Raw genomic sequence first — 72089 nt, 5'->3', positions numbered from 1 at the left:
ATAGTCAGCATTTGGCAGTCTGAAGGACAAACTGTGGAGTCTTACATTAGAGCATCTTTAGCAAAAACTATGTAAAATGAAAATTAAATATGCAGCTAGAGACATTTGCAAATAATGCTTCAAAGCAAATCAGCCAAAAAGTAAAAGTTAAACTGTCTCTCTTAGTAGTGGAGGAGACTTAGAATATCTTGCAACGCACTGACTGGAGCAGGAAAGTGCAGGAAGAGAGCAACATGTACTCAAATTCCAACATGATGAACTGGTTGTTGCTTATTGATGTAGTTTCACTGTTACAGCACAAGAGAAATTTGAATGAACGAAAGACCTGTCAACTCTAGCCTCATCGGGTGACTTGTCGGTAAATATCAATTATGGCTGGCGCAGTATCAGTTTTTTACCAAACCATTGTCTTGGCCAAAAGAATTCACAATGATGATTTTATCGCGATATCTTAGAAAATTAAAACAATAGTGATGGTAATGCTGTCAGTTAAATTAATCACACTCAAAATACGAGTGGAAAGAGGTAAAGATGGAGACAACAAATGAAAAAAATCATTTAAGAGGCTCTGGATTATTTACATTATATTATTATGTGTGTATCATTGAGAGGATATTGATATTTCATTTTTTAAATATCATATTTAGTGGCGATAGCACTGTATCACAACACTCCTAATATCAATATTACAAGTTGTCATTACTTAATGAGACCAGCTTGTAGTAAATAGCATGTAGCAGTATTTATTCATAATAAAGTATCTCACATGTCCTAATATGAATATCCTCTTAAGTATCATCATTGTGGATACAGAGTAATTACTTAGCTCAACACTTGTGGAACAGATGATCGCATCTCCAACTTATCACCTGATCGCCTTGAGAGTGAGACTACGTAACGTCTGAGAAATAACATTTTCTTTCTCTTGCGAATGAAGTGAAACTCATTTGCCAAAAATGCAATCTGGCTAAATTCATTACATTCAGAGGTTTTGCTTCAACACCCTGACTTGGTCTGGTGGGAGCAGCAGTTTAATGGTGGCTGATGATGGCAAATTTAAGACACAGTCGATCGTGCTTTATAACTGGCATTACTGACTTTCTCCATATGTGCTTCTGTCAAAGTATATTTTAGCGTGTAGTGTGGATTTATATCAGGATTGCCTCTAAATATGTATATCTGTTTAAATTAAAAAAAAATAAATCTTTCAAGGTTTGCTTTTGTCCCTTTTGAAATCATTGTGTTCAAATTTGATGAATTTATACTCAACTTGAAAAAAATTAAAAATAACTTGCTATTCGACTTGAACTTTAACACCAGTGACTCATGACTTGACCTGGACTCAAGCCTTTCCACTTTAAAGTGCTTGATACTTTCCCCCCACGCCTAAAGATGAAAAAGATGCCTTTGTTAGAACCAGTTTGAAAGCATCCAATCAAATTGCAGGAGAGCCGTGAAGAACTTACATTAGGTTACTGAGTGTCAACTGAAAATTTTATACAAAACATCACATTGTTCACATACAAAAACTATGCGTGGTCATGGAAAAACAAATTGCAGTATGCAAACACATGGGTCGAAAAATTAAAGACGCACTTCCAGCAAACTTGTTTTAACAAATAAAAATACATTTTAGAAGCATTCATGATTTTTTAAAAATTTCATATGTATAATCACTCTTGTGAAGGCTGCATAATAACTTGTTAAGTACTCAAAATCCAAACTTTAGGACTTGGGACTTAACTTTTAATTCAAGACTTGCTTGGGACTTGAGTGCAAAGACTCAAGATTTTCTTGTGACTTGAAAAACAATGACTTGTACCCACATCTGATCAATAGATTAGTGTTTAATTAACGGCGCAGCTGTAATAACAGCAAAAAGCTATGTCTCGAAAAAGGAAGTAATAATTGGTAAAAAGCTGTTTAGTCAGATTCCTCAGAGCACAGCAGGTTTCCTCTGATGCAGGATGTGTTTCCACACAGAAGGTCAGATGGTGCATTTTACACCTCCCTCCTTTATGAGAACGAAATCTCAGAGCTGCAAGATAGTGAGCTCACAAGACACACTCATTGTTTGGCCTGCAGCTCAGTTGGTGAGGCTGCATTTCCTTTAAGCCTCGGCTAATAAACTATCTTTGTGGCTCTCGAAGCCAAACACAATGAGAGTCTTTGATGTCAATGCTCCTCCAGCAACGCTGCTCAAAGCAGTCATAAAACACATAATAAATCAGCCTCCACAAAAACGCTGCCCTCTCCTCAAAACACAGCCCTGCAAAGCTCCTTTATCAAAAAAGAACAAATAGATGATTCTTTTTATTTGAACGAAGCTCTATTTTGAAAGTTGCTAATTTTGTTGATCGGCTTAATATTTATCAGCAGCTGTGACCAAGGCTTTCTCTTCCTCCCAGAAGATTTATTCAATAGTTAGAGGATTGAGAGAAAGTGCAAATCTCTCCATGGCATTACGCACCAATGCAACTGGTACCGTATGACAATAACATAACATATTTTTGAAGGCATTTAATTAATAAAAAAAAAAGAATTTAGTTAATTTCATTTCTTTTAAACTGGCATGATTAGTTGCTGTGTGTATTGGGTGTATTGTATGAATAGTGTTGGTGTTTAACCCACTGAACTAAATATCTAACTAAATGCCTGCAGCAGTTAGAGTTAACACCTATAGTAATTTATAGTGCTTCCTCATTTCTTTCTTTCTGATCCCATCCAAGCACCAAGCTTCCTGATTTACAAGTCAGCTGCTGACCACCTGGTTGACCCCCCCCGGCCACAGATGGTCAGTTGTCCACTGCATTGGCCTGAGCTCCCTCTCCTCTCTCAAACAAAAAAAAGGCCAAAATGAATCTGACCTAAAGGCCAGAAGAGCTGCGATATGTCCCAAACACCATCCGGCAGCTGCTGAGAAGACACACACACTGCACAGAGGTTGGGAGGTCATGGAAGTGGGATGTGGCGCTGTTCTGTTTCACGGCTCGGCTCGACATCTGACGAGGCTTAAGCTAATTAATCACTTATCGTAAGGTTCATCGTCAATAGATGCTGCTGCTGGTTTTTACCACCTCAAAAGTATTTTACTTTTGTGCTTGAACATCTTAAAAAATACCCCTAAAACATGCACATTTTGTCTTACACTTATTTGTAGAAATATTTGGGTGCAAACTCAAATCTGTCTGTGTACTCATATTTGTTTTTTTGTTTGCACACATAAGAAGAAGACTTAAGCTGCCTAAAAATTAGAGCTGCGTGTCGATACTCGATACCTGTAAGGTATTGACTAAAATAACCCAATACCAAGTAGTATTCAAACGTCTTTAGTCATATTATACCTTCATTCAATCATTTCTGTGCCGGGGTTGTGATCCAAGACCATCCCGCCTTGCAGCCAGATCAGCAAACTTTCTGTTGCTGCAACAACAGTATCTGCTTGGTTAGCACAAGCTAACACAGCAGCAGTGGCTTTCATCCAACACTGAGCCATTAAACGGTCCCCACAAACTCACACTGACACCAAAACGACTCTACTCTGTCATTTAACCTGTTTATAACCATTAGATAACAATAGCCGTGTGATGCTAACAGTTAGCCCTGTCTGTTGACCCTTATTCACAAGTATAAGCAGCTTCTGAGGCATATCGTGATTAAGATTATATTCAGGACAGGATATGGTGTTTCCATGAGCACAATGGGTTATTCCCATTAACAAAAGTACTTTTTCTTCAACAAGATGCTCTAAAATCTCATCAGATCAACCAAACATAATCTGATGTAAAAATGAAGCTAATCCTGTGCTGCTGTTGAGCGTCTGTGTTCAAAAGTAGACCATGAAAACACTGTATGATGTAGTGCATAACTACACTGCCACTATGGCAGCAAGTGATCTGAAACAAAACTCACCAAGGCCTCCGATGGTGTATGTATAATCCGAGGCACGCAGCTGAACCGGGGCCCTCTCTGACTGGCTCTCCTCGTGATAGAAGAGTCTGAAGCCCTGAACGCTGGCTGAGTTCCTGGGTACCAGCTGCCAGCGCGCTGAGATAGTGGTGCAGTTTAAAGGCTCCAAATGCAGCTCGGGAGCCAGAGGGACTATAGAGAAAACAATCAGATAAACATCTATATTAAGATAATGATATTATGAAATAAATTACAAACGTACACTTCGACAAGAAAGTGTACACAAACAGTCTTTTTAGGTTCGTGATGACAAAAACACTCTTGCTGTGTGTGTTACGACTTTTCAGAAAAGACCAACGTGTTCTTGGAAAACTGGAAGCTGTTTCCAGTGTTTATGTGAGGGACAGAGGAGGTTCCTGTTCTTTGAAAAGTGAAACTACCATCTGATGCCTTACCAGCTGTTTCACACTCAATGCAGACCAGAGGAAACCACACGAGCAGCCAGGGGAGCCATTTCACACATTTTTATTTTAGGAATGAGGGGAATGATGTTTAGCAATGGAAGGCTCCTGTCTGAGTTTAAACTGGAGACAGAGGGCAATAGAGATGGGCAGGAAAAACAAACCTTCCCCTCCCCCGCCTCAAAGCTTCAGATGTGGCTCTAAACAGCCATATACTCTTTCCCACCCAGAGGCCCGAGTCGCTCCCTTTATGACCCATGACTGAAACCCTTCCAATGTTACTGACAGTGCGGGGCAAAGGTCACAGAGTAACAAACGCAATGCCTTAACAAGATTATAAGATCCTCTCTTGAGTCTGTCTCATGGCCTAAGCAGAAAATAATTCCCTGATCATTTCGGGTCCTCTATGTCCTAATTTTGTGCTTGCATGTCTGAAAGTCTGAAAATCACTAAATCTTTTCACCGCAACATTGTACCTTGAGCGCCAGATGCTTTCGGAGTGCGGTGCGACGTCCAGGCAGACTGCTCCCCCCACCCAACACTGGTGGCAGCAGCAATGCGCAGGAGGTAGATGGTGTCAGGCTGCAGGTTTTCCAGGAGATGCTGGGTCTTTTCTCCAGGTAGCTCGATCTGTGAGACTGTATTCTCAGCACTGGTGCGATAGGACAAACGGTAGGTGGAGACTCGGCCACGACTCAGCTTTTCTGGAAGAGGCTGCCAAGATACCTGGATGTCCATGGGACTGCGGCTGGTGAGGCTGAGCTCAGGAGCCCGGAGGGGAACTGTGGACCGACAAGACAGGGAGGTTAAGACCAAAAGGGCTTCTGTGAGCCAAAAGACAGAAGAGTCACCGCTGATGCTTAGATTAACTGTTCCTATTGAAGGTTTGTCTTTACTAAAAAGGAATAGAGGAACACATATGCAAAATTAAAACTGACAAATATTCGCCTCCCATTCACTTCCACTCAATGAGAGTGAAGGGGCAAATAAAAATTAAAATAAAAACCACTACTAAATACTGATATTAATATATAATAATAATAAAAACAATGCAAATTTGCATATTTTTGGTGGACAATCACTGGTGAAGTCAGAGCGTCAAACAGTATCAAAGACATCTGTGTGGTTGACCCCACTTGTTGCCGTGTCTAACCACCCGACAATGTTCGATACTGGCCATGAAAAACAACAACTGCCTTATATGAGAGAGGCTGCCTGGCTGGCAGTGAGTCAGGAGACGCACATGGAATGTAAGAAAATAGAAAATGTAATGTATGTGTATTTTGGCAGACTTATTAGCAAGATACAACTGTCACATCTGGCACTGCCCTCAATTAGCACAAATACAGCATCTCCTGCATTCGCTCATGTGTAACCGTACCCTTAGGATGGGGTTTGGTAGCCATCTATCTTTTTCCCAAACATACACAATCACTCTTGAATGTATTTTGCTAACCATATTTATTCAGCTGCTTCAATTGCTAATTGAAAGCTTGAGCTCTGAATGAGAAGAGCTTTAAGTAAACATCTCAGGTTTGGGAGGTAAGAAGATATTTACCTGAGACAATATAATTTTGTTGACCATTAATATTGTAGCGATTCAATGAATATGTCTGATTGTATCAGGTCATTGTTGGCAATGTTGCAAATAACTGTAGCTGTTTTAAGGAAATATGTGATTTTTTATCTACCAACTTTCCAAAAATGTTGCAAATCACAATATAAAGAGGCTTAAGATTACATACGCAATAATATGGTATCTCATCCATATTGCTGACCCTAACACAAACTAACCCTAAAACTGGAAGACATAGCAAATCACAGCGGCTACAGTTTGTAGTAAAACCACTCTGACGTAAAGTCAGGATATGATAAAGCTACACGTCCCGTTTTAAGTAATGCTTTCATATGAAAATCTGACACAAACCTTTTAATGTGTTTAATCGAATCAAAAGACATATAGACTACTTATTTCTAATATAGAACTGGCTTAAATTGTCTTTACCAGAGCATCTATTAAAGGTGACCTCGAGCTCGCCCGGCAGGTTACGTGTGATATTTAATAACTGCGGCCATGTAGAACAGACAAAGGGCAACCTTGACCCACAGGCCATGAGCAAATAAGGTTAGCCTGGAACCCAAAAACACTCGAGGGGCCTGAACACAGATACATGAGCTTGTGGGCACACGCACACACACACACACACACACACACACACACACACACATACACTGTACAAATAATTGTCTCTTACATCAACAGCAAAGCTCACTGCTAACAAATGCTAATATATTCTGCAAACCATCATCATCATCCCACTGGAATAACAGTCTGTTATAATAGCAGCTTGTCCTTTTATCTATCTCACTCCTAAATACATCTCGATTCTAATTTTGTCTTCACTGTGGCAAGGATTTCATTGTCTGTGACCTTTACTAAGTGTGTGACTCACCATCCTCAAGCGTGTGCTGGAACACGTTGTCCGACATACGACTGGCTCCCATGGGCATGTAGGCCACCACATAGAAGGTGTAGTTGCGAGCCGGCTCCAGGTCATCAATAATGTAGCGAGTTGTATCGTTCCCAATGACAACTTGATATTCCTCATTGTTTAATCCTGGACAAATGACGACATTGTAACAGGAGTTTTATATCAAAATAAACTCAAGTGATGAGGAGTTCTTATTCTTCTAAGAGCAATCTGTCCTGTGTTTTGTATTTTTCACATTTGTTTAGATAAATTGCAGCATATTAAAGAATTAAAAATTTACACACCATGCAGGAGATCAAAATCACACCCAATCTCTTATTCAGTTCATAAAAACGAGTAAAAATATAATAAAAGTTTATGTTGTTGCTATGGCACAGTACCTTTTAACACCTTTTTGTGTGTATGGTTTCATAATTAAACACGTGTGTGGTTTAATCACCCGTGGGGAAACATTTCATGTTCATCCAAGTCAAAAAAACAAATAAGGTCTGTGGTTAACACAAACTTAAGAGACTTTCATGTTTTGTTCTACAACATAAAATACATCAGTAAATACCACACTTGTGAATTTTTAAGATTTTACGTCTTAAAGTGGCAGTTGCAAGTGGCTAAAAGAGACTTCAGAGGTTGACGCCAAACAACAAGTCCAAGTTGTTCACAAACACTTCTGGAACTAATGCAAAAAGTAGAACAACACAGTTCATGTACAATACATACAACCATGAGGCCGTAATTCTGGTATAAACCATGTAATCAGGAAGACTGTGATAAGATGACCAGTGCACTGACAGGATTGAACAAAGAAATCCCAAATTAAGATAAGAGTTGGGCTGATGGACGGATCAAACAAACACGGGACCGTGCGAAACCAACTGATGTTATTTCGATCGATCTCATCACCATGTTTCTTGTAACTCATAACTATACCTAAACCTAACCTACATGACTTTGCATTAAGCACGTAACTTAACGATAAGTATGTAACATGACAATGGCATACTCTTTAGATATTATTAACCACTGTGTGAGGACACGTTGTGAAGTCGACTGTAGTGTAGTTCGTTTATAGCTAACTATAAACTTTTTAACTTTTTACCTCTGATTGCATTTAGTTTTCAAAAACCCTAAAAGTGGTGTTTATTTGTTCATATCATCTTGCGCAACTAAACGTTTAAGTTTCATAACTTCTGTTTGCCACAGAGCTTATTTTTTGCAGAAATCCAAAATCCCCCCTAAAATCAAAATAAAAAGAAATTCCACAGACTGTTTGTCAACGTCACCCCTGCAGCACTCTCTTGTGTAAAAGTTATTTTGTTAGAGCAGATTAGCAAAGACACAAGAGATTTATTTTGTGTCCTAGTGGAATAAAAAATTCTGACTTCTGACTTGGTAAACAAGGTACTTGAGCAGTAAAAAAAAAAGCTTTCTCTGTGGTCTGATGGCCTCAGTAAGCCTCACTGAAAAATGTGTAACAAAGTCTGCCTTCCTGTCCAATTCACACTCTCCCACCCGCCCTCACAGAACACACACTTTCCGACACTTAATCACGGGGGTTAATTAGTTCCTCCTTTCATTAGAGGATCCATTTAGTGCCGAGCTTCCCTCTCTGTAACCTCAGGTGCAGAGCGTACTGTCTGATACTGAGTCAATGTCAATGAACAGCTATTCTCTGAGACTGGGAGCAAGAAGATTGTGTCACTAAATCTAAATCAAGAGCAGAAAATCCCTGACAGATGCCAGTTACTCAAGAACAAAACAGAGAATTTGTTCTTTTAATGTTGACCTCCTTATCCCCAACAAAGTCCGGCAGGTGTTCCTTTCTCTCTGGTTGAATTCTGTACATTTCACCTCCACAATGGAAGTCAGTGGCATTATGATTAAGTGCAGTACTTGAATGAACAAGCTGATTTTTTTTCTCAAATGTTGCATTGTTTGATGTGACTCTTGCTGTCAACAGCAAGAGTTCCCAGGAAAGCTGAAAGGCTCTAAGGCTTTTCTGCTGCCACACTACAACCCTTGTGCTTTATGTGAATAGTTTTGTGTGCATCCTGCGTTTTATCAGCCCAGGAAAGGACCCTGCATCTTTAAATTCCTCAGGGTTTCTGTCTATAGAAAACTATGCCTGTTTTTCAAAAAAAAAAGCCGTTGTTCTTTAGTTCGAAGAAGCATTTCTTTTTCTTCCCTTGACCTCTGCCCACCAACATAGCATTAACAACACTAATTAAGCTGCAACAATACACTTTCAAGACAGAAAGTGGCAGAATTTAAGTTCCTCAAGTGCTATTCTCTAAAGCTTCAACGCCTCATTTTCACACAGTTTTTTTTCCTGTAAGACCTATAATAATAACTACATATTGGACACCAAGATGCCACCTATTCATTCCAGTGGAGTTTTTGCCTGGTGCATATGCCAATAAAAGTTTTTAGCCTCCGGGTTTTTCCTCTGCAGTATGTGCCATTTTACCCCAACTGGCCTAAGTTTCACACTCGGCTCATGGACTGCACATTGTGACGGCGTCACCTCATTTTAAATTCCTTCTCTCATCGCGAGTTTCAGATTTTCATCTCGAATTTTCAGTACAGGTTCGATTTTTCTGCATTTTTCACATCTGTCAAAAGCTTTTGGAGAGCTGTTTGACCAAGAAACAGTGAAGAAAATGTGGTAGCAGGACACATAAGTGACAAGACAGAGGAGCGGAGCACACAGTATCCTGGCTCCCTCAGATGATCCCTTTTAACAGGTCAGACAGTAATATTCAGGTGGATGATGACAAGGAGGTGGATGAGGACCACACACAGACAGAGAAAGCGAAAGAGTGAAAACAGAAAAGAGGACAGTTAGTCTTCATGAGAGTGGTGAAAACCAGGGAGGTACCCCCAGTGGACAGGAGCAAGGGAGCAAATGTGTCTCATATTGTGAATTTTCGCAACAAATAAAACAGTAAAGCGCATCGAACTCAGTGCGCAAGGTTTCTGAGGCTAAGGTTTTTGATTTTTTTTCAGGTAATGGATTAAAAAACGGACGTGTGTGCAAAGGCCTTACAGCAGGCCATTACTTTGCTATCGTAGGATTCGCAAATTTGCTGGAATGTGGTCAACTTGGGTGTCATCAAACGTCATTAAAACCCCAGATTTCCAAGGTAAAGGAACGAGCATGATGGACAACATGAAAAAAAACAACGACAGCTCTGATACTGGTGCATGGTGTTTTTAACCTTTTTGTTTCAAACTGTCCATCATGCAGCCAACAGTGTGACTGAAGTGCAATCCTAAATCAGTGGAGTTCTCTTTTAAAGGACACAAACATCAAAGATCTAAATACATTAAAAATAAACCTATATCCCTGCGTGACAAAATGACATTGAAAATCTGATCCCTGTTTGTCTCTTGTTTGTTTACACACCACTCACCTTCAGCCTTCATGTAGTGCACCGAGTAAGCAATAACTTTATCAGAGTTGTACTGAGGCCTCTCCCAGGCCAGGAGGATGGCCGAGCTCGACACGGTGTCAGCTCGGATATTCCTGGGAGCGCTCGGCCGATCCTCAGACATCACCACGATGAGCCTCGCCATGGAGAGGACCGAGCCCTGCTCATTCTCCGCCTGGCACTGATAGATGGCGTCGTCCTCAGGGATGATCTGGTTGATGACCAGTTTGCTGTGTGACACAGACACACAAAGATGAAGCACAAGTACACAGATGGCTTTATCCTGAGGCTCTTCTACGAAGGTCTAATAATTCGATAATTACCTGAAACGAGGACGTTTGAACTAGGAGCGGGAGCAAATTATAGAGAAACCAACTAAAACCCCATTTGCAACGCTGTAAATTATTCAGTGTCCTTTCTACTGTAGGGAGCATAGTGAATTATTAATATCACTCGTTTGAAATTGGCAAACAAAGACTGTTAAACGAGTGTTTAAGGGTAGTAAAAGGAGTTAGGGTTGCTGTTTTCATGTTCTCCGTGGCTACAAATACATGTGACCGGTCAGAATGCCGATTTATGGATCCCAGGAATTATCCCCTCAGTGGAAGGAGGAATTTACCTGTTGTACATCTTGATTCGACCATTGGAGTGAACTTTCTCTCCGTTCTTGAGCCAGGTGATTTGAGGCGTTGGAACTCCTTCGGCTTGACACACAAAGCGGGCTGTGCCGGCACGTGGACGGGTCAGGCTCTCCGGCCACTCCACCAAGGAAGGTGGAGCTTTATGAGAAGAACACCAGTGAGAAAGATTGAATCATAAAATATCAATACAAAATCCAAACAAATGCAGCCAAACAGCAGTATTTCTTTACCTAACACAGTGATATTGGCTGAAGTGACTGTGTAGTTTCGCGTGCCGGGGGTGGTGGCTCTGCACATATAGACTCCTCCATGCTGGGGCTTGATGTCTGTGATAAGGAGGTTGCCGTTTCCCAACACTTTGGTGTTGTAAACATCGATGGACTTGCTGTCCGCTCGGCTCCAGGAGATGATGGGTCGTGGATTGCCTGTGGCCATGCACTCCAGGATGGCGCTCTGGTGCAGCGACACTGAAATGTTCTGCGGCCCGGCAATGATGCGTGGCCTCTGGGGGAGCTGCGGCCTGGGAGCTGAAGGGAAAAGACAGCTTTAGACATCATAGACTGGAGTGAAAGTGATATCTCTGTCGTGTCCCTTGAGTGACTGAACAATCCTTTTGACTATTGACCAATCTACAACTGCTGGTGACACAAAAAGCTATGACTAAGTTCTGTTTTATTAGAGTTAAATAAAATACTCCTACAAAAAATTTCAATGAAGCACTGTTAGATAAGGTTAAACAACGTGCTGCTATGTAGTTAAATAACATATTGTTATAATAAAGTTAAATAAAGTTCTGTTACAATCAAGTTAAATAATGTTTTAATAAAGTTACAAAAAGTACTGCTATAATAATGTTAAATAAAGTATTGTTATTTCAAAGTAAATAATGTACTGTAAAAATTAAGTATTGTGATGATAAAGTTACATAAAGCACTGTAATAATAAAGCTAAATAAAGTACTGTTATAATTAAGCTTAATACAGTATTGTTACAAAGAAATGAATCAAAGCTAAGGTGGAACTACCTCAGCCCTTTCATCACATATTCTTTTTACATCGATTTCAGCAAACATCGACAGCAAACACAGTTCTGGCTTTGTGATGGATATTTCAATAATAAACTGTCTATTGATGAGGTTTACACAATATATTTGCAAAAACAGTACTGGTTGACAAACCTGGTGTGACAGTGAGGGTGGCCTCTGTGCTTCGGCGGCGGCTTGCAATGTTGGTGGCGATACAGCGGTAATTTCCAGCATCTGACCGCTGCACACCGTGAATCTGAAGAACACCACTGGGCAGAACTGTGATTCTGGACGAGATATGAAACAGCATTTATCACTTACAATACAAATCAATTACACATAAAATATTTAGAATAACTAAGATAAAAATGATCACAGATTATATTTCATGTCAACATCTAATGTCCAGTAATTATATTAAAAATGATCATGAATTTCAGGTGACAACAGCGCATACCTCTCAGTGGCAAGGGGTAATGTGACCCGATTGAACTCCCAAGTGATGATGGGAGGAGGGTGTGCAGTGATTTTGCAGGAAAACCTGGCGACTGAGCCTTCAGTCACCACTATGGACGTTGGCTGGATTGTAAAAGCGGAGATACCTGCAGCAACACAGAACAAAAGGCAGATTAATATTTTTTAACCTTTATCTTACACTGTGTCACAATGAGATGGTTTATATCTTAAGAGTTGTTACCAGTATCGCAAATGCCTCTGATACTGGCTAAAATGCAGTTATTGTTGAGTCACAGGAAAATTCCACCAGTAAGAAGACGATTGTGCCCAGAAAGCAACACTATAGTTTGGAGGGGTGACACTATGTTAGCACCAGCAATTTTAAGGGTTTAAAGACGCATCACACAAAAGAGTGAGACAAGTTCACCAAAGCAAAGGGCGTAAAAACGGAAACTGCAGAAACAAACATTGGCGGCTTCATTACAACAAGACAAGAAAAAAGACAGCCCAGGAATGACAAAGATAACCGATAAAATCGTGAGTTAATTATTCTGGATGACAAACACCTCGGTCATCAAAAACGGGATATCAATGTTTAAATGGATTGGATCGGTACTCTCTATTGGTCAATACAAAAGTTCGCTTATCAAAATCAGAACGGAAAAAAGAAAAAAAGTAACAGAAACATCTCATATACTATCTCCCACAACGAGTATGTAACACAGCCACATTTATAAACAACTCTTTGATCACATATTGAGGTCGTACTTTTGCCAATAGGCAATAAGGAGACAAGTGGCTCAAATGTACAGCTTCTGCTGACGAACAGAAACTCCCTTTGACTCATTCAGTGGAATTTTTCCCTGTAACCAAGAAAGCATTCATGTTTTTATCTCTTACATGTGGCCTTCTTAAGAAAAAGCCAAAGGGAACTCCTTTCCCCTGAGGTGTTTCTTTGTCGTAAAAGCTGGTGTTGTATTTCACTTCAAGCTAAACTTGGTTTGACATAAAACTAAAGCACATTAGACATCTAAGCCAGGACATGCAATCAGTCAAAAGCTTGACACAACTGCCCACAACGTCACACATTAAAGAGAAACTCCCCAGTCAGGATGGAAAGATGATACAAGAGGAGGTTAAATCATTATTAATGTGGGTTTTAGCACTTTTATCTGTACTTTTAACCAACATTCTGAATAACTTCTCTTCCTTTCCAAACATATTGATGTATTTCGTCATCTCAGTCAGATCCAGGGGATGTCAGAAAACAGAGATACCTCTTTAAAGCTTCAGACCTGCTGAGTGCTGCAGGACGGTGATGACTGGAGTGGAACAGCTACATCCTGCGTGGATTGGGTTTCCCTGAACCTGAGCTGTTGTCAGCCACCAGCTGAGCAGAAAGCAAATGAGGCCCGACAAGAATTACAATGAGGCCTTTTACGGTGAACCAAACAGCTAACATATAATGATTTAAGTTGTTTTAGCCCTTTTTGTTAATGAATGCTCTCTTTTACAGTAGTTCCTCCAGGGCCGTAAAACTCCTAAAAGCCATTAAGGTCACCCACTGCTGTACCGTCCCCCTCCGAGCTTAAAAACAAGCAGAAGCCTGAGGTCAATCATCTGTTAAAAGAAATCAATTGCACTGCTGTTTGTGATAAAAAGCATGTATATATATGTCTAATAATCCATGGTGAAGACTGGAGAGGGACAAATCAATAAACTGTAAGAGATTTTTCCAGTGGACCAGAAAAATAAACCTGTATAATTACAATCTCAGCACGTCTCTTTCAAGATGTAAAAGTGCGGCCTGCTTTCAGGATGAAACTATCACCTCTCAAGTAACAGATAAACAAACACACTGTGGTGCTCTTTGACCTCTGTGCACATATCCAAAGCTTCCTCTGCTGCAGTGAACCATCAGCACTCAGCAAAGAAGAAACAGAGAGGAACACCAAGCAGGGCATCAAAAAGATTATAAAACATCCCAGAAAGATCCCAACTGGTTTTATTTATTATGCCAAAATCTTACGAAGATGCTGCATGAAACCCACAGATACACATACAAACTAGTGCTGCACAGCATGAAAATACACGATAATGTTGTTGTATATCACAATTACAATATTACTTACTATATATGAACAGATATTAAAATTGAATCAGTTATTGACCCAGTCTTGCTCGGTAGCTTTGTTTATGGCACATCATCTCTCCTGTATCAAAAACACTGACAAATGGCTGAGGTGCTATTTTTTTAGGCATCTTCAAACTTTACTCTTAACCACGTAGAGTCGTACGGAGTCTATTATAACTCACTGACTTGGGTGCAGATTTTGCAGATGCAGATTTAGAGCTCTGTCTAACTGTCCCAAGATTTGACAGCATGACACATATCAGACAAACAAGCACCGACCTTAAATACGTTGTTTCTGCTCATACAATTCAGAGCGTTTCTCTCAGTCTTTTGTAATGTGTTTTTTGCGCAAGTTGACTTTGCAGTGACAATTATGGTGGTGGACAGTAACAAGGTACATTTAGTTAAGTACTGCGCTTAAGTACAGTTTTTAAGTATCTGTATTTTACCTGATTTTTTTTCTTTTGTAAACTTATTACCTTAACTCCACTACATTTGAAAAAGAAATATCATTTTGTCAGTTTGTGTTTCTGTGGGCATTTCCACAGGTTTTGCAGCGTATTCAACAACAAGCTTTTCTTCCTGCAGGTTCAACAAGCAAGTCAGTGCATTTAGTGGGTTGTTGTAGAGTCAAGTCAGGTTCTGCAAATGTGACAAATACTGTGAATATTTGAGTTATTTTTAAAGTAGCCCAGTACTTCAACTAATTAAACTAAGTAATAAGTTGACTCAGATATAGGACTCATATACATATATAAAACCCGTTTGTCCACCCAAACGTTGAAATCCCAAACGCACAATTTATTACACAGCCCTATTCCATTTATATGGATAATCCTAATATTGATACTTGTAAAGACAATTAAATATTTCTTAATATTTCTTGTGGCAAACCCACAATTAATAGGGAATATGCATGAATTTCTGTCTCAAACATTGCAAACAATAATTCTTCATACTGAATTAGATCCTTATCAGTATATTGTTCTACAGAGACATCCAACATCAAGCAGAGGTAACCCGTACTTTCGAGAAAAGTCTACGAGGAATCCCTCCACTGCCATAAACACGTTGTAGTGTCCATGAGGGCCATGATGGATGGCTGTGTGTAAGCAGTGCTGCCAGGTGTTGTGGTGCTAAACAGCAGGAGAGCTCTGACTGCCAAAAAAAACATTCAGTGAATTATGACTTTTACACAACTGACAGCGCCTTCCCTTTAAATCAAGCTGACGTTTGGAGAAAAAGAGCACCTCATTTTGGCTGAGAGATGGGTGATAGTTTCAGTTGCTGAGATAAAACTTTGAAGAATAACTTGTATTTCTGATCACTTGATTATTTTTAAATGAATATAATGATAAGTTAGTTGTAGAGATGTACTGTATTTTATGATGACGGCTGGGTCTATTTTTCTGTTGTCATAGTGCCGTCATGGAGCCTGATACAAGGGACTTGACGGACATATGAATCTGCGTGATTCTGTTTATTAAGTTAATGGATGTTGTTTACAATTCTTTTGCTTTCCAGACTCAGAGGGAACGTCTCGGGTATCATTCAAAATGCCGGCACAATCAGATCCTTTCGCTTCGGACACATTTAATCAAATTAGTCCTGAGCTGCTACCCCTCTTCGCTCCTCTGTGGTTGTTTGATGTGAGGACAGAAGCACTGAGAGGCATTTAACCCCCCTCCTTCACAAGCACACCCTCTCCCACCCCCCAGTGTTAACGCAGGCTCTTACAAAAATGCCATTAATGTGCTGAAGTGATATGACTGCAGGGCATGAGAGATGAGCTGCACTGATCTTCTGCCGCACTACTTTGCCTTTCCATTCAGTCAAATGTTGCTGGATTGGCAAACAGCGGGATGATCATTGATTATTGATAAAGTACTAAGACAAGGAGGAAAATCTATAAGTGCTCGGGTTTGTGGAGCTTTGGCCAGAGCACTCACAGAGGAGGCTGACCTTCTGCTTTGAGTGATGATGTTTGCCGAGGGGCGTCTAATGTGCGGATGAAATTATCAAAACAAACACGTCAGGCTGTTTGTGATTAACCATCTGCATTTTGTCATCTAGTCTCTGTGTTACTGAAGTGTTACTAAAGACTTAAGTTTTTTTACTTTCGCTGTGAGTATGTGTGCATCCTCTCCTTCATTCCACCAAAGCCTATATTTATATAAAACATCAACTATAACAACTACTACAACTGCTACAAATACTACTATTACTGCCACAAATATTACTACTACTACCACTACTTCCTGTACTACTGCTGCTACTACTCCAAATATTACTAGTAGACTAGTAGCACTAATAGTATTATAGTATTACTACTACAGATACGACTACTACTGCTACAACAACTAATACTAGTACTTCAACTACTACTGCTACTACAACTACAACTACTGCAACTGCAACTACTACTGCTACGACAACTACCACAACAACTACTACTACAATTGCTACTACTACTACTGCTTTATGCTGCCACGACTACAACTACAGCCCATTTAGCTACTAATACTAATAGAACTAGTAGTACTTCTGTACATTTTCTGATCGCCTACTACCTCTGCATATTTTCAGCTACAGAAACCATTCAGTGTAAAAATGTTAAGCTCTTCAAGGATGTTTATGATTCTATACATTTTTTCTACTTTTAACAATTCAAAGTTTGAAGCATTTCTTCTTTCAAACTTTTCAGTTAATTTTAACAATCACCTTTGAAACTATTACAGTTTACCCTTCAGCTTATATAGTAATGCATTTCTGCTGTTAGCATCTTAAGGTTATGCAGTTCAGCCTCCATTTCTGACAGATTTTCGGATGTTTTAAGCAATTATTATTATTATATTTCTGCATTTTTAGCCATGGTTTTGAAATCCACACATATTTTCCGCAGTGAATACATTTTATAGTTTGTTATAAAATTTTAGATAACTAGACGATAGAACACATTCCTCAGCCTTTTCCCCCAAAATCATAAGAAAAACTGACTTCCTGCCAATCCCACCTCTCACCTCTGACCTCCACAAATCCTCACTGGCACCCAACTCAGATCTCTACATGACCACCCCAAACCAGCACCACTCCTACTGCTGCCCTGCAACCTGCCCATAAATCCCTCTATTCATTCTCCAGCTGCAACATTTTAAAGATCTGTTATGTAATAATATCCTCCTCTGCTGTATCAGTGACATCTGCCAGTTGCTGCTACTACAACAAATAATACATGCAGTCCAGCTGTTGCACATGGAAGTTAAAACTAATTGCATGCTTGATGTAAATTGACAGCAGTTCTAAATCCACAGCTAATAGACAAATATGTGTTGGTCTGCATGTCTTCCATGTGTTTTACAGTCATTCTCCCAACAGTCCAAACCTGAAGATGCATTTCCTTCACTTCAGCTTGTAACAGATGGGCCTGCCGATGCCCGCAGCTCAACAAACTGAAGGTCAGTGGACAGGTCAGACCCAGACAAAGGTTCCCACACAAATACCAGGAATTAGTTCAGCCCTCTCCCCTTCTGGTTACTGTGATCAGTTTCTCAGCAAGAGCAGAGCACAGCATAGTCAACCTGCATGTGAGGAGTGTTGTACTGCTCTTTACATAAATTTAGCATGTTCTTAACGACTAAATTACCAACCCTTAAACGGAAGTTTAAACTTTAAACTTCGACAACTCTATCAGTAAGAAAAACTTGGACAACATTCAAAACTGAGCGCAAAGTATTGCATATATCATAAGGGTAACTGGAAATCGTTCATCAAATTCTTCAATACCAAAATCACGTTTTAAATGCGGCTGAAATGTGCGTCGCTTCATGCATTACAAGCATTGCACATTATCCCAAAAAGAATGACAACTCAGTCTCACTAAACTCTTCTTTAGGTCAATAAATCTTTAGAAAACATGCCTGACTATTAAAACAGCACTTGTACAGCATATAAAAACAATAATTTTAATACGTTTAACAGATTTGTATCTCTGGTGCAGACTAGCGACGGTAGCAAAATGTAACTGACAAGTCGAGATCACACTTATCCCTAATATAAATCATTCAATTATTAATCTTTAAAGTCTTTTTAGCTCTTTATCATAACCAAAATTTTCATTACAAACTTAAAAACATAACAGCACACAAACACACACGCATGCTCGCACGCACGCACAAACACACACACTTGTTTGTGGACTGATCATCAGCTTAATCTTCAAACACTAACAGCGCTGTCACAGTGCTAAACACAAAAAAACAACATGTAGAGACTAATACAGAACTAACTAACCACTTCAATCATCACTTATGAGCCACTGGAAGTGTGTGGTGGTGTATTTTTCTGCCCGCTGCCTGTGTTTTCTTAATTGCTTCTCATTTTCTGTGTTTGGGACTTTTATGAGTGTGTACCCCACACAGCGCTCACATGAGGTCAGGTCTCAAAAAATGCAAACAAAGCGAGGTGAAATGCAAAACAAGAGTGAATCTGGGGTTAGCTTTTACTTTCACTGGCGAGTGTCTTTACAAATAGTACCTGACGGTCATGCATAGTGTACCTAAACCTGACCAACATGCACTTCTATATCGATAAAGCTCTTACTCAGATGAGGGAACTCTCTGTGTCAGGACAAGATGATAGCATCATTTAAATTGTCAAACAAGGAACAGTCCTCTTTTGCAAAACCCAAATGTAAAAATGATCCTGGGAGAAATAAATAGTTTCCCACTGAAAGGAACAATCTGAGAAAACAGCCACATCCAATTTTTCAACTTTCCTATAAATGAAAATATTGTCAACAGTCAATAATAATGTTCACTTCAGCCTGGTTTTAACATTGTGGATGTCCAAGGCAGTTTGTGTTCACTTATGTTCAGATGTGGGTGACCGCTACAGCCCTCCCCCCCCACCGCCGCCCCGACCCACCCCCCAGGGTCCAATCTTTTAGGAGAGACATTAAAATTGATCATTTTCTCCTGATCCTGCAGGCTGCATGTTAAATTAATGGCTTTCAGCATCAGGAGGTCCATGAAAAACCTTCACTAAATCACTGAAACAACCCTGAAAAGTTTCATGTTTTCTTCATTTGGGGCTTATTCCTGTGAGCTGGAGTGCACCGACCATGTGGTTACACCAGAAAAAAGTGTATTCTACATTCATTCCACAACTCCTACTGAAAAACACCCTAATTTAACTGAGTGATGAGTCCTATGTGCGGTGACCCCGCTAAACATTAATAAAAGGTTCTTAGAAAAAAAAAGAGGACTGATAAGCAAGAAGGAGAAGAATGCAAAGCTGAAAAAGCCCACAAATTAATCACTAGCTGGCTGGCAGATGTGCTGCTGCTCCACACAGGCTGCAGGACAGTCAAGTGACCACTGGCCTGGCTAAACAAAGAGCTATTCCCATGAGCAGTGTGACCTCTGAAAGCAGCGAGCGGCCGGTGGGGGAGCAGTGTTGGAAGAAGCACTCGCCCCCTCCTCCAAACCCTTATCTCTGCTACAAAGTTTTCCAATCACTCAACAGCAACCCTCCACTCACCACACACAGAGGCTTCATTGTCTTTAATCTCTGTATCATAGCACGGAGCTGAAGAAGTCAATCTGTAAATAGCTACACTCTGTTTTTAAGAACAGGTTTGTCCTTTGGCATATTAGAAAAATAAGTTGATGGCAGATAACGAAATTAAATCTAAGTCACAGAGTAGAGAGAAAATAAAAGTCAACCCACTGACGGTGACTAATGCAGCAACTGATAAAACTCGATGAGCATCCGCCTTTATTGTAGGAAAGATTTAAGTCCTGTGCTCTGTCTCACTGCCCTCCATCTATTGAACAATTTAAAGAAACCTTTGACCTCTGGGCCTGCCGTTCAGGGGAACCATGGTAACCTTTCGTGTCCAGCAGAGGAGAAAAACAAGATTCCAGGCTTTGAGTTGTCTCACTTCAGACCATCTCATTCATCCACACCACAGCTCACAGTGGGCAAGGTTTGCTTTCGTCTTATTGGGGTTTCTAATTGAACTGAGCTGGTGCTGGTCAGATGTATTCCTTAGCAACTGAAAATAATGCTGAGGTCCTCACCTGGCTGATACAATAACCTTTATATTTGAACAACAGCAGCTCCTTCAAATAATTCTCATTGTGATTCCAGTTTTAAATACCAGTCAAGTGAATACTCAGTGCAAGATATTTAACATCAGTTTCTGTGAGATTGGCCTCACTAGAGATAGAAACAATTGCAACAAAACTGTGATCTTGGATGCCATTACAATGCACTGACACTTATTCTGCTGAAGAGAAAAGGATGGATCAGTTCATCCCTTAAACAGCTGCAAATGAAGTGTTCACCGCAAAACAAGAACTTGAATAAATTACCTTTTTTTCATCAAGCAGCAATACCATACACTATACTATGCAAGATTTCCCTAAAAGAAAAACTCATACAAAAGTCAACACTTATGACCCACTAGAGGTGTGAGGTTGAGTATTTTTCCTTCAGACTCTGCCCTCTGACTGTTTTTTTTCCTCTTTTTTGGTCTTTGGGATGTTTATGGGTGTGTATCCCCACAGTGCTCAGGTGAGATAAGGCCTTTTTGAAAAGGTAGCGACCAGGTGCCAGACTATAAGCAGCAGGCACCCAAGAGACACAGCGCAGAAAAAAACACAATCTGGGATTGGCTTTAACTTTCACTGGTAAGCGTGTTCACAAAAAGTAGCCGACAATCCTGCATAGTAAACTTTTTAACTTATCATATTTGCAACAAATGCAACGAGGAACTTTTTGTGGGTAAAAATCAGTAAAGCAATTTTAAATAAATGTACCCCATCTATGGGATTGCATCACACATTATTTAACACAGATGTGCTGAAAATAACGCCAACAATGGACTGTCCTCAGGGCGCCAAGTAGCCCACTTGGTTGAGCTGGTGTCCCATATACAGAGGCTACGTCCTCACAGCTATTATGGCAAGTGTTACTGCAGGCTGCATGCTAACAAAGTGGCTAAAAAGTCACAGTATTTAAGGTGCATTCACTGAAAACTAACATTTACAAAATGTCAGACAAATGTCCTCGTCTCTCATTAACCTGCACTCCTTGATGCTTCTGTAATTCACAGATATTTCTTACCGACTCTTCAGTGCCCAAAAAACAATATTCTGGATAGCACTGATTTTCGCCACCTGACAGTGTCCAAATTGGGGGCCACAACTGAGCCGTTCATTTCCCTCATACCTGCGATCACATGCTACAAAAACAAGCTATCTCGGGAGACAATCTCTCCACTGAAATCCCCATCAATCTGAAGTCTATTGACAAAAGTCACATGGTAAGGCTCATGTGTCACATTCCTTTTCATCAAGCCCAAATCCCTTCTCACCTTTGTGCTTTTAGCAAACCCAGTGTTTAAGGTTACCCTCCATCACCATCACATTCCTGAGAGAACAACTGGCAGGTCCACAGCTTCAACACATGAGCGCAGCATTAAAAGCTCACCAGCGACATCACTCCTCCTACGGCCGTCAAACGATGTTTCTATTTTTTTCGGGATTAATCACAGAATTTCAACAGTCAACTGCATTTTTTAATCACATGCTTTCAATTCAATTATTTTGCATTACAAAACTATTTTAAAGTTATGTAGATGAATCAATTCTTACCAGATTGTCTTGATAAAGAATCAAATGAAAAAACTGTATGTGACGAGCATAAAGTGGGCACGTCTGTAAAGAGGAGACTCATGGGTACCCACAGAACCCATGTTCATTCAGATATCTTGAGGTCAGAGGTCAAGGGATCACTGTTAATCGGCCATGCCGTTTTCCCATCGCCAAAATGTAGCCTAACTTTGGAACCTTAGTTTCATATGATACCCATATCATCACTCTAGCTTTAAAAATTAGCCCAGTATAGCCTCTTAAAAACAGGAATGTTGGCAAGTAAAAATTTTAAAAAATGCATTGTGTCACATTGCGATTAATGCGTTAACACTGACAGCCCCAAAATATTGTCAGCCTTACATTTTATAAAGAAGGCTTCACACACGTTACACAATCCATCTCTGAACTGAGGAATAAACACATGAAACCACCTCAAGAAACTCGACCAAAACTTAAATAACAAGCATAACTTCATGTACAGCTAAAATAAACAAGCAGAGGAAGAGAGCCATGCTGTTTAATGAGGACTGCCCCCCTGACTTTTCAATCAAAATGTAACTTAGACTCAGTTATTACTGTTAATGTAATTAGCCTTTCAGTGGTGAACAGGTCCAGCTGTTCTGTCCACTGATATCAGGACAAACAAAGGCCCCCAAAGAAAGCCTTTTCTTTTGAGAGCACAGGGAGCAATGTGGACAAAAACAGTCAGAGTGAAAAGCTTTTCACTCTTTCGCCAGAGAAGTGAAGCAGAAAACAGTTGTGGGCAAAGCCTGCAGCCTGCACTGACCCTGTAAGACCTGCAATAAAGTTCGGTCATTTAGACAGTCGGGGTAAGGCTGCGGTACTGGGAAACAGCAATTCACATTTGTGTGTGTGTGCGTATGTGTGTGGGCACACCGCTAGCAACAACCCCCACTGCTGCCTCTGTGTCCTTCAACTGAGCATTTCTCAGGTATGTGCAAATTTTATGAGCTTCCAGATAGACCCTCCAGCAGGTCTAAGAGCCATTTTAAAACAAACTAGTAAAGCTTACAGGCAGCCTTTATCACTTCTTAACTTGAAACTATGAAGCAGGTAAAACACTCCATTAATTCATGAACTATATATACTGTTAAAGGACCAGAAAATATCTGAGTTACAACTGGGATCTGTACCAGAGAGCATCGCCTGTGCAAATTTAACATACTTCATGCAAACTGGCTCAAGAAACTGTTATGTCAATCACACTAACTGCACTCCATTAAAGGGCCAGCGTGTAGGATTAATGGGGATATCGTGGCAGACATAACATATAGAATGTAAGTCAGATATCTTTAGTGTATAATCACATGAAAATAAGAATTTTTGTGTTTTTGTTACATAAAGATGAGCCATTCATATCTACATACAGAATGGGTCCCCGTCTTACCATGTCATAAGTGTAATAACTCGAAACCGGACGTCAAGATGGCACTCGCTCAGTTCAATGGAAAGAAAGTTTCTTGCTTTTATCAACAGTTTCACCAGCATGTCTTGTATAATGGTGGTCTATGGGGGAAAATTATTTTGGGGCCTCGGGGGATTTTTTCACTGTAATACCACAAGTGGCCACTGAAAAAATTGGAAGCAAGGCTGAGCTGCATTACTGTGCGCCCTACATGTTCTCATCTCAAACTATCAAATACAGCCGCTTTGTAAGAGGACTTTCATGTCTCAATATGACATGCTAGGTGCCCCCCTGCGTCTGTTGCTGATGTTCCAGTATGCAATGAAAGTTTACACTTGTTAAATGCATTGTGTCTATACAATATACACTTGATTCTGCTTGTTACAGGCATTCAGTCTTATCAAAATACACTCAACGACGATGGCAAAACAGAGTTTTTATGTTATTTCCTTTTGCAAAAAAAGCATTTGGTAAGGTTTAGAAAGTAACTCAACATTCACACGGGAAGCTAACAGTGGGCTTCTGGGTTAAAGTCGAACGGTTTGAAAGGTTTTGTCGAACCATCAAACTCCCCTCCCAGGAGCCCTACAGGGACTTTCTATTTATATTATAATACTTATAACAAACTGCCATCACCCTGTGCGTATCATACTGCCGCAAAAGGTGCCTCTTATCGTCACTGTCTGACGCCGTGTGACGCTGACGTCATTTGCAAAGAGGTGGTAGTTGACAAGTTGGGAACGAGAACATGCTGGTCCGCCATGTTGCACCGCCATGTTTTTACAGTAGCCCCAAACAGACAAACCAAACACAGGCTTCAGACAGGGCCGTTCACGTAGCAGCTTCAGTCGGTTGCAATGTGCAGCCTTACTGGTAGATGCCACTAAATCCTACACACTGGACCATTAAACAAGCGTTTATTAACAATTATTGAAAAAGTGCTGCCAATGTTATCAAGCTCATGTTAATCTTTTTATCTGTTTAAGATAATTATCAAAGTTAATTTTGAACAACTCAACAATTATGTTTCTAAACTACTTCTCAAAATCAGGATCTCATAAGAGGGAGAAAAGACTTTGAAGAAGAAAAACTTCTGCAGAATTAAATTCCATATGATAATAAAATTTCAACAATGTTAAAAATGCACATTTTAGTACAGATGGGAACGCACTGCAGACGGGGTAAAAGGGTTAACATACATTCTGGAAAAGTGGCACAGCAAGATGCATGGCCAGTGGTGTGGGAGGAGGGGATATAACGTCCCAAAAGACCAACTCTGCCTGAAGCTTTTCCACACCCCCTTTAAAATACGAGGCCAGCTCGCATGGCACTGGAGGAGAAAGCATTCCAAAAGAACAATTCCTCAAGCAATCAGGGTGCAATAACATGAAAGCCGCAGCCCGTGAATAGGGGTCATCTGCTCTTTAGCATGGGAGAGCCGGTATCCTGGATAGCTCCTAACCTTTCAAATCTGCTGCTGCTTCATTAACACACCAATGGGCCAATATTCTCCTTACAAACAGAATCTTTTTTGGGCTCCAACTTTGAAGACTTTGTCCCTCTTCCTGCACTGCTAACACCAAAGCTGCCTTGAATGCAACACTGAGCAAAAAAACAAGCAGTAATGTGTAAAAGTTTAAATCTCCATGCAGGCAGATTTGAATCTCAAAAAGCAGTTTTCCATCACTTCCGTCCCCTCTCATGTCCCCACCGCTATGTTTCTGCAGTGCCATACTCACTTGCGATTGTAAGACGGGCTTTCTGGCTCAGGATTGCTCCATACTTGTTCTGAGCGAGGCACTGATAGAGCCCTTCATCTGATTTGTCTCCTCTTCTGCTCTCCACCTCTGAAATATAAAGGGAGCCGTTGGAGAGCAGGTACACCCGCTCGTTCTCCACCACTTTTACTCCGTTCTTGAGCCATCTGACGTCGATGGGCGACTCTCCATGCGCCTGACAGTCCAAAATAACGGCTTCTTTCCGCATGACAGTGACATCATGGGGCTCCTTGATGAAAAATAACTCACTGAAGCATAAAACACCTGCAGGAGGAGAGGAGACAAGCAGTGAGGAGGAGTGGAGGAGGTGATCAGCCCGGGGCGTCCAGTAAAACATTTAAAGCATTTACACACTGATCTAACTGCAGGCCTCTGGAGTCAGAGATTACTCTTACTGGAGTCTCAGTGTCCTCTGAATGGGTTTTATCATCGATTATAGTCTCAGATGGATACAAGTGTGACACTAATTAAAATGTAAGGCGAAATATTACATTTTAGAGGCTTGGAGGCATAGGTGTAGATTTTAGGGGGGGAGAAGGGGCCACGTCCCTCTAAATTTTCCCTCACGGCACTGGACATTAATATGACGTCAGAAAGATGTTGGACTCTTGAAATCGAATGAAGATTGGGTTGATGATATTTTTAATGTCGGCATTAGAATTTCACGCTGTGTGGACATTAACATTTTGTCTCCACACCCTACAAAGTTATTCTACATCTAGATGAGGTTGGCATAAGACGTTTGGAAGATTTTGGTCACATTAACAACGCAAAACAAAACCAACAAAACATCATCATCTGTTGTCAGTATCCTACGTCAAACTGACATCAGCTTTAGGAGTTGTCCTTTCAGGAAAAAAGTAACGCTTGCACACTGAAGACAATGCTTCAGTCCCACTTGTATCTTTGTTTGGTCAAAATGAAAATGTCCATATAGGACTGAAATGTTGTCTTCAACCTTTGTGGCATGATAAGGTAAGTGTGCAGGTGCTGCCCTGACATTGAATTTTGGTCACCCAACGTCACAACCTAAAGTCAACCAAATATCAGCGTCTAATGATGTTGGCGGCCAGCTGGGTTTAGGACATGTTTGTTTGTCCTCCACAGTAAAAACATGAAAGTCGCTAAGTTAAAGACATTTACACCGTAAGGTGATGCAAAAAATGCACACGTTTGTACATAAAAAAATCACCAGAATGCAGGAAATTGGGAGAACCCCCTAACCCCGCTGTTTCAGATGTGTCCCTCCAATTTAAAAAAAAAACAAAAAACAAGCCCCTGTGAACAGCAATCAGCAATGTGTAAGTACACTTTCACAAGTACTGTACTTATATACAAATCTGAGGTACTTGTTCTCTATTTGAGACTATTATTTTCATGCCACTTTATACTTCTACTTCAATGCATTTCATAGGGAAATATTGTACTTTTTACTCCACTACATTTTTTTGAAAGTTTTAGAAACTAGTTATATTAGAAATTAAGAGTATTGCTTTAAAATGAGAAGAGCTTATAAAATATGATGTTCTGTTATAAATGTATCTACCAAACAGTTTATACAAGTACATCTGCAATAAGTAGTTGATAAATCAACTGGCCAATTGACAGAAAATGTATTGGCAACTATGTTTCATTAACATTTAGTTCGTTTGATATATATATATATTGAACACATTTTGTATGTTTTGTTTAATTTCTGAATTGGGTACTTTTACTTTTAATACTTTAAGTAAATGTTCCTGATTATACTTTCTTAATTTGTCTTTAAGTAACATTTAAAGTACAGGACTTAAACTTGCAATAACACCGTTTTCCCAGTGTGGTATTAGTACTTTTACTTAAGTAAATGATCTGAATACTTCCTCCACCACTGACAGTGATCACATTGTAGCTTTCTTTCTGCACCACTTAAATCCACACGAAGGTGAGCTGTTGATCCTGTTTGTCTCTTTACTTTACTCAAAAACCATCACTGAGCTCTCAGTATCAGCTCAGTGACCAGACAGAGACACACTCAAATTTAAAGTACTCACGCAACAACCTGCAACGTTTTCTCACATCAGTCATTCATAACGCCACAGTGTGCGTCTGTCCTCAGCCACATATCTCCAAAACCAGGCTACCTTTACGTTTAATATCACATAATGTGCATAATTCAGCTGTTGGACCGACACAGCAGCCTGCTAATCTCTCACTGCAGCTCTGAGGTCGGATGATCCTGCTTCACGGCGTCACACCGTAACTTAATACTTTCTGATAAAGTTTTCACGCTTTCACGAAATCAAACACAAATCGCTGCTTACCTGAGATGGGGACAAAAACGAGAAAAAACAGCAGCCGCTGGTATAATTTCCTTTTGACAGGCGCCATTTACATGAATTGTCTGTGCATGCTAGCTACTCTCTCATGCTTGTTTCCTCCACATGAACTGCGCTGCTACTGAGGAGGAGGACGCGTGTGTGGAGCTGCCGGAGAGGAGATCCCCTCCTCCGGGATGGACATCAGTCAATTAATCAGGTCTGTTTGTGGGACTGCAGCTTTTAGTCCAGCGCCACCTGCCGTCAGCTGCAGGTCACAGCGGGGACAGCTCACATCAGACCTCAGTGCATCTGCTATTCATGAAACATCAGCCATCACCACACTGTGAGGCTGCTGCACAAATTACATTTAAGCTGTGGTTTACCAAACTACGAGCTACTTTACAATGAAAATTAGTTAAACTAGGTATTAATTATTCTCAAAAATTGTCAAAGTAAAAACAGGTTTGAAACCTGGGCAAATTGGCTTGATTTCTTAAAAAAAAAAAAAAAAAAAGGTGAAGAAGGCATTGAGCAACAAAAGAAGAAATTACCCTAAAAAATAAATTATAAAAATGTTTTAATTAAACAACAATAATAATAATAATAATGATAATAAATGTATTGTTTTTTAATCACCTAAAAAATTGTGTTTTTTTTAAATAATACAAATAACAATCATAATTCTGTAATATAATTTGAAATGTATAGTTTTTACCCAGCTTTTTTCATTTTTTCATTGACATTTTCCCAATGCGTTTTAAAAATGATTTTATAAGTCTATTAATTTCTTGTGAGTTGTGCTGCACTTCTTACCAAGTTGTTCATTTCCTTTTTCCCCACGTTTTTGGCAGAAGTCGCACCAATTTGCTCAGGGTTCAGAGGTTTAAATACTTGTGAAAGGTGTCTGAAAACAGCACAGGAAAAGTGATGTCGCTCCATGTTTCAAAGTAGACTGGTTCGCAAAAAAGTGGCTTCTACTTTGGTAGCTAAGTATTTTAAATGGAAAAGTTAACTTCCTCTTTGAGGACCCAAAAGAAAATATCTTTCAAATCTGTAACAGATGGATCAGTAATTATTCATATACTAGCAGACTTTGCTCCTGCATGTCCTGAGGTCTTTGTGACAGCAGCTCAGGTGCCATCTGATAGATGAAAAAAAAGTAAGAGGTGTAACTGTGAATGCATTTTAAGTACATATAAGTACAATGTTGGAAAGAACATTACAAAAACTTTAACTGATGAAGGAAAGTAGTATTCTTGTGTATGTTTACTTTTTTGTGTATGTGTACCTTTTAAATCAGCTATTCCCCTCTGACTGAAGTTGATTTTGATTATGTATTTGTACTTCTATGTATTGAATTAATTTGAGCCTTCTTCCACTTCTGAGGAATCATGCAATAATACTGCATGCTTTAATACGTTTAAGATGGGATTACTGTCTTCCTGTATAGTGTGAACCTGACACCAAAAACCTGAGTGACTCATAATAAATATTTTGTAACAATGGAAATTCAGCACCGATGTTTTAGTCCCACTTGCTCCACCACCACCACCTTTCACTCTCCCTTATCAATACATTTGAAGCTGTATTGATGAAAGCAGATCCCTCACTATCAGAGACCAACTGCACACCAAATGGTCTCTGCAGACTGAAAAAAATATTAATGGAAATTAGTTTGTCCTTTAAAACTGGGTTCTGCAATTAGGAGGAAGCATTGATAGGAGCAGGACAGCTGCTGTGTCAATGTCGATATTGATCCAATGTCCATCACTTATTGTGGAGAGAGATCAAACCCCCTTCCTCCCACAGTCCCACGGTCCTCCCCTCCTCCCTCTGCGGACCTTTATTCAGCAGCAGGACCGCAGCCCAGCTGTGATGTCCACTCAATCAGAAAAACACACAAAGTGCTGATTCGCTGGAAAAAAAATTGCACTTCAATAGTTGTAAGTGCAACAAAAATATTACTGATGTTGACTCACTGTTGTTGTTAACAATATATGTTCATAGTGTATCAAAAATGTTGTTTATGCACATTTATGTAAAAATGGAGGATCCTGTGCTTAAAGGGTCTCACAACCTCAATGAGCTGTGTATTGCTAGCTATGTATTTTAGCTTGTAGCTTCTTTAGGTAACGCAGTTCAGCTTCCACCAGTGTTACATTGTAGCTTTCAGGCTTTTCAGCAGTGTATTTAATGCACTTGAGTTTTCAGCATTCACACACATTTTCTGCAGGAAAAGTATTTTCTGGTTGACTTTGGACTCCTGCAGGCCTGGAGGGTGATAGCAGCTTTATGTGGGAGAAAAATGTATGTACCTCTTATACATGTACGGGTGAAGAAGATGGCATCATGTGTTGTACTGGAAAGACTCAGTTAAAATATCAGAGGAAGTAATTTGAAAAAGAGTGGAAATCTTTACTAGAGTACCTTGGACATTGAGGTGCACAATCAGTGTGTTTTTTGTTTTGTTTTCTCTTATATGTGGTGTCTTTTATTTAATTTTATTTACTTACTTACTTAATTTGTATGTGTGAAATTTGTCAAATTCTATTAAAAATATTGTTAAAAAAAACAACAAATTGGTTCCAAATGTCCTCACAAGTTTAATATAGGATTTTTTAGATGTCCAAAAGATGTTAATAAAAATGTACATTTATTTGTAAAATATTTTAAAATTCCAGATCAGTTCCAAAAATAGCCTCAGGATATTTATCCCATTTATCAAAAAAAAACTTCTTCCATCACATTTAAACTTTCTGTTACAGTAAGCTTTTTTACACACTTTATGACTAACTTATGTTTCCCTGTAATGTGCTTGTACTGTATTATGTAACCAAATAACAGTTCACAGCCAAAGTGACACCTTGGGGCTCCTCTGTTACATAACGTGAGAAAGTGAAACCTGTCCTCATTCATGGTCAGAGATGCTCTCCAGGGTGTTTCATTAATCAAGAATTCAGTTTCAGCACCTGTCAATACCGCCCAGTTTGTGGGTGGAGTGACGGTCAGTCTGCATGTGAACTCGGGTCAAGCTCTGCGGTCGGATCAATGGAGGAAAAGTCATTATCAGCTTATGAATGTTGGTGAGGCTGTGGGTAGAGGGGAGCCAGATTTCCCAGAGCCTGCTGCTATTGGCTGAGGATGCTGTCTCTCTGCTGCCACACGAGCCCATCCCCACTGACCCCCAGAAGTGTCCAAAAGGCTGGCCTGAATGGTGTGCGACCTTTCCACTGACCCCTGTGGTGGGGAAGGGGCTTTTAGTGCCACATCAGGGGGGTTGTAGAGAATATAGGAGTGTGGGTGTTGAGCTGAGTCACACAAAAGGCTCTGACCACAGAGATATCGATGAATCCTCTCAGACCCCGCTCCTGTTAACATCTAACACCACTTATGAATCAGTGCCCCATACTGTAGGTCAACAAGCACAGATCATCACAGATTCACATCTGACTGCAGCAAAACCAGCCCCAGATAAACAGACAGTCTGTCCTCCCAGCACAGTAATGCAGGGACATGTAGTCTAAAATTTAAAAAAATGGTGTAATGCAACAAAATACTATTTCGTATCAGTGTTTTTGAGGAGTATCTGTACTGTGCACTTTTACCCCACTTCATTTCTCCTAAGCAGTTTAGTTACTTACTACAATATAGGAGAGAGGAAGGGACAGCCGCAAGAATGAAGGCATGAGAGGCAAGGAAAAACTGGATTTTGTTTCTCTTTAAATTGTTTTAATTTAAAAAAAAGTAATGTAGGCTGAATTTTTAAGGTGGTGAACATATTACAAAAAGTTAAACATAGTTATTCTCAAAATTCTCACCTTTTGCTTTTTATACCATTTTTTACTTGTACTTTAACTTTCAATAAGTACATTTAATATCATTAGATTACTTGTGTTGATTAAGTAGAGAGAACATCAGATATTTTGAGACGTTTACTCAAGCAAAATCCTCATAGGTGATTTTAAGTCATTTCATGACAATATTAGTACTTTTACTCAAGTATGGCTTTGAGGTACTTAATCCACTCCTAAAAATAGATAAAACAAATACTAAAGACAGACAGTAGTTGGACATTAAAAAAGAAAAAATAACAGATTTAGTGTTTCCCCGTGCAATATGATTTTAAACAAACAGATTTTGTTTGATAGATATAAGTTTAAATGTTAAAAGTTGGATGATGTCATTCAGAAAGAATAAAATTGTGCTCCATCTCCCCCAGCTGGAACAACTCAGTACTACAAACATCTATATCTATACAAGCCACAAGAATCTGGTAACGTTGCTGTATTTTAGGAAGCTTAAAAGGGAATACTGAAACACAGCACCTCAGTCTAGACATGGACACATAACCGATACAGCACACCAAGTCATAAACCCACACCAGCAGTTATTCAGTGTGAAAACACAAAACTGAAAATAAAATTAACAAAATATTTTAGGTAGTTTGTTTTCTGCTCTACTTCTCCTTACTGTTGTTTACTTCACTGTCATTCACTGTTCATACATAGCTTATAAATACTAAATAGGATGAGTTCAGCTGTTACTGAGAACTGTGAAAGAAGCAGAACTTATTGAAAGTTAAGTGAATGCATTTTAAGTTGGCAGAAGTTCATCATATCAATGGAGACAATCCACAATAAAAACAAAAAACCAAATTCACATCAGCAGGAAAGTTAGACATAAAGACACTGTATAATGTTTTTCTATTTCTTTATTTTTCAAATATATTTTATATTCAACTCGGTGTACTATAGTTCATCAAATTGGGAATTAACAGCTACAGTTCATTCCGCCCTTTAAACTGTTGTATATATGTTGCATGTGTGTTGTTGTTTTAATGCACTTATAGGTGTTACAATCAAATTGTATAATACGAAAATTTGATATATCAGAAATTAAGTTTTGATCTATTCATTATTATTCAATAGACAATAGATATATAACAGTACTTCCATTTAGAGATTAAAACATCAATAAACAATCAAATTCTACAATACATTACAAATGAAGGCCTCCGTATTTAACTTTAAATATAAGTGAAAGAAGAGAATGTGCTTATTTTCAGCAATGTTTACATGTAAACATTTAAACACATGTGCACTTGAAGCATAGGATCATTTTCTTAAAGAGTGATTTAAGCGGCCTGCAGGTGACAGATTGGCAAAGGTTCCGACAGTTCAGAAGTAAGACTCATCGATATGAACAAAGTGCTTCACTTTATAAAAGCATAAAATATAAAATTGTGTTGTCAGAGACAAGAACCAACCACGATATCTTCTTTTATCAACGACCTGTAAACATGGCAGGTAGTGTAAACACATGTTTTACCATTCAGAAAATGTTAAAACCACTGCTGAAGCACAGTTACGTTCCCACAAAGGTATTAACAAGTGATTACTCATTTTGAAAACAGACAATAAACTGTACACATTTTGACAACCAAGAAAACATTTGTTAAAAATGTACTCTTAAAAATAGAGCACTGTGCTGCAATTAGACACCCATGATGAGTAGAGGAAAACAAAATGATATCACTCATTGATAAAAGGCAACAAACATGATTTCTAACATACTGTATGCAAAGTGTGTGATTAAAAAGGTCAGTCTGTTGGATAATGTTTCCGTGGGCTACTGGCCGGGAGATATGAGTATGTACATTAGTTTATTCCTCTTATACACAGTCAGTGTTGAACTTGAGTATGAGCGGGTAGTGATGAGAGAGGATTACATATTGAAGGAGCAGTGTGTAGGATTTAGTGGCATCTGAAATCAGTGAGATTTGCAGACTGCGACCAGTTGAAACTTCTGTCAGTCATGAACTTCCAAGTAGGATTCCTTCAGTGTTCGTTGTTCAGAGGGTTTTGACCAGGAGCCAAATTATCTGCAGAGGTCTCTTCCTCTCCAAAACAAGCGGAACAGGTCATTTAAACCGGTAAAAACACTTTTAAAAAAGCAGTTTTAAATTAAAAATCGATGCTTTTCTGACTGCTCGGCTTGTCAGCGGGCCCCTAGCCCACTGCCTGCTAATGCATGCTCATTTTTTTTCACTGAATAAAATAGTTTCACATTAAAAATTAGTGTTTTTCCGAATGCTCTTTTACACATCTCAAAGGGGCCGTTACCTACATAGCCAATGAAAACATATGAAAATGCAAATGACCCTATCCAGAGCCAGTGTTTGGTTTGTCTATTCTGAGCTACTGTAGAACAAAATGGTGGTGCAATAGGGCGGACTCCATGGATAATACATCCATGGGATGACAAGGCTATTTAAAGATGGCTGGGTCACGCTTTTTTATCCCACGGGAGCTTTTTGGGTATGCTCGGCCACACAGAACTTTTGGGTACGCTCAGATAATTGGCAGCCAGTATTCAATAGAACATTTGCATATAGGAAATGTATGGCATTTTATTCTGTTTTTTTTTTTCAATGACAGCAGAATTGTTATTCTAACCCATATCTTTATTTTTTATACAAAAATATTACACCCCAGGGCTGCCTCAGTGAAACAAATTAATCATTCCCATGTGCTGAGATAGTGCACCAGGTATTGAACCTTTTGGAAAGTGCAGAGCAGATTTCACTGTGTATGTGTTGTACCCCAGTGACATGGTGTGATACGCCACTTCTCTTTTTAACCCGCTTGGTGGACGAGGACCCACTCCTTCTGTAGATATAACCAGCTCATTTTAAGGAAGTGAAAACACTACAATTCTTATTTTCAGGTGATTATAAACTAAAGAAACAATAATTATGACAATATAGTCAATTTCTGCCAATATATTCCCCTAAATCCTACACACTGGACCTTTAATGTAGAAGTTCACCAATAACCATTTGCCAATTTCAAAACTTTGAGAGAACAGTTTTAACAATAAATTCTTTGTCGTTTTGTAGAAGGCAACGTTGAATTTGCATGTACAGTAAATTTATGTAAAAACTACAAACTCAATGATCTCATGTCAATATGTACAAATCTGTATTGCACTTCAGCACAATCTAACACTGCATGTAGTCAGATTCAAACTACTGTATAATTAGTTTAGCCGTGGTCCAGGTATTGATACATCACTACTGTATTGATTAAATGATACTCTTTTCTTCAGTGTAGTCGCTCAGACTTGTATAGAACTTTTCTGCTACCAATGCTTATGAGGTGAATATGTATTTGGGATTTGCATCAGTGTTTCTAGTGTGATGGAATGAAAAATATATAATTACTATGTATAGAAATTGAACGATAGTATAATATCTTCACATCTGTTTTATTAAGGGTTGAATTGCCAATTAATCATTCAGGTTTTGCTGTTTAAAACGTCTGACGCATTGCTGCCTTGACTTTTTAATTATAAAAACCTTTGGACGATATTTTCTTTGCGATTCCAGTTGATCCAATATCGTGTTTAAAGGGAGACTTGTTAACTTTATTCAAAATATTTAATGGTTTGGGACTGGAAACATGGGTTAAGTGAGTTTTATTTTTTTAAATTAAATTGTCAAGAGTTGATGCTATCCTTGTGTTGAACTTAATGAGTATTCTGACCCATGGTCCACTCTTTCCAGCGCTAACATGAGGTGACGGGACAAGTTAAAGGATTTCAACAAAGAAGCTACACAACTTAACTAATTTCCCAACGACAACAAAGTGAAGACAAAATCTTACAAATACCTGATGTGAGAATCTGAGAAAGTTTTTCTGAGGCAATTCAGCCCAAATGAAACTAATGTTTTAAAGGTTAAATGTTTTTGCTAAACAGTATACAGCTTTGCATTTTTGCTTTGTAAACTTAAGAACACGTAGAGTGATTAAATACCTCTGTCACTCCAGATATAATGTCCTTTCTCCACGTGTGCCTCAACCGAGGACCAAAGTGAAGGCTGCGTGACTGTCCTTCATCCGTCACACAGCTGGTACGTCAACACCCGAATCTGATGCATGGCTTGTGTCTCTCATCAACTTCTCGACCACATCATGCAGTAATGTCAGTTCAGCTCAATAACAGCAAAAACTCTAATCCACACCGTCGAAGCCTTGTGCATTCTCAATGGCGATGTGAAGTTTCTCCCTCAGCTCCTCAAACGACTCATAAGGAGGCAGGTCCAGTCGGTTGAAGCTATGTGAGGCGAAAGTGAAATGACAGTGAGGGAGGATATAAAGTAAACATTTACAGGAATCAACTTCAGCTGCTATTTAGCCATTATATTTCTCATGGGACAGTTCAGTGATTTCGTGCTGCATCTCCGTAAAGCTGAAGGACTTTGCAGAGATAGTTTAACAAGTGAATGGCCAAATATGGTGCAGCAGAGGCAGTAATATCCTGACTTTTAGTCCTTATTATGAATTAAGCTCCAAAAACGCTGGATAATACACTTCCCATAATGCAACTAAATTTCAGCTTTTATAGAGAAAATTATAGATAGATACATTGGTAATCCTTGACAGGAAATGACATTTGTTATGGCAGTTCATTCACAGCCACACCCACACACAACCACACATAACATAAAAGCACATCTGCAATTATCCACAGGAAAAAAGAAACAAAATACCTTAAAAATAAATATTACATAAATACTAAAAAATACAAAATTAAAAAAAAAATCAAATAATAATAAATACAATGTTGTGTATAAATTTCATTGTATAAAAGTGCAGTAATTCATTTCTGTAATTAGAAATTTACTTGGAATGCAAAATTAATGGAGTTTGCTCTTAAAGGGACAATTCACCTCAAAAATACATATTTTTTTTCTCTTTCTTTTAGTGCTATTCATCATTCTAGATTTTTCTGGTGTGAGTTGCTGAGTGTTGTAATAGTAGTAATGTTGCATGTGCAAGCTACAGTGTGTATATAAACTGTTATGTGTTTGCTCACAACAAGCTCTATTGATTATCTTGAGTCACCAGGCCATGAGTTCCTGAATCTTGTGACATTGCTGCTGAGTTTTTCAAATGTATCGTTCGGTGCTTTGACCACCTCAAGCCGAATGCCATCTAGTTCCATTAAGTTGGAGAGAAGGCAGACATCTATAGCTGTTATCTCCAACAGTCTGCAACGCACACCAAGCTTATCTAGACTGATAAAACCCACTACAAGTAAGACGAAAAACATGTACTTTTGATTTGGGGTGACCTGTCCCGATTTGGGGTGACTGAGGCGTCTCACTTAGCCCACTAACAGTTTTCAAGCAGCAGAGTGAGAGCTATGACTATATCCAGCCACTAGAGGGCTTCAACCCATTATTGCTCAGTAACATATTATTTTGTAATAATCTTTAAAAAAAAATATCATTCATTCATCATCACATCTGAGCCCATCAGGATGTCTTTGAGGAGCACCTGAAGCCCCAAAATGTTTTTTTTTATCTCGCATGCACGGTTTATAATCAAGAGCGGCCCTTGTTCCACAGAGCTGAACTGAAAGCTCTGCTCTAATTCCAAACATCACTGCACAACATAAGCAACATATTACTATTAAGCAGAGCAGAAAGCAATGTAAGCAATTACGGTTTTTTGGCACAATGTGCTTCAGTCTTTTTGAAACACCAGAAAATATTAAGGAAAAAATCTTAGTGAAGTGCTCACCATGTGTGGGCTCGGGGGAGTTTATCACGTGTTCCCCACTGCTCGATGGTGAACAGCTGTGGTCCGTTAGACCCTGAAAAATAAAACATCAGACAAACACAAACAGCTTGATTTAAACTGGAATTAATTTAAATCTAGACTACAACAGAGTACTTTCAACAACAATGCAGTATAAAAAGCGTTATCTCACCATAGAGTTCAGCAAAGCCGTTCATTGGGACCCTTGATGTTCCTGTCACAAACTGTAAGAGCCTGATTCTCTTTTCTGCATCCATCAACAGCACCGTCTGTGACAGCACAAACAGATACACAAATAAATAACCAATGCAAAGCTCTGTTTGAGAGGAGAAAACCTCTGAAAGATCCACAGCTCAGCTGGATGGCTCCAGGCATGGAAAGTTGTCTTACTTTCCAAAACCACTGGATAACGACGTGGTTGGCGCAGTAGTTGTTCTTGTACTTGGTGTTCTCTCGCCAGTCATTCACGTCCACGTCTCCGAGACCACACATGAGCAGCTGTGGGTGAGAAGGCAGGTAGATACACCGTTATTGATCTCTCTGGACAAATCTGGTTCATTTTAGCACATCAGACGGACTAAAAACTCACCTCGAGCTCATTCTCATCAAAGATCTTGATCAGATCCTGTGGTATCAACTCAAAGAATCCCTAAAACACAAAAATATGACTTAATACTTTATACCGTTAAATGGTGTCTACTATGTTGGGAAAAAATGTATGAAATAAATAGTTACGTCTTTGAATGCAGTCATCTGCTTCTGTATCCTGTTCACGAACCTAAACTGCATTACCAGACTGTCAAATACAAAACAGCAGATTAACATCAAAACAAAATTTCAACACTTCAATGAAGGTAAAAAGTGTTTGATTTTTTTTTTGCTTACTGGATGTACTCCTTCTTGTTGTCATTAGTGATGACGATCTCTGAGCCACCGGACTTCAATTCATGCTGGTGAGTCTAAAAAGGAAGAATGGGGTAAATAATGTAAATAACACAAAAAGCAAATATCACAAATTGTAAGCTGTAGGGGCAAAGACTGCATGTTTGAACACACCTGTCCAAAGAGTTCCTCGTCGATGGTGAACCTCAAATCCAAGTCTGTTGGGTCGTTCTCCAAAATCCACATCAAGGAGTTGAAATATTCACTGTCCTGAAAAATACAACAAAACGAAAGTCTTCCAGATTACCTGGTCCCGAAGAGCTGAAATCAAGGTGTTAACTATTTGCAGTGGAAAAATGTGACACTCACCACAGACTCCATGTCCTGGAGAATGATCGGCTTCTGCAGCATCATCTTGTAGAAAGGACGAATGAAGAAAGCTGTTGAGGACAGAAACAAAATTGTCAGGAACTAAAAAAAAAAAAACACTAAATTTTCCCTAATCCATTTGATATTCTGTCTGCACTTCGACATCATATCTACAGAGATTTTCACGAGTGGTATACAATCAGGTGGCACTCACCATCAAGCAGTTTGCCATGATAAACAGCCATGCCTGCCACGCGGCCGATGAACTTGAAGTAGGACAGGTGGTCCTCATTACATAAACCTGAGTTGGGGTTAATCTGCAGTGTGTAGTTGTCCCTGGAAGCAAAAAAAAAAAAAAAAATATGAACTTTAACTTTTAAGTCCCTCTCAAAGCATGTTTAAAGTATACCAATATGTTGTTTAACATGGTTTTCCCACATTATAGTAAAAAAAAGCACAACTACTCTTTCTCCCTTATTGAGAAAATCACTTCCAGTGAGTTTTTACTTTTGCTTTTCGCTTTCTCCAGCATTGCTTGCGCTATGTTGACAGAAAGAAGAGCAGTGCGCATCAGGATGGCTCATGTTAGATTCAGAGGAAACATCAGAGAGATTCAGCCGTACAAGTTTGAGCCTCAGTCAGACCCAGACTCAGGTGTTGAGGAGTCTGTTGTGCCCCAAAATCGGCGACTAGCGGACAAACCAGAATGCTAAGTGTAGTTAGCATCTTTTACTTAAGTTGTTTGTTAGCTTGTAGGCTAATTGGCAGTGACTGCAACAGTGTTAGTGATTGTGAAATGTACAATAATATCTGCTACAATGGAGTTTCTGGTAGATAGTTGAAGGAAGCTTCAGTTTACACCCAAAACTGCACACTTTGCCATGTTTGCCATCAAAACTTTAACAATGCTAATGCTAACTCTCGCTCTGTCACAAGTCTGCTCTGGGCTTCAGGTTCCACGTTTTTTTGCAGGTGTTTAATGTGTTTAATGTTTTGGAAAGGCTTTTGTATTAGTCGCCTACCAAATCTAGCTTTCAAGGCGTGAGCTTGAATCTCAGATTTCAGGGAAATGCAAAGACATCATTCTCTTTAATATATGAAAACACCTTTCTAGTGACAAACGTTGCACAGAAACAAGTCAGTGTAGTCACGGTCAGACATAAACAAAAGAAAAGAACATTTTTAGCAGGTCTTTAAAGCACAAATATTTTGTCCTGGTCCCTACCCACAGATAATTACAGCTCTTGTATGTGTATTTTTGTATTGCCACTATAATAAGAAATACAATCCCGTAATTTTTTTAACTTAAAGTTGTATTTTCATTGATGCTCCTCCCAGGCTGTGTAAATATCCATGGAGAACTTAATCCCAACTAATTTTTCCATTTACCAAATAAAGCTTTCCAGAAGACTTTGTAGATTTCGACAGTAAATGACGATGAGTAATTTGAATCTTATTGTGGCCTGACACTGTGTAAACAAAAGTGCATCCTCACAACAACAAAAAGTCAGTGACAACATGAAGTGAGTAATGTGTATGCCTGAGTATTTTCACATATTTCTCTAGACTTTCCAGACCTAGAGGCAGGATATCCGCCCTGGATGTCTTTCATTTACTGTTCTTTTATATAAGTCGGAGCAGCACTACATGTTCGTCTAAATGTGAACAAGCTGTACAATACAAGACTGTTCTGGATGTCTTGGATGTCTGTACTCATTTTAAAGGGAACCAGTTATGCTCATGTCCAGGTTCATACTCATATTTAAGGTTTCCACTAAAATGTGTTTACATGCTTCAATGGTTAAAGAAATGGTCAGCGTTTCTGGGTCTTTTGGATCCCGGCATCTCTACACTGTAATTACAGCCGGTCAATGACTGTAATGGAAAATAGTGGCACTTTCTACATAAAAAAAAAAAAAATCACCAATAAAAGCCTCTAAACAAAAATCTCCACAACTGGACATATTCCAGCAGGAAAATGTTCTGAAATCGTGAAGAAATTAACAACAATGGTAACCAAGTTTACATGTTTCCATGACCTTAGAGTGTAGCTACATGTATGTTAGCAGTATACATGCAGCCAGGGAATGACTAAAACAGAAAATGACAGCACTTTTTACAATGAAAAGTCACCAATAAAAGCTCCTAAACAGCCAGACATGTTCCAACAACAGGAATATGATCCGAACCAAGTGTACCTGACTCTGATGGTAGCATGTAGCTGCATGTAGCAGTGTAGTCAAGTCAAGTCAATTCTATTTATAATCACAATTCGCCTCAGAGGGCTTTACAGCTAACTACGCCCCTCTGTCCTTGGATCCTCACAGAGCATGATGAAAAACTTCCCCCAAAAACCCTTTAACGGGGAAAAAAGTAGACTTAATATAAACACATGCAGTAGCGTGCCAGGAGCAGATGAATATATAAAGAAAACTGACAGGCTATGATGTCATACTGTAGCCAGAGAAGTAAAAACAGTTGTGTTCAAAATCCTAGAAGACCTAAGGTTTCTGGTCACTGGCATTACTTCTACATACATTAACCTCATTGTTTGAAACTTTGGCCACCTGTAATATGAACATCCGACATTGTAACACTATAAGACACAAACGGAAAAGCAAAATAGGCCCCCTTTAACACACCATAATAATGCTTAAGACAATAAGAGTATTTATAACAAGAGAGAGTGTTTGGACTCACGTTGCAGAATACTCAAACAGTCCGTAGTACGGGTTGAACATCTCCTTGGACATGAGGAAGAACCACTCCCTGGCCAGGCCACCGTAGTCCAGTCCTTTCTCTCCCTCAAACTCCACCCACAGTCGTGCCTTCAGCAGGTCTGCCCTCTTCACTGAGAGGATGCGTCTGTATGAGTCCTCCAGCACCGCATTTCTTCTCATCTTCATCTCAAAGCGGTTTGGGATGTCGGCCTATGAAGAAATGTATTGCGTTCATTAAAAAGACAGTTTACGATCATCTGCAGGTTGAATAAATAAACCATGTGAGAAACTGATAACAGCTATATGCAACACCAGTCTTCATTAAAGTAGTTTTAATAAAGTGGAGGTCACAGTTGCTCTTTGAGGACACTCACCGGTTTCTTCAGCTTCTTCCGGAAGTAGTCATACTTCTGTTTATAATCTCTGGAATAAGGCACTGCCTATAATCAATCAGAAAAGGACAGTATTCAGTGACAACAAATCAATCTGAACCTCGTGACCTACACTGTGGTTGATGATACATGTTTGCTGGAAACTTGTAAACTTTAAATAGATAGCTGTATTCACTGTATGCCAACATCATGTCAGTGATGAAGCATTTCTGAAATATAATCTATCAACTCACTGGTCCAGTTATAGCTGAGTTCTGTAATCTGGGGTCATCCCATTGTGTGGTCCTGGTGTCTGAAATACAATATGACACATCAGAAATCATTTATTTACACAGAAACCTATTCATCATATAGTCCAAATTAGCATTAAACATGATACATACTGTGATCTATGTAGAATATCCTCCCATCACTGTGGACTCTCTCCTCCCAGCCAGGCTAGGAACAAAGAAAACACCACATTATTTACCACAGTATCAGTTCTGATTAAAAAATACAACAACAAAGACCAATTAAGGCGTCATTAAGGATCTTTTTTTTTTTGCCTGTGATCTAAAGCCTGAAATTGATATATGTCTTTCAATTGATTTGTCAGTGATTATCTGTAAGTGATGAACTCACCGGCAGAGGGCCGAGATCAGACGGGTCGAGGGAGGGTCTCCTCCTCATTTGCACAGGAATCTTGAGCCTGGGGTCTTCCTGTTCAGAGGAAAACAAACAGGATGTGTTTTAGTCAAAGAGGAAACACAGGAAATAAATATGAGCCAGGGGAGGCAAAAGCATATGTGCACAGCCAATCCAAACTTTGAGCAGGTGCTGAACCGAAGGTAGTAAAAAATAAAAAGGCAAAAAATGCCTCTCTGATGAGGAGCTCGAAACATTACTTTGGTGCATTTTGTAGGTGATAAGTGGGGCCCTGCAGTGAGCGAGCCATTTTTTGCCTTTTTCCTTGGCGTCAGCCCCGGATGGCCATGAAAGCGTTGATCGGACCCAAAAATATTCAGGCCCAACTCCACCTGAGCCAGCACAGTTTCTGTGGGCAGCAGTTTTGGGTGCAAGCCCAATTAAAAACTTGAATATCTACTGTAAAAAACAACTTTAAAAAAAAGCATGAAATGTTTCCTTGCACCACTTCTTCCTCTTCTCTTCTCTGTGCCATTTCAGTCGCTGGTCAGTGACTCAGCAGGTTCAGCAGATGCCTTTCACTGTGTATGGTGATCCATAGAGTTGTGGTGTGCAGATGATTATTATTGTTCTTTGCTGTATGTTACACACCTCATCTCTCACATCTCTCCCATTGCTGAGGGGGCAGCAGCAAACACGACGAACGAATATGGTCTTGCAACCTCCCCCTCCCTGCCTTGTTTTCAAATCCTCTTTCCATGCACTTTATCTCTCTCCCTGTCCACTATACTGCTCAGTTGTTCCTTCACTCTCTCTCTTTCTGTCGTTCAAACAAGTAACTGCCTGAGCCCGATTAGGTTCAGGCGGAGAATCAAAGCTCTTGTGGCCATTAATCTCCACTGATAATGATACTTATAATTGGAGTTAAAAGCAAATCTGAAGTCTGCTGCTTTCTCACCCAAGTAGTAGTCTTTGTGTTGTGGTCAATGAAAAACGGTCTTCCACTGGGAGCACTGCGAACCTCCCACCCAACTGGCAAGAAGCCAGATTCTTGTGTGGCCTCAGGGCTTGGGGCGTGCTGAGGAGACCCCTCGGGGGACATGGCTGGCAAGGGTGGAGTCAGGCTCTGGGGAACACCAGGACCCCTCTGTGGTGGTGGTGGTGCTGCTGCTGCTGCTGCTGCTGCTGCTGCTGCTGCTGCTGCTGCTGCTGGTGGTGCTGGTGGTGCTGGTGGTGCTGCTGCTGGTGCTGGTGGTGCTGATACCTCTGCGGTTCTCTGTCAAGCAAAAAGTAATAATATGGAGAAGTTTAGGCACTGTAGAAAAGACTACATTTGACTTTGTTTCAGATCTTGTTTATGAACAGAGAGCAGCAAAGAGCACAGCCAACCTCGAGGAATTGGTTTTATGTCTTCCCTTATCAATATCACAAAAAAGCCCACTTTGTACCTGGATGAGAGGTCGTGTCCATGAAGTGGTTCGGGTGTTGTGGTTGACATAGTAGCGTCTTCCTTTGAGGTCTCGTTTCTCCTCCCAGCCTGGAGGAAGCCCAGCTGAGGTTGGAAGCAGCTATTGAATGACATAAAAATTTAATTTAGCGACCGATACTGAAAACCTCAACCTTATTGGGTCACATAAAAGCGACAAAGAAACGCGTAACGTGACTGAAATGATTTCCTAACTTCCACACCACAGAAACCGATAGACTGAAGAAAACACCTGTGAATCCTGAGCACTGTTGTCTGTCCACTTTAACAGCAACATGCTGCTGCAAGAACAGGTTTGGTAAAATGTGGGAAGGAATGATTTCAACAGTGAGTGAGATACTCACCACAGGATTAACAGGATGTTCCTCTCCTGTTGAAGTCTGGGCACTTCCTCTGAGACTGGAATGGCTTGAATTACTAGCACGATCCTGCAGGACAGAGGAAGGATGTCAAAGACAACAATGATCACTTAGCCATTAACGTGTTATATACTTTCCACTTCTCTCCGTCATCCACTGAAGGCGTGTGGTTCATATTAATCTCATTGTGGGTCTGTCTTCCCCTGGCTTTCCTGTAACCAGAGCCATATGCTGCACAGAAAAAGACTCACCCTCTGGGAGGTGCGACGCTCGCTAGCTGTGACCCAAGGCATGTGAGTGTTTCTCGGCTCGTCGCGGAACGGTTGGAACTCTGTAGATGAGTGTGGTGGTGGAGGTGATGTGATCTGGTTATTGCTGTGGTACAAGGTGGACTCGTCCTCTGTGATGATCTCCCAGCTCTAGAAGATGAGGCAGAAGAGACTCATCAATAAGACACGGTGGTGGACTCATCCAAGGTCAGATATGACAACAACTACTCTGCCAAATGACTCTGTTTAAATGTTTAAACCTTGTTCAAAGTTAGAAAAGTACATTTCTTAAAGTGCTTTTTCTAAAGTCCTCAGGACAAGCCAGAAGTACACTGCTACAACCACCACTGCAGCACTTGGCTTCAACATCTGCATCACTATCAGAACAGTCTTCCCCCATTCACCAAAAAAGCCTTTTTAAAAATGGTGTTAAAATTACCTCAGGAGACTCTCGTGTGGTGTTCTCATCCGGGTCTGAGATCTGTCTGCGTGTAATGAAAGCATGCTCCGAGTCCATATTATTGTTCTGTCTTCTTTGCGTCTCCTCATCACCATCCCTGTTTAACACACACACACACACACACACACACACACACACACACACACACACACACACACACACACACAATGAGTAATGCACCAACAAGGAAAGTGAACTCTGTTAGAAAGAGGGGAGCAGTCTTACTGGATCGTGGGTCGTTGCCACTGCGTGGTTCTGCTCTCGTGATTGACATAGAAGGTTCTTCCCAGGTTGTCCTGCCGCTCCTCCCAGCCAGGGGGCAGAGCAGGCAGCAGCTGGCTTTGTCTGGGACCTGACATGTCCTGTGCCTCCAGATACTCCCAACTAGGCTGCACAAGGAAAACAAATACTTTAAAGGGGTAGCACAAGCAATATGGAGACAACATCCTCAATGCCAGCTGCTAAACTGCACAAACCAAAGAAGCTACCAGAAGAAAATTCACTGGTTAGGATGAAGACTGAAGCTCCGAGTTGGCTTAAGGTTGAAGAAATCTGCATATTTTCTGTAAAGTGACGTTTGTCATCGACCTAACCATTGGTGACATTTAAATACGCCTGAAAAAATGCTTCTTTTAGTAGTTCTCTTAAGATTTATAATTTTAAAACATTATGAATTAAATCATGCACTTTGTAAGTTGAATAGAGATTTGTGGAGATACTGGATTGATTCAGTTCAATAAAAATAATTTTAAACAGCCTATACATATTGTACCCTTCCTTGCTATGCCAGTTCCCCTCTCGAATAACCCATATGTCAATTAAACATGTTGTTTTTACAAATTTGAACAAATTTTTAGGTTGCAAGTTATGTCAATTGTTTTTTATTTTTTTTAAATTCAGACTGATCTATTCTTGTTTTATTTTCAATGTTTCATTTTCATTTCATTCATTTGATTCATATTCAAGGTGGTAGGATTCACTTCTTCCTACTCCTTTTCAGGCATGAAGTACTTGTTATTTTCTGAATAAGTTTGTGGGTAGTCTTGTTTTGTTTTCTTACTTAAATGTCATTTTCAATCTTTATTTGTATTTTTTTAAACTTATTTTGATATGTTTGAATTCACATCAATGTCCAGTCACACAAATGTCTGTGTGAGGATACGTAATTATTTTGACTGCTGAAACTTATTTCATGGTGAAAAAAATGCATACGTAAAAGGCAATGATATCTGAGGTCACACTCAATTTGATTTTGGGTAAGAACCTGGTCATTTTTGGCTGGTAGAAAGTCGTATAAAGTAGGAGCTGATATCCATTAATTATTTTGCCTCCGAAAAGTTAATTGGAGGCTTCAGCTGATCTATTATGAATATCAGGTAGATAGAATAATCAGTAAACGCAAGACGATCTGTAATATTTTGGACGATCATGTGAGATATTTTTTTGCTGAACAAAGACTTGCCACACACACTTACATCCATGTCCTCAGTCTGCTCTGTTGTTTCCTCCTCTGAGCCTGAGTTTTTTGGCAGATATGTCATTTTGAGACGCAGGTGACCTTTGACTCTGGACTTGTGGCTGCGTGACAAACACATTTAATCATTTTTTTTAACACGGAAGAAAGAGAGAAATACCCTCAGGAGTGTTTCAGAATAAACTTTGAACTATGGACTTTAATTTCTCCTGCTAAGAACCACATGTTAATATGGAATTTAAAACGGGAAAGCCAAAAGATAAAAAAACATGAAATCATGCCAACCTTCGTGGGTGAAGCAGAAAATCCTTGAATGTGTATGGCCTTTCTGTTCTAGGATTTTCTGTCTGAGAAAAAAAATACAACAAAAAGGAAATCTTTAATACTCCAAACAATTTTACAGCCATGTTCAGAATGGTATGGTATCATAACACAGTATATGTACAGATAGTGATGATGGTGACAGTGAACCATGAGGGCTAATTTGTGGGTGTTGTATTTATAATGAAACAAAAGCAAGAACGTAACATAAACATAACGGACAGTGTTTCCAAAACTATAGACAACGATGTGGAACAGACACTAGAATAGGGGCGAGCGTGTTTATATTTACATGGTGACATGGGTGAGGCTGAGGTCAAGAGCTTGTGCAGCAAAGCCACAATTAAAAACAGAATAAATTCTGACTTACATGAACTTAAACAAGTCACAGATATTAATAAACAAAGAAGAAAGATTTCCTGCAACCGAGGACTCACCGGTATCTGATTTAAAGGGACGTCCACCTGTCCAAGAAAGTCATCACGCGTCTGACGGGGAGAGAGAGCGAGAGAGGGAGTTACACACACGTCAAGATCATGACAACACACACACACACACACACACACACGGACAGAGGATTGGCCGATTTCCTGTCACTCAGCTGTCACTGGAGTTATGGGAATCACTGTAATATCCCCATGAGATCATGCAGTGTGTCTGTCACTTACATTGATTATGCCACATCTATTTCCTCACAAGCCAGTTCCTCGAACAGACTATCTTTAAACAATAGATCAAACAGAGCACGGCGCTACTGAGAGTCATTTGACCTGATCTATTTCGTTATTATGTAGTCTAGACAGGAATGTGTTTATCGGCCCACAATGAATGGCCGCACTGTGTTATTGCTGGTAAGATTAGGACCAAACTAATGTAGCATTTGTCAGATAAACTTTTCCTTTGACACATTTATGCTTTACATCAGCCGTTACAGTCCTGAAGGCAGAGTGCTGAAGGCAAACACACAACACACTGAGGGAGTCAGCTTTGAGACCAAATTAACACCCGCTGTGGGTCAAACTGTCTGACAGCGGTATAGAGTGTTTACGTGAGCAAATATAGATGGAGGCCTCCTTCGTCCTGCCCTTGCACATCTAATGGTGCAACCCAGAAAAGCAGTTAAGTCCAGATTAAAAGATACCTGCTACATGCACACATGAACCTTAACATTTGTGTTAATATTTCCTCCATATATTTTTATTTTGACAAAGAGCTTTACTACAACTAGTTTGATGAGCGCAGTTGTCAATGGTGGTTTTGAATGATTTTTAATATTTTAACACATTCTTGGTTTCATGTGAACTTTAACCACATAATAAAAAAATAAAGGTGCTTATTGGATATTTCATTATAGATACACTATGCAGAATTTTATTCAAAAACAAAAAAAAACCAAACAAACAAAAAAAAAACTGTATAGACTCGTAAAGAATTAGTCCCTCTCAATCATTATTTATAACCCACTAGTATGGTCGTATATTTTTCTGCAGAACTCTGTCCTCCGCCTGTATTTTTCAATTTTTTCTTAATTTCTGTGCTCAGGACATTTATGGGCGTGTACCCCCACAGTGCTCAGGTTAGGTCATGGTTTATAAAAAGGTAGAGACTAGGTGCCAGACCGCAAGCAGCAGGGATCCAAGAGACACATCAATGAAAAAAAAAAAACACAAATATAGCGAGGCAAAAAGCCAAACAAGAGTAAATCTGAGGTTGGCTTTTACTTTCACTTTCATTGGCAAGCATGTTTACAAAGAGTATCCAGCAACCTGGTATAGTATATCTTTAAAAATGTCTAAAAAGTCAACAGTAAATACTCTGAACAGTTACAGTTACTGCCAACTAAATAGAAATTACAAAGCACAAAGCTGAGCTACAACTAACAATTGTATTCATTATTGAGATGAAAAAAGAAAAAAAATCCAGTTTATTACAAAGTCAGGCAGCAAATACTTTCAGCTGAGCAACTGGAAGAGTATTTGCTTGGGTAGGTCAAACACAGTTGTTACCACAGCTACTCTGCAAGCTGCTTTCAATTTCCAGAGAGCAAACTGCTTTTATGGTTGCAGTGCATTTAGAAAAAACACTTTGCACAATGTTTCCTTACAATAAAGTTTTCTAAAATACTGATGTTTAAGCAGGTCTCAGTACTCTGTGGCTCTAATGTTGGTTGTATTTATTTACACACCACAGTTAGAATTTATTTCTTTTGGTAGTGTTTAAGAACAGCCACAGTACTAGAGATGTAGTACAATAGTATGAGTGTATACAGGAAACACAGTTGTGTTGTTTATATAGAACCCGGTCATGCACTGATTTCCTCGCTCTTGTATTTATGTTTTCAAGATTCACATGAGTAGAAAGAAAAAAGTAAGGCTGCACATGGAAACAGCAAATAAAAAATATACTGAGATTATTTTGACAGCTATTTTGATTGCAATATGAATCACAATTTTAGTGTGAATGGTAATTTTTGCATTTAATTTTCAAATGGAAAAAAAAAACCCATGATGATGTGATTTTTGCTGGGATCTGTACCAAACAAGTGTGTTCCCTTAGGTCTGGAATATGATTTGATGAATGGCGGGCTGCGGCCTCTCTGTCGCACCACAATGCTTCATTCATAAGGGTATGCGCAGACCCATTTTGCTTTTATTAAAAACTTGGGATTTGGATATTGCACTTGGACATATTGCAATTTCCATAATACTTCGATTAATTGTGTAGCCCCAAAATGCAGAAATAAATGAAAAAGCCTCAGACTGACTGAGGCATTGTTAAACTTCAGTGTCCTATTCCGGATCTCATTTAGGTCAATATAACAAGTACAAATTCTAGAAGATCATCATTATTTCATCTAAACTCCACTTCCTTTTTTGGGGGGGGTAGGGTTATTATTTTTTGGCTTTTCATGCCTTTATTATAGTGCAGTCAGAGAGTCACAGGAACGGGGGAGAGAGACGGGGATGACACACAGCAAAGGGCTACAAGCCGGAAATGAACCCAGGCCACTGCTAAGGATTCAGCCTACATGGGCGCACGCTCTGCTCACTGAGCTAGAGGCCGCCCCTAAACTCCACTTTCTCTAAAACCACAGTATATTTTACACTTAACCCCAGCACCCATGTCACAGTTACCCACTTCTTCTGGAGCTCTTAACAACAATATTTATCAATACCTTGCCCTTCATAGCTTTTAACAGTCTGCCCAGATGATGAGAAGCTGAACTTCACACAGACTAATTGGACAACTGATCCCTCTGTTAGGCTAAAATGCAGTACTTCATAAACAGTAATGCATAAACAATTACAGGCTAATAGTGATGACTGTCCCCGCTGGTTTGAAAAGGCAAGTAGGTCACTGCTATATCAGTAACAAATTCAGTTTTCTATCAAGTGAAACTGTGTCTGTTCTTGGAAACGCTGTGGATGTCGGGTGAGGTGAGGCCAAGCTCAACAAAGAGGAAGTGTATGCTTTGGACACATGACAAGACTGCCTGAGATAAAAAAGATAGCTATAGAGAAATGTCTGTTCGGAGCATCCCTGAAGGTTCATGTGACACAAAATGCAACTCAGTTTAGCATGTGGCATTAAGCAGTGCCGAGCACGGACTGTAAGAGGCTGTGGCAAACAGCTATAGACACATGTTTGGGCGTCTGTGGAGCAAGCTCGGTGATATCCATCTCAGCTCTGCAACGACAAACTACTTTTAACAGGTGGACGGCAGCTTGTGAAACCTAAACTTCTAAAGCTATTGGAGCGTGCAAACAAAGTGTCTCATGATGGGCCATCCTGATGAGGAGCTGAAGTACACATTAGAAAATCAGTTCCATTTAATACACTGAAACAAGATTTTTTTTGGCAAATGCTAACTGGGAGCAAACAAAAGGCTGACTCATGAGACTGCCAGAGCTGCAGAGACTATGTTTGATTATCACGTCAAAGTTAAGTCAACTCTGTAAAATAAGGAAGCCCTTGTTCTTTGTACCTGAAAGCATTTGCTATCACAGCAAGAGGCAGTAATACCAAGTCTGAAGCCCTGCACTGTTCATTTGTCACGCTGATGAGGAAGAATAACCAAAACCGTTTTATTTTAACTCTTAAAAGGAAAAAAGAGTCACATTTTCCTGGTTGCTCAGATTTTTTAACAGTTGAAGCTTAAAAGTTGTTGCTGGGGTCTTTTTATACTAGTTTAGAGACTTCTCTAAACCAGGAAGGACTCTTAAAGCTTCATTTCAACCAGGAAATGCTACCCACCCCTACAACTACAAACACTGTGGCAGCTGCACAAAACTAGTTGAGGCTATAAAGTCTAGGCAGTGCAAAATGTAGGTAATGTTTATCTTGATACCCCAGAAAATTATAGTTGAATTTAGGCATTTATAACACGTCTTGGGTTTGAGGGTTGCTCAAAATACAGCAGAGAGATTCTGTGTTCATGTTTTTCACCTTTCTCGTGTAATGTGGTCAGCGCTGGTTGTTCATTAACTCTTGAGATGAGGAATTACAAGGTTATGAGGGCAATGCAGATAAGAACAGCAGAACTGAAATTTAATTAAAAAATTCCATTGCAGATTTCTTCTTCTTTCAATGCCCCACCAAGCTGCATCACAGCGGACACATTCAGCTATATAGTTTATCAGCTTTATCTTTGTTTTTCTGGCAGTATTGTGCTTCAAACAACAGGCACTGCCTAGATATGTCACATTTAGCCTATCTAGGTCTACGGATTGGTGACTTCAATTTTGTAACATTCTGAATTTGGAAATTTGCTAAATCATTACATTGCAAAAAAAAAATATAGCTGTTTTTTTTAAATTTTGCAGTAGACAAATAGAACATTGTAGTTGGACTGTTATTAGGCAAGAGGTGATCCTTTAGTGCTGCGGTAAAAGGAGATCAATGTGAGTACAAAGCTCATTTAACCATACTGAGTCAAGAAAATCACTACCCACAAATACTTACATTTCTGAGGTGAGAGGAAATCTTAAAGGGAACACTTTACCCCATTTGTTAATCAATTGGTCATGAATTACCTAGTTACCTTGAATTTGTGAAGAAATGTTTATTTTTCTCACATGCCTGCATGGAAAACATTGAACAAATGGATTAATTGGTGGATTGGGGACCATGCTTAATGAAAGCAAATCTATATCAGAACACCAGTTTACAAACCGTCATACAACTGGTGCAGTAATATCCAAGTCTCATTCAGTACTTCCCAAACAAATGCTTTTTCACTGAGACATTACTTTACAAAACCAAACTAAAAGTGAAACTTATCTATGCTATCTTCAAAGCCAAAATACGACTTGATAAATAAGACTTGTATTATTCTACACGGGTTGTGCGAGAGTTTGTCAACAGATGTTTAAATAAAGTTTTGCTGTTATTAAACATGATCCCCTATTAATCAATAAATCAGTGTTTGTCGCTTTCTGTGGAGGAATGCACAAAAAAGTTTTTTTCATGAATTCAAGGTTACATGCCATGACTTAGATTTAGAAATTTGTGGGTTTCATCTTTTTGTGGGTGAAGTTTTCCTTTAATCATTGTTGTTGGACTGTGTGAAGGCAAGAGATGATTCTTTTTATTGCTGTGGTAAACGGAGGTCATTGTAAGTGCAAAGCTCATTTAGCCTTATTGAGTCAGGAAAATCACTGCACACTTAAAAAAAACCCTTATCTTTCAAAGAAGGAAGTCTTTAGACCATTACGTACATGTCTTCGTGTTTTTTGCACGTGCTTGATAGTTATTTTAAGTATGATAGACTTATGTAGTATAAATGATGTTGCCACATGAGGGCAGACATGCTCAGAATGTAAACAAAAGGTGTGTCGTATATGATGCAGACGTTTAAAAGCGAGACATGTGATGTGACACTTGACGAACATTAAAAGCTGAAGTGAAATTAATACACTTGATGCTGGTATTTCACAGGTATTTTAAAGTGAGAAGATAAAATCTAAATTTACTAAAGCAAATTTAGATCTTTTAAAGTAAATGCACTGGTTAATTAGGTAAAGAGGAGACCTTCTTACTTGACAACCTGCTAAATGCAGGGGGGGTGAGGGGGTCTGACACTTGATACTTCACAAACACTGCCTGGCAGGGGGACCCACAGGGAAGGGAACGCACCATCCTTTTACTGGGAAAGGCTCACGCTCCCATCCTGCCTACATTACATTACCCCCACCACACACACACACACACACACACCATGTCCACAGATGGCTGGCATGACTGTGCGCTGCTCTAGTATCATGCTGTTAAATTTGAATCCACGGGACTGGGCAGTGCTACAGACCACCAGACTATCTGGAGTCAGGGGGAATATTTCAGAGGCACTTTATTTATATCAGCAAGGGGCACTGCTTTTCCCACCACTAAAATTAGCTCGGGTAAATACTTAAGTCGATTACTCATAGCGCTAACAGAATAGTAAAAACGTAGAACTATTCCAAAATGTCTTCACACATACACACACACACACACACACACACCAACAAACTCACAAGAAGACAGATGGGCAACTTTTTTTCTTCTTTCACATTTTTCTTAGAAACCAAAATGCGAATGGATTTACTGTAATGTAACCGAATACCTCTGAATGTTTGTCCACATTGGGCTTGTTAATTGCGTGACTTAGCTGTAGCGATCTCCTCAGTTACTGAATGTCGCTCTAGCTTGTGGGGAACCTAATGGCTGACCCTGAGTAAACAGAGTTTTAAGGATTTGTATGGCCACAGCAGTTAAGGGGAGCACCATTATCACAGTATATATATTGAAAAATATCTAGTGTCAGAAAAATAATCTCCTGAACTTTAAACTTTCCATAGGCAATTATGCGCCGAGGATATAGCATAAAGCCAACACACTAATGAGTAACACACTAATGAGTTTGTTATTTGCAGTATTCAGGACAGTCCAACTTGAATTTTACTCTGTACATGAGAGCTTAAGTAAAAGTGCCATCACCTGAGCAGTCAAGCCAAAGCAGTGTGGAATCTACTTGAACCAGTTAAACAACATTATAGGTGACTCCGCAGTGTTCCTCCAGAGGGCATTTATGTAACATGTACAAGCTAATTTGATTTGTTGTCAAGTTTCAGGCACTTCAGCTCCTTCCTGTTGGTCAGGGAGCAGCGGCTAGATCCAATGAAACAACTTCACACTCACCTTGGTGTTTAGAACTGGGCTCTTTGGTGTATTATTCCCTTTGTGGCTTGTGTTTACATCAGAGCTAGGCAACTTAGCTGGGCAGAAAGGAGACAGATGAATGTGCACATGTGGAGAGTGAGGGCTACTGAGTTTTGGATTTGAAACGTGACATGAAATCCCAGTGTTAGCGTAGGGCACCTCCAGGGAAAAGCTCCTTTGTATGGCTCGATGACAGTGTTTTTCCTCAGGCCTTTCCTGCCCTTTTCCTGATGGTTTAGTTGAGGAGAACAAACAAGCAGAAGTACTGCGATACAGTTTTTTGCGAGGGTCGTGCTCACCCTCAGGCTGTGTGGCTGGGTCAGGAGCGTCAGGATATTCCACGTTGACAGTAGCCGTGGTTGTGGCTCCCTTCCCAAACATTATTGGTCTCTGGTGGGCAAAGTGCAGCAAAACTCTGCTAGAGTGACGATTTGATCTGTCTAAAGTTGACGACAGTTCCCTTATTTTATTCCTGTCCTCCATTTTGCCATTTGGTTCATCCTGTAAAGGAATATTAAATTGCACCATGTGTTTGGTGTCCCTCAACTCGGCAAAACAGCCTCCTTTTGGGAGACGATGTCCGCTTACTGCCGTGGTGGTGGACCCTTTGCAAGTCACTTCCTCATCATCTTGTGAAAGTTCATTGGAAGATGTTTGAAGCGATGACTGATGAGACCCTCTTGCTGGTGGGAGCGCAGGTAGAGCCACTGGACTCACTGGGGACGCAGGCGGGGTGCTGCAGGGGCTCTTTGGAAATATCACCAACGAGGAGCACCGTCTCAGCGGGACCTTGGACTTGCAGCAGGGTTGACTCCTCTCCTGGGTGGTCCTGTGCTTTTCCGAACCCTCTGGCTCAAAGATGCTGTTGCTGCTACAGTACCCGGCATCGCTGGCCATGCTGCTGCTGCACGAGCCTCCGTCAGAACCACTGCCCGCTCCTCCCTCACCGGCACCCGGGTCTCCATCCTCTAAACTGCCATCCAGCTCTCCACTGAGCTTCCCACACGGTTGCAGCGAGATCTGCACAATGCTCTTCTTATTTAATCCTCCACTGTTAACCCTGGGTATGAATACTGAAGAGTAGCGCTGTAAATTAGCATAGTCTGGTGACAGAGGAGTCACCTTCAAGTGGACAGAACTGTGCGCCAGACTCTCTGCGGGGCTACGAGCTGACACACTGACTGCGCTCTCCTCACCATGGCTGCTGAGGCTTTCTGACAGAGGGTCCGTGTTGCTTCTCCTTGACGCGAAATGCAAGCGCAGCCGACGTGCCATTCGTTTAACTCTCTAATCCCTGCTGCGTCTGTGAGAGCTACATGATCAAACTTGCTGAGAGGAAAAAAGGAAAGCAGGCAACTGCTCCGAGCTCTGCTCTGTGATCACAATCATTAGCGGCTGTACATTGCCAAAATAGCTCTGGTGACAACCTACATTCCTGTCCAGGCTGATCTCAGCTTTTAGTCAGAGGAGGTCAGTGGTTCTGTTTGGAGACATGACCCAAACACACGACCTTTGAAACAAGAGTAATCCCAGAGCCGCTTTGGGAAGCTTAAACTCTATCAGAAAAAGAAAATTACACTAAAACTTAGAGCTTCCCCTACTGACCTGCTTTATAACCTTAGCTTAGCTTAGCTGCTAGTTAAATGCACCTCCCGAGTTCCTGCCAGATTAATATCTAACACCTCGTGTCTGCTCCGGCCGCCTCACTCCTGTTCCCCCCTTTGGAGAAAACAACAACATGGTAGCCCTCTACTTTGCATCTTACACTGAAGCGCTGGTAAACTGCGCTACATTTGCCTCAGGCCACTCACTCAAGACTCCACTTCCTGCTGCAGCTATGCTTCTAATGTTTCTGCTGCTCTGTGCCCCAACAAATATTTTTACCCACTGCTATTGAATTACAGGAAATCAAAAGGGGATGACTTTCAGCATAATTCTGTACCAAACGCAGGACTGGGTTGCAAAATCACATAGCACACAATAAGCCCACCACAGCCTGTGGAAATATGTATTGATTGTAAACTGCAAAATTCATCAAAATTATTTCATAGAAAGGAAGAGCTTAAGGAAATAGATATTTCAGAGTTTTCTGCTCCCAAAGTAACAGAAAATGTGGTAAACAAAGATGCAGTGATAAAGTAAGCTGTGACATATTATCTGCCTGCCTACAGAAAACACAAGAAGATGAGGACGAGCTTTGCTAGCGACGTGACACCTGTTATATGACACCTCATGTAACAGTCAGTGCTGCTCTGATTTCCTCTCCGAGGCTGTTGACAGTCCCATTTATTAATGGCAGCCTATTGTGAGCCAGGCTGGCCTATTTCAGAGCATTACCCTGCACCCAAGTCAGTTTCAGTAGAAGGTGTAATAGTAAGAGACACAGCCAGGATAAACGCATGATTCATCAGAGGACACTTCACTGCTGCAGCTGCCTGTCTTTTTAAACCGATGTGACCAGGAAACCTCGTGATCGACTATCAATCACTCATCCAGCCAAAAACAGATTTAATTGATGGTGGCGTGTAGGTGTCGTGGAAAAATTTTCCACATCAGTAGCCCATAAGATAAGATTGCTGACGCACACTGCCCTATTTCTGCCAAGTTATACAGTATGGTGTAATAGACCAATAATAAAGTAAAGCTGTAATACACACACTGAATGTGGCGCCAAAAAGACTTTGAGCCTCAAGAAACCCTGAAAGACAGGCTAAATTTAATAAACGTTTGTGTTTGCATGTCATTACACGCTGTGTCAGTGGGGTGTGGTTAGAGTAGTGGCTGACATGAGAGGGGAAGGCTCTGTCAATCAGCAGGTGCAGCTGTAATGAGTTGGTCTAAAGAGTTGCTAAACTGCATGTGCTACCATCAGCTCCACACCACCACTGAGTGACAGGACAAATCTGCTCTGTCTGCTGTGAGCGGAGCAGATATATGGAGGAAAACAAAACACCGCTTTGAAAAAGGAAATGGCCATGTGAATATTTTTACTTTCCCTCTTGTTGAATCTTTGTGTTTGGTTACTAGATTATTTATGTGTTGCACTTTCTATGAGGACTTGAAGGTATTCTTTTGCTGGTTATACATAATTTCCTCCTGGCATGAAACACAATAAGTGCACTGACATGGATCCTAATATTCCACTAACATTTAGAATAATAGCCCGATCAGAAAAAAAATGCCTCATGTAACCGACTGAATCGGAAGAGACAGACCTGATCGGAAGGAATTTTCAATCAGGTTGAGAGGGGTGGTGTTAACCCTTGAAAATCCATTTAATAATTAAACATTAGCTACTAATAACCATGTGAACACTTAATCTGATTGTTTCTGTCAGGTTGGAATAAATATATTCTCCCTGCTCATGTTTGCCTCCCTCTGCTGATTTTGACAGAGTTGTTTTTAAATTTAAAAAATATTTAGCAAGTCTATATGTGAGATCTCTGATTAATTAATATAGCTATTCATTGATTTTATACAGTAGCCTTGCAAAATTTTGTTGCTCAATAGTGGAGTCACTGGACATAAGAATCATCTGTCACTACGAGAAGCAGTATCCTGTATATGAGATGTTTAGGGAACATCTCTAAATTGCAGCGTCTGCCAATAATCTGCATGTGAGGTGTTTAGGGGATGTCTGAGATTTGAAGCTACAAAAGTTAACCTTGGTTACACCATTTACTTACTGCGAAATTGTACTAACAGGCAGAGCCACTTCTTCTGCTTCTACCCTTAATATATTGAATGAATTAAATTTTTAAAATAAAGTTGGATAAAACTTTATTCTGCAATATTTCCAGCAAATTACACTTCACAGCAGACTAAACTACTATGTGCAAGTCAAAGAAGCCACATTGTAATTAAATGCTTCAGGGTATTCAAACACACGTTCCTTCTGATTACTTTATTCGGTGCCCATGTAAACAATTAAGCTTGAATCTCTGATGAAAGTGTTTCAGTCAGATTGATGAAATATTGTTGATGTAACAGCAGCTAATGTAATTATGCTTTTGTGAATCCACTTCTTTCAAACTCTTTCGATACCTTAATTGTAACTTTTGTGTGGAAGGTCATAATTTTCTGATTTGTATTCACTATCATTGAATTTGTCCAGGTACTGTTTTCTTGCAGTAAAAAAACTTCAAATGCTTACTCAACTTTTATTGGAACTGTTATAGCTATATATAGCCATAGTGAGGGCAGAAGAATGCATCATTAAACTGAACAAAGCCTGCAGGCATGTAGATGCCTTAAAGCAGGACCTGTCAGTCTTATCACAATCACCTGGACTTCAGAGGATACTTTGTCAGTGGACAGATCTCACCTCCAGGACAGGTCTGGACCAGTTTTTTTTCCTTCAGAGAACTGTGTGTTTAAAAAGTATGGTGGCATCTCTTCTCTTTAGCCTTCAGCAGTCTCTAAAAACTTCTTCCTGAATCTGTTTGAGGAGTCGAGTGGTCATTCATTCACAGGAGAGTAACCATGGCAACTCCTGCATATAGTAATGTTATGTGCGTACCCTCTATTCATGTTGCCTCTGGAAGTGAGACAAGGCCTGCTGCACAGACATCTTCAACCTTATAAAGTATCTTACTTAGATTTGTATGTATCTGATTCTAAGTATGTCTTCTAGTGGTGTCTGTGAGTTTCTGAGTGTCTCCAGGAATCACAACACTGTTAGATGAAGGAGTCTGAAGTACTCCTTTACTCCCCTCCTTCAGTAAATTGCTTAACCTGCTCAGCAAGCCACAGAAAAGCTGAACTCAGCATGAATGAAATGTACAAACTTCCCCTGTAGCATTTACAAAATGACTGATCCAAAGCTGCAATATTCATCTCAATCCAAAATACCAGTGTATTATTGTGTTATTTGAGCCTTTTCTGGCGCCAACATCTGTGTTTGTCCTCCCTATAAGGCCATATAAGTAGCAGCTTTTTTTGACAAAATAATAGTCGTTTACAGCATAAAGTGATGTAGAAATTGCACAAATAATACATTGAAACCAGAATGCAGGAAAATAGGTGTTTCATGCTAAAAGAAAACTGACAATGAACCCCCAGTAATGGCACTAGGTGAAGGTTCAAACTGTGGATTACGACAAAATGAAGATCTCTCATTAGGGACTACACATGAACAACAAATTTCATATCTTGCAAGGGACAGACCAGCAGACCCAGTTTCATTCTCAAATCTGCTGCTAGCAAGACAACAATGACCACGTTTGCAACATTTTCTGTCTCTATGTGTCAGAGCAGCAGTGACACACATGCACACAGAAACACGTTCAAATCCCGGACACACCCTCCAAATTTGTTCTAAATCTACCTGCAGCATGACAAGGCAGCCTTGAAACAGTCACGCCCAGGTTTGTTTAACAGAACGACACGTTCCAGAAACATTCAACCAAACTACACATAAGATAAACATGTAAAGAAGGGGTTCACACGGACAATATGCGCATATGTGTTGCATATGTGTGGACTGTATGTTGGTATTTTACTGTCAATCTAATGTGTTGCTTCTTCTTATATTCACTCAGCAGTCTCTACCAGTTTGGGCAGGTTCATGAAGCTGTTGGCAGGTCAAGATATGTCCAAACTCTGTAGAACTGCAACTAAGTAAGAAAACTGCAAGATACATTTTAATCACTACTACCGTCAATTTTCACGAAGTGAAAAGGGGAATTAAAGCAGGGGGGAAAACGCATGTTAACTAATCTTTAGAATCCTGAAAAAAAACTTCACATAACAAATCAATCAACAAAAACTATACAAAGTGTGAAGATAGGCTACAGATTGAATTTCAATGTTTTGTACTTTTCCAAACTCAAGTTTCTAGACTTTTCAGTAAATTTTTGAACATTTTTGAAATCTGAGCACAAATATATATGAGTTGTAAAAAGTTAAATAACTTTATCACCACATCATCTGTGCAGCCTTGTCCATTCACTGTGTCTACTGAAACAAGAGGAACGAAGCCATAAAGGTTTCTACACAGAAAAAGCAGTAGGTTAACTTTTCTGATAACTGCATCACTGCATAACTTCCATAAATGTTTGAAGAAACTTAATATTTGGTTACTTGTGATCCTATGTATATATACAATTTAAAGATATTTAATTTTCTTGCACTCTTATTTGCTTGTCAATGTCGGGCTTTGGTTCAGTTATAAGGTACTGGCCAGAGCTGTTTTGCAGGCTGTGACATACGGGCGAACGGCAGCTCTGCGTTAATGTTTGCATTCAGTCACACGCCATATACTTGTAGCCTTGCTTTTGATGACATCAAGCCCGCACTGGCCCGCATTTTCTCACACAGTGGTAAACATTTTGGCTGAACTGGCTGCTATCTTCAAATGCCATGAAAAGCACCATGTTTGTATGATCAATTTATAATTGGAAAATTTGTTTTTGTATTTTTTAGAAAACAGATAAGAGAAAAAAAATAGCCTGGGAACACATTTTTCATAATCTCTTTTCTTTTCCCATAATTATACAGACCTGGAAATTAATTTATATGATTCTGTGTAGGAACCCTTTACACCAACTACAGAATATATTATTATATATACTTTGCTGTGTACAAACAGTGTTAATTGGAGAACACTGTGATCTATATTCCCTGCAGTATTTTATCTCAAAATTCACAAAACAACCCCAAACCTCAGTTCTTACGAAGCTGCAGCTACACACTAGAGCCCTACACATTTATGTCATAACTACACATCTATTATATTTAGCTACATATCAGTACATACAATACCTCCATCATCTATTTGATATTCAGCACTCAACCTGATATATGACTCCTTCAATCTCCATCCACACTTTGTGAACAACAGCCTTTTAGGATGCCCTTAAGGCAGCCAGATTTACCTGTATTTATAGCTCTGAATAATAAGGGATCCCAGTTTTCTGACAATATCTCAGGTGTCATGGCAAAATAAGGGCAGCAGTATCTGACAGACAAACCACAGTTAACCTTGCACTGACTGGGGGATACCCTTATCCACAGAAATATGACACATTGTCTGACATTCACTGAGCTTTACAGTATACACATTAGGTTACGGGAAATAATTGTTTACAGCTGTAATTATTTCAAAGCTGTTCTGCAAATCTGTCACGTTTAAAGTTTTCTGGTTGGAACATATTGGGGTTGTGTCCAATATGCAGCAGTTTCTGCTCATAATAAGATATTTTTAGACCAGTCTGCAGAGCTAGCAGCCCTGTTGATGGAGGGCCAGGCTTTTAGGCTCAATGTAGTAAACAAAACACCCCATCCTAAACTGACAGGTGTCATGTACAGCAGGTTGGACAGCATGGCTGTATTTCTGTGTATTTTGTGCTAAAGGTATAGAAGTGATGACCACTATAAATGAGCCAAGGTGGAAGGTTATAATGTATATTTTTTACTTCACATCAGGAAACAGCCCTAAACACTGTTTGTAGGTGAACTAGAGCTGCAACAATTACACGATACATAAAAATATTCCCTTGTTCTTTCCTCTCAATTGTGAGGAGTTGCAGGTTTTGTTGTTGCATGTGAACATAAATCTGAATATATTTGAGTTTTGTGCTGTTGGCCAGATAAAGCTAACAAATTAAAAACATCTTCTTGGGCATACAGGCACTGACATTTATATATAAGTCCATATCTATGTACACAAACCAAACAATTAAACAAGAAAAAAATGGCATATTGATTGCTGTGGAAAATTGAATAATTTCAGTAAAGTTGCAGTCCTTAAGTGAACCAAGCTTCTTTCTTTCCGGTAATATCAAGATGCGCTTAAATAGACTTCATGGAGAAAAAAAACCCAGTTGCCATTGAAAAGAAAGATTTGTCCAACACAACAAGCTAAGATCAAAACCTTAGCATAATTCAGCATAATTCAGCATAATCAAAATTAAACAAAGAAAGGGTGAACACATTAAATGACTTACCAGACGGTTCTCATCAAACACCTCTAAGAGCAGACGATGCTTTGTGGGATCAACCTGAAACATAACGTGGATTGTAAAGTCAAAGTGCTGAAGTACTGGGTTCAACTAGCAGCCAGGTTTAGCAAAGCCAACAACGTGATTTTAACTTTTTTATGGTTTAACATGATTAAATATACAGTAACTTTATCAAGTTTCCTGTCATGAAAAGCAGCATTTTATCTTCTGTCGCATGCAAGAGTAAATATTCACACGTTAAATCGTCAGATTTTAAAATTGTTAAAATATTGTGCGTTTCACTTACTTTGAAAAAAAATTCTTCGTTCCATTTTGGGTCCAGAGTCTTCGTGTAACATGAGATAGGAAGCAAATATAAAATCACAATTAATCAGAATCCACAAAAAAACCTGCAATAGTGAACATCTCACTTACTCACCTTCTTTAGTGTTTTAGTCTGAAGACTTGTGATCTCTCCATTGACCGGGTCATAGAGGGACAGTCTTGTATATGGATCGCTGCAAAGACAAATTTGAAAGGTTATGATCTACTTTCTACTCTTTTGCTATAAATGCTTTGTGTGGTTGATTAGTCTAAACTTTATTTCCAAGGCAAGCTTATCACTTTGCCTCACTGTCAGTTTTAATCTTAGAAAACATTAACATATTGGCTCCAGTTCCTTGAAGCACAACAGCTTGAGGCAAATGTGATGCGCATTTAGATCACATCCATCAATCACATCACATTATCCATTACTAAATCTTTATGCCACTTCAGGCCTGCAGCAATGTTGTGTTATTAGTTATATATTAAGTGACTGGTGTTACATTAGAGTGATGCTAATACTGCAATTTAGGTTATGACATGCACAATTAAACATACAGTGAGCATGAGGGCATACAATCCATATTTCATAAACTCTTGCTTAGATGTCATTTTCAGATTTTTATTTTATAGATGTTATGGAGGAGTAAATGCTGATGAATCAAGGATTTTAAAGAAATCTAAAAAAAAAAAGTGTGAAAAGGCCATAAACAGGGCTTTGGAGAATTACATATCAAAATTTGGAGAGCAGTTCATGGCTTATTTTTAGAGTAAAAATTTCCAGCATGACAATAAGCTGTAGACTAACCTAATCACCACTCATCATTACTGATCAATACTCTTGGAGGAGGTGCCAACATTTCATAGGTCAGGGAAATACCATAGAAAAGATTTCATATGAATTCTTAAAACTCTGTTTTAAAGAATTAACATTTTCTCCTCTTTTTATAGCTGCAACAAAAAAACTCTCAGCCTTTCCCCTTCTGCTCCTTCCAAAATACTATAACGAGAATAAATAAAAACATAACGAAAGTAAACTATCATAACCTGGAGTTTAATTTAATGTTTCTTTCCAAAAATACAGAATCCATTACTTTGGGTCTTAATAGGATTTTGGAAAAAAAGGCAGATTCAATCATAATAATGAAACACAAGACGATTAACTAACAGATGGTTCTGACGTACAGTTTGTTCATGGAAAAGATACTGTCATCAACTTCCTGTCACTCCACACAATAGTTTAGAGGATGCAATCTCAGCAAGCTTTTCTGACGGTCCGGCTTTACTAAAGAAATCTAAGATAACTGACGGGAAATGGTTACTACACATGCACAAGAAGATGATGACTTTGAATTCACAGAACATGAAAAAACCCAGCTCACATGTGCTACCAAATTTCCCTAAAATTGAAAGGAAATGAATCATCAGAAATTTTGAATTTGTTAAGAAAATCACAAGAAAAAGATCTGGTTTAAGCGTCTCAAACGTGAGAATTTGTTGCTTTAATGTTGTAACTTAAATAGACTTGGGCTTTGGGCTGCTGGTCGAACTCAACATGGTATTCTAAGACGTTATCTTGGGGTCTGTGAAATTGTGACAGATATTTTTCACTATTCTCGGACATATTTTAGAGCAAACCATTAATTCCTTAATTAAAAATTGATCAATTTACCATTTATGTATGCCTAAGGTCAGTAGCCATTTAGTAATACAGTTGATGATTCTAGCCTCTAAATTGTAAGGGTTTGCTGCTTTTCATGTCTTTCGTGATATTCAACAGACTGCACTTTGGTTTTAGAACTGCTGTTATCATTAATAACCAACAGGAAGTTCAAACTCTACTCTAAGTTACACAACAGAAGAAAGTTTTAACCATCTACAGCTTACCTGGCTCCCAGTATATCTTTTTTGGCCAGCCCAATTCCAGCAATGACTTTCACTTTTAGGACTCTGGATCCATCCTAAAATGAAAAAATATAAAAAAACTAATGAGTTCATGAATATGATAATAACATAAAGAGAGAGAAGGAGGCTGAGTACTAACATTGCAAATAAATCACTTGAGTATTACCTTTTGTTGGTATAGCAAGGTGTATATACACACAAGTATATACAGGTATGTTATATACATATAGGTATACTATAGAAATCAATAGCAATGTAATGAACCACAAAAAGGGACTGTTCTTCATTTACGAGGGGGGAGAAAGTGGTGCAAAAAGGGTGATGATGCCTGGGAAGGTCTTGCGTTTTTTATTTGGGCTTAGGGAAGGGGCATACAACTTTAAATGGCTGTATTTTGTATATATTTTACTGCTGATTTCTTTAAAATCGCCAAAATTACACATCTAGCAGAACCTGAATCTGTAACAGAAGTTATCATTGGATAAACAAATTACGCTTCAGTCAGAAAAAAATATACCACATTTCAGCTTAAAATGGTGATACTTCATCACAATCTCTTCATTCTACATTTCATTTAGCATTTTGACAAATATGAGCCATACAAGAGTGAAAAACCAAGGCTTTTTCAACTCCAGGCTTTCATCTTCAACTTCTCAGTTTCAAACATCAAAGTAGACGCTTTTATAATCCAATAACTAATTTATGGTGGTGGTAGGGTCATGGATTTTCAAGCAACTCCGGTTGGCTTAAGGAAAAATACTGGAAGCTTCAGGAAAGGTAAAACAAAACAACAAAAAAACATTAAAAAAGAAACCCAAATTCATACCACAGCCACTCCCCTCCTCTCAAAAATACAGAAAAGTCCCTAAACTGAACGAAAACTAAAAACGACAACAATAGTGTCTGTTAATAATTTGTACATACATAATTGTCTTGTGCTGGTATAGCAGGGTGTACATACACGCACGTTTTTACAGGTATGTTAGGTAAGTATAGTATAGAAATCAATAGCAATGCACTGGACCATGAGAAGTAGGCAAAACTCATTTTAACATGAATCCCTATCCCATGCATGCAGTTAACACCCCCCAGTATAATCAGGATGATGTAACATCCTGACAATACTTGGCACAGCTGCACATTTCCCATCATAACCCACAGCCTCATAATACTTTTACTGTCAAGTAAGAGAGTCATCATGGGATTTCGCAATCAGTCACACTGCCTCAGCATTAAGGATCAAACGACAGGGCCCTTCTGTGGTTAGCAGGAGTTGAAGCTCTGACAACTTGATTTTTAAGCGAGATAAGTCAGAGTTTGGTCGATGTTTGGTATGTGCGTGCGTGTGTGTGTGTGTGTGTGTGTGTGTTGAAGACGGGAAACAGCCGTCGGCGGTCAGAGAGGCGTTACCAGCCCAGGAGCCCGCTGTGTTTCCTGGCTGAAAAAAGTGATCAGCTAGGGATCCAATATGGATAGCATTGACTAAGAAGTAAAGCTGAACAAGTAAATCGAAATATTTATGGAAAACACACACAGAGTTGACACATTTTTGTTCACATAAAACTCCTCATATCGGAAGTTAACACGCTCGTGAGTTAGTTAGCTCGCTAATTGATCCCAAGTGTTAGCGTTAACCAACTAGTTAGCACGTTGGCTAACGACGTGATCACATGGACAGCCGCGTTAAACGCGGGGTGAATGTTAAAGGAGAGATAGTTTACCTCATCTGTCTGAAGTCCTCGGAGCTGTGGAGAAAGTGCAGCCATAATATCCTCGCCCTTTTCCCCCCGGAGAGCGACAACAAGCAGCAGAAGAAAAAGGAGAAGACGACAGTGGTCCGCTCAACAGTAGACTCCGGCGGTGTTTGGTTTCTACTCTACGCCTCTATTATGCCCTCTGTGTGTTTACGATACCGTGAACCTGACCTAGTGGCGAGTGCTGACACCGTCGTCACTCACTGTATCCATCCTCATCCTCCTTTTCCTCCTCCTCCTCCTCTTCTTCCTCCTCCTCCTCCTCCTCCTCTTGTTTCCTTCTTCCTGTCACTGACACAGCCTGAGAAAAGCCAGAGCGAAACAAATGAGAGGGCAAGTCATCAATCTTTAACTGAATAGTATTCAGCTACGTTAATGAAGTTAAAGTACCATAATGTAAAAAGCAAACTCAATTAGAGACTGGGGGAAATGCCTGACCCTTCCTCCACCATTTTTCACCTCCTCCTCCTCACCTGGTTAAAGACTTCCCTCTTTTATCGTTTAAAAAGTATCCTACTACAACAGTAGCCCAACACCATGTGTGTTATTCCATGTTTACCTTTTTCTCTCTTCCTCTTTTTCTTTACATAATTATGTCTGTCCTCAGCTGCCTTATTTATATTTTTATTATAGCATATATATATAAAGTTTTGAATGTTTTCTTCAAAGATCAGGAGTGAAATACAAAATACAGCCATTTAAAGTTGTGTGGCCCTCCTCTAAGCCTAAACATACAATATAAGTCCTTTCCCAGTGCCTAAATGGTTTGACATGCTTCCCTCTTTTTTTTCCACCCCTCCCCCTCTCATAAATAACAAGCAGTCCCTTACAAGTAAGGGCTGTGCATTTAAAAAGTCCCAGAAGCAAAGGCACTGGTGAAGAGTAACTAAGTACATTTACTCAAGTATTGTACTGAAGTATATTTTTGAGGTTTATGTACTTGTATTTCCATTTTTTGCTACATTTTTCTTCAACTCCTTTAGGGACAAATTTTGTACTTTTTACTCCATTATTATTTGACAGCTTTAGGAACTAGTTACTTTATGGATTTATGTTGTCAATGCAAAATATAAATCACATAATAAATTATGATATATTATTATAGATTCTAGATTAAGATACCCAGCAGTGAACTGGGCAATAAAGCATAAAAAGATGCAAAGCAGCAGAATGAATGTTGTGCTATATGAGCTTTATAGTCAAAACAATATATTTGGATGTAGCTCCTGTGTAATCACCATCTTTTTTAAAAGTCATTTTAATTTAATTAATGTTTTTTCTCAATTAGTGTAACTGACTCAATGACATTTATTGTGTGATTTCATTACAAGTAACTAGTCATTCCCCAGCACGGCTTATACTAATGCTCCGCCTGAAAGTTAGGAAATCTCAGAATAAAAATGAGCTGATGGTCCCACCATGTCTGGCACGCTGCAACTGTAACTAATCGTGTGCAGGCGTACTCTTGGCTCCAACACAGGAGGTCTGGAGATGCATAAACAGTGGATGGTTAGAGAGGGGCAGAGTCGCTTTGGGCTGTCATCAGTCAAACACTCAGGCTTGCTCAGGAGGAGCACAGCCCTGCTGTTTTACGCTGGTGCACGAACAACAAGAGAAATTGACGTAGTGTAATTGTCATGCAGTTAGAAAGCTGGGGCTGGTTTGCAGAACAGGTTGGAACAAGAATAGATACTTCTGTAAAGACTCTGCACAACCACACAGGTGTTTTCAATTATTCTGGCTAATTAAACTCCTGCACAGGCTGCAGTTGAGTGGAGCAATACTGGGAATAGGCATTTTTTTCAACAATACAACATTTTGTCATGACTTAACAGGAAAATCACATGCGTGACTATAACTAATAGCTCTGTTATGTTTTGGTATTCCAGTTAGACACATGTGACAATGAACCAGCATGTAGAATACAAGGACTTCGGGCCTGTAACACACTAAGTGTAACGTTATTTATTTCTCATTGCCAAACTTCCTAAACTAATAAGAGTGATTAAGGTTGTCCAGTTACAACAAAAATGACAGCAAAGTCAGGAAATGACAGTCAAGCATGGTCTATAAAAACACCTGTGTGGGCAGTTTTATATGTTTAAATGTGTATAATTGGGGGGTGGGGGCAGTTTCAAGGATTCACGATTCCTGAACCAGATGTGGCAAACAAAGATGTGAGGTAACATTGCTCCCATGGAAACGTGGCTCTGAGTTAGTCCGAGGGCAGGGTGGCTAACTTTTTAAGTCTTTATTTATTTCAGACCAAATTAGCCCATGAATAGACAGGAGGACACTAAAGCCATGTCAAAATTAGTCTCTGCTTGCTGCCTGATGCATTATGTTTATTTAATGTAATATAACTGGAAAGCTTAGACTCTCCATTGGAATTATACACAACATTATGCCATAAAAAAATCCTACAATTGAACAAGAAATGCAGCCTCCATAGTGTATAATATATAATGTATAGCATGCCTCTTTCAGCTAAAATACCAGAGCTGTGTAAACTCTGAGTTTGTTTTGTAGGGAATAATGAATGACTGAACAGGGGGGAGGTTTTGAATGCAGCACAACCATTCTCAGAAATATCAGTGCATACAAAAGTTATTGCGTTTTTCCTCCTTTCTGTTCTAACAAAAGACGTTTCCCTCATTAAATGTTTACTACAGGTCTTTCTCACTGCAGACATTTTGACTTGTCATAGTAGGAAAAGCACAGGTGTCAATAATAACACTAACGATGGCTCTGCTCCAATAAAGGTGAGAGTGACAGTGAGCCAGCATACCTAATACCAGGAGCCTGAATCAAAGCAGCTAAATGTAATCCCGTCATCGTTTTCATTATTTACACATGTGCTTGTCTACTGTGACATATCTTCTCTGGAAAATGCCCATTGCCAACAAATGACTTCTACTTTCGAAAGTTGCATTTTGGGTGACATTTCAAATGTTCAGGAGCGTGTGTTTCCTGTGCAGACTCTCTCAGACTCTTAAAGAAAAACTAACTCCAGGATACTGAGGTACTTAAAAATGTTTATTAGATTGAAAAAGTCTTTAAAAACCAGTATCAACAAGCACTTCCTCTTATAAAAGCACTTGCTAAAATGCACAAAAAAAAAGAAAATTGCCAGTACACTGACCACAGCAACGAAACAGTAGATGGCAGTTCTACAGCTCTGAACCACTTTCAACAAGAGGAAGGGTAACGTCTTATTTTAACACAAACATCAGCGCTAACCAAATAAATGCTTTGTTTGTTTTAACAGTCACAGAAAAGAGAAACTAAAACATAAATAAGGAAAGCTTGTCTTAATTGCCCGTTATTGAATTATACTTGAAATTAGATTATATATTACAGTGATATAATCTTTTACAGAAATGAAACATTTTCTAAAATGTATAAAACAACTTGTCACACACTGAAAGAGATTCAATGTACTCCATGACATTAATATTTTACCATATACGTATTAATGGATGGTCTTATTTCCATATTTTAAATGTGTGCAAACATCCTCGGGGATAATTTTCTGCCAAAATCCAGTTCTTTTGAATCTGGAGAATTTTGTTAAATTTTCTCATTATTCACAAAATTGGACAAATCATCTGTTGAAAAAAAAAAAAGTATATGATACCTGGTGGTAATATGCTATGATGCTTAAAAACGTATGCTACAAAACATGATGACAGTGCAAGTCAGATTATTGTGAATTCACAAGATTATATGGTTTGCAAGGTTCTGTACAAACAACACACTCTAAATTAATAATTAAATTAATAAAAACAAAAATACACAGAACAACAGGCACACCTTCAATCTGTACAACAAATCAAGTCAGTGTGACCAACAGTACAAACACGCTCACTGATCTAATGCTAACACAGAGAAACACAATAAATTAGAGTTTTTTTTGTTGTTTTTTTCCTCGCTAAAAATATTATATACCTGTTGGGTTTACAAAAGCATAAACAACAGTAAACAAAGAAAACATTGTCCTGATGTATTGATTTTGTTGTTTTCCAGTGCTGCAAATGTTTCACTTGTTTTACATTTTATCCCTCTCATTACAGAATTTGTATTTGTTATGGCTGTTGTCAAACATGACTAACTATGTCAGCCAAGATCTTAGTGCATGTTATTGTACGTTATATTCAAAAGTTAGTCTTTGGTTTGGACATAAGGCTCAGAAACCAAAACCCTCAGGGAGTCTCATCTCATCTGTGGTTGCATGACATCTTTACACACACTTCCTTATTGTTTTAAAACAGAGACTGTCACATTTTGATCAGTGTTTTTTTTGATTAAAAATGCTCAGACCATACAGAAAAACATGTTCCTCCATCACCAAAACCAAACACAATGCATTTCTGTAAAGAAACAAAAGTAGTACAGATTGTCAGTGCAGTATGACGAGTGCTACATTAGGCACAAAACTTGTTCAAGTTCTTCAGAAATAAAATTCTGCTTAATTTTATCTGTTGGGCTCATTTTATCGTTTTCAGACGAGAACCTTCAACTTAACGGAGTCATTTTCACACGATGAAATGCATTTTCTGAGTGCTAAGGAAGATGGCATCATTATATCATTATGTCCCATATTTTTTCTTTTATACAAGAATCATACTTTAAAAGTGCAGAAACCCCACATTCATGGGGTTTAGTTTAATTCTTAGGTAGATGGCTTCTTTTTTAATAAATATTTCCCCTTTTTTTATCTACACATGGTTAAGAGTTGAGCCCTCATCTTTCACTGCTTATTTAAGTACATATATGGATGTAACAATGGACAAAGAAATATTATGCATTTAAACTAAAGGGCTTTCATTGGAGCAAGACAATTACTTCTGCAGAATATGGCTTGAAAAACAAAATGAAGTGCAAAATAGGCCTAAATCTATTTTTGACATCATCATATTCAAGTTGTCAGAGCACTTTATTGAACAGGCGTCTGATTCTGGCGATGACTGACAGATGAGAGGTTGACTTGGCTCTTTAAATTGATTGGCTCATTTTAGAGGCATAAAGTAAAGTAAAGCATAAAGTCTGTGATGATTGTCAAAAGGCCTTATATAAAAGGATAACATTTTTTTTAGCATTTAGATTGAAAATCTGTGCATGAAAACCAGATGAACTGACAGTTTAGACCTTTATCATGCTCTTTTATAGTTCTGGTTCACTTTAAGTTCACAAAAGCATGCACATCCAGACAACAAAAAGACCAGGTGCCGGAAAAAAAGATAATATAAGAGAAGAAAAACTTGTTGGTAATTCTATTAAATATTCATAGGAGTATAATATAGTGTGCAGCCTTTGTTTTTTTTCTTCTCTGGTTAACTTAAAGCGGTGGTTCTCAAACCTTTTTTCAGCTTTCTTCCGTCTTTGAAATATTTTGTCAGCCAAGTACCCCCTGACCAACGCAAACCTTTTTTTTGGAAGAAGACAAGCCAATATAAAGAGGTACGGTGCTATCAGTCTCTTATTGTGACTGAAAAACACTGAAATGCTACATCCCAAATGTGAAGAATCCATCAACTATCACGCAGTAACAGTAGGATGACGTCGTAGTTGGGTTGAACTGCACATTTTTGATAAGTTGAACTTACAATTTAGTGAGATACAAGGGTCCTTGTCATTCTCAGCTGCAGGCAGGCAACTTAAATTAACCCTGCATTCATGTGGAGTCAGAATAATCGAAAAATGAGTTCCTGACTGGAAAAATTCACATGTTCAAGTCTTGGAAAGTCAGACAACATTTTGGTAGACAGGTTGCCGACTTGATGTGATATATGCAGAAACATGGTGATAAACTTTTTGTTAATTCACACATTGCATGCCATTTTTACTCACATGTAAGGTGTTATGTGACATAAGGTTGTAAATGTTAGTTGCTGTTTGTGTAGAGTGACCTAGATTAGCTACAAAAGGTATTCATTAGCACTGGTCAGGTAAAGCAATATCTAAGTAGTTTTAGGGGATTTCTGGTGCAGCAGCAAATCACGGACAAAATCACTTTGTAATATAAAGCTTCAAACTGTTATCAACGTGTTGTTCAAATGCAGTAAAACATAAACACATCTTCTTTGTAGCGTAAATCTTGTTTCACATTACGAATCAAAGCTAAAAAAACAAATCAGAGTCCGGAGAACGACTTACCAAATATGGAAATTCAGAGAAGAACTTGAATGCAGTGTAACATTTTAAAAAATATCACCTACCCCCTGCAGTACTACAGAGTACCCATAGGGGTACACAAACCCCCATTTGAGAAACTGACTTAAAGTATTAACAGATACTCTTC

The 72089-nt window shown here is 39.3% G+C and overlaps 2 protein-coding genes across 3 annotated transcripts in view; both read right to left on the bottom strand.

The window, feature by feature from the left end:
* Positions 1 to 27777, bottom strand: part of LOC121945325 (protogenin A-like) — a 38039-nt gene extending 10262 nt beyond the window's left edge. The window contains exons 1-10 of the mRNA XM_042489453.1: positions 27711 to 27777; positions 25369 to 25671; positions 12413 to 12557; positions 12109 to 12242; positions 11162 to 11458; positions 10910 to 11069; positions 10273 to 10520; positions 6824 to 6988; positions 4847 to 5152; positions 3913 to 4101 (exon numbers count right to left, since the gene is read on the bottom strand). Coding sequence (XP_042345387.1) covers positions 3913 to 4101; positions 4847 to 5152; positions 6824 to 6988; positions 10273 to 10520; positions 10910 to 11069; positions 11162 to 11458; positions 12109 to 12242; positions 12413 to 12557; positions 25369 to 25671; positions 27711 to 27777 — 2014 coding nt within the window. The remainder of the gene's footprint in view (positions 1 to 3912; positions 4102 to 4846; positions 5153 to 6823; positions 6989 to 10272; positions 10521 to 10909; positions 11070 to 11161; positions 11459 to 12108; positions 12243 to 12412; positions 12558 to 25368; positions 25672 to 27710) is intronic.
* A 5828-nt stretch (positions 27778 to 33605) lies between these two features.
* Positions 33606 to 66018, bottom strand: nedd4a (NEDD4 E3 ubiquitin protein ligase a). Of its 2 annotated transcripts, XM_042494747.1 has the most exons (29): positions 65756 to 66018; positions 64017 to 64090; positions 62245 to 62323; positions 62113 to 62151; positions 61812 to 61865; positions 47106 to 47156; positions 46633 to 46694; positions 46349 to 46451; positions 45099 to 45262; positions 44853 to 44970; positions 44396 to 44563; positions 44130 to 44213; positions 43748 to 43867; positions 43258 to 43575; positions 42297 to 42374; positions 42059 to 42113; positions 41909 to 41967; positions 41658 to 41723; positions 41264 to 41493; positions 38778 to 38899; positions 38564 to 38634; positions 38369 to 38464; positions 38198 to 38271; positions 38048 to 38108; positions 37902 to 37961; positions 37703 to 37810; positions 37485 to 37581; positions 37295 to 37367; positions 33606 to 35822 (listed from the first exon to the last, which is right to left on the bottom strand). In XM_042494747.1, exons 1-29 carry the CDS (start codon positions 65798 to 65800, stop codon positions 35720 to 35722), a joined length of 2832 nt encoding a protein of 943 aa, XP_042350681.1. In that variant the 5' UTR covers positions 65801 to 66018; the 3' UTR covers positions 33606 to 35719. The 2 variants fall into 2 exon arrangements, with proteins under 2 accessions (XP_042350681.1, XP_042350607.1); XM_042494673.1 differs by lacking the exons at positions 61812 to 61865; positions 62113 to 62151; positions 62245 to 62323; positions 64017 to 64090; positions 65756 to 66018 and adding an exon at positions 53845 to 55278.
* Between the last annotated feature and the right edge of the window lie 6071 nt (positions 66019 to 72089).

The sequence above is a fragment of the Plectropomus leopardus genome, chromosome 1 (genome assembly GCF_008729295.1).
Source record: "Plectropomus leopardus isolate mb chromosome 1, YSFRI_Pleo_2.0, whole genome shotgun sequence".
Lineage (NCBI taxonomy): Eukaryota > Metazoa > Chordata > Actinopteri > Perciformes > Serranidae > Plectropomus > Plectropomus leopardus.
This window is presented reverse-complemented; position numbering and strand designations above follow the sequence as displayed.

What these genes read in the sequence shown, in the direction of transcription:
- nedd4a (XM_042494673.1), bottom strand. Translation starts at nt 55,140, where the DNA reads ATGGCACGTCGGCTGCGCTTGCATTTCGCGTCAAGGAGAAGCAACACG. An exon ending in CTGTTTGAGTATTCTGCAAC is followed by an intron (nt 38,900 to 41,263) that starts GTGAGTCCAAAC and finishes TTTTGCTTCCAG; the next exon opens with GGACAACTACACACTGCAGA. An exon ending in TCATGGCAAACTGCTTGATG is followed by an intron (nt 38,635 to 38,777) that starts GTGAGTGCCACC and finishes TGTCCTCAACAG; the next exon opens with CTTTCTTCATTCGTCCTTTC.